This window comes from Solanum pennellii, chromosome 12, assembly GCF_001406875.1.
Source record: "Solanum pennellii chromosome 12, SPENNV200".
NCBI lineage: Eukaryota > Viridiplantae > Streptophyta > Magnoliopsida > Solanales > Solanaceae > Solanum > Solanum pennellii.
Window position 1 is genome coordinate 34343489 of NC_028648.1, and position 72089 is coordinate 34415577.

The 72089-nt window shown below is 34.7% G+C and overlaps 1 protein-coding gene across 3 annotated transcripts; it reads left to right on the forward strand.

Moving 5' to 3' along the window:
- Positions 1–20684: 20684 nt before the first annotated feature.
- LOC107005884 (WAT1-related protein At1g09380-like) lies at positions 20685–26124 on the forward strand. Of its 3 annotated transcripts, XM_015204536.2 has the most exons (8): positions 20685–20888; positions 21511–21573; positions 22282–22398; positions 22589–22841; positions 23244–23399; positions 23484–23635; positions 24761–24794; positions 25810–25916. In XM_015204536.2, the coding sequence occupies exons 1-7, from the start codon at positions 20704–20706 to the stop codon at positions 24792–24794; spliced, it is 960 nt and encodes a 319-aa protein (XP_015060022.1). In that variant the 5' UTR covers positions 20685–20703; the 3' UTR covers positions 25810–25916. The 3 variants fall into 3 exon arrangements, with proteins under 3 accessions (XP_015060022.1, XP_015060021.1, XP_027769227.1); XM_015204535.1 differs by lacking the exon at positions 24761–24794 and having other exon boundaries at positions 25810–26124; XM_027913426.1 differs by lacking the exons at positions 22282–22398; positions 24761–24794 and having other exon boundaries at positions 20691–20888; positions 25810–26124.
- The last annotated feature ends 45965 nt before the right edge of the window (positions 26125–72089 follow it).

The following is a 72089-nucleotide window of genomic DNA, read 5'->3' on the forward strand; positions in this document are numbered from 1 at the left end:
CACTAAGCTAGTGAGGCTACAATTATAAGGTTATGTCTTATTGCAAATCTAGTTTACGTTCACGGTAATCAAACGCATAATAATTGCTTTAATATTATTAACTTCCTACAAGAACTTGTCACTATTTTTAATAATTGTTATTTTAATAGTAAGTGCATTACACACATTTTATATCTATCTCTATTCTTATCTCTCCTCTCTCTTCCTCTCTTCATATCTCTAAAATGTTTAAATTAGATCTTGAAATGATATAAAGTACTCATTGCATTAAATTTAAATATAACACCCAATGAGAGTGGGATCAAATATAATAAAGAATATATTTATATAATTTATGTACATTTAGTATAATATTCAACTTAGAGTTTTGATTTCTAAGGGAAATGATAATTCTACTACCAGAAATTTGAATATTAATGACGAATTATTTTATCACTTGAAAAGTACATCTCGTCACAAGAAATCTTTTATGAAGAAAATATTTTATCAATAAATGTACGCCACTAATAGTATTTAAAACAATTTAGTATTTTGTCACTAACTGTTGCATTGATTGCAAAAGAAATTGTTTCCAAATGCATAGTATTTATGACGAGCTAGTTTGCCTTTAAAACGTAAATATTTTGTAGCTAACAATATCATACTGTCACTAAAGTTGTTTAGTACCGACAAGTCTTATCACTAATTATAAATTTAATTAGTGATGATGTTGATCGTTAAAGTTATGTGTGATTTGTGGTTAAAGAAAAGATTACGTAACTAAAAGATAACAATTTCGTGGTTGAAAAATATTTTTATATATGATAAGCGGTATTAGTGATGAATTAATTCGTATTTAAAAACATAATCATGCTATAAAATGTTTTCGTCACTAAATATAATTAATTCAGGTTAAATAAAAATGTAGCAATATGATTTATTTACTTTTTAGCTATGAAAGATATTTTTGTGACCATAAGTGATTTATCATAATATATTTAGAGCCTGTTTGGCTCAGCTTAAAAGCTGGTCAAACTGACTTAGAAGCTGGTTTTTGACTTATTTATCTGTTTGGCAATACTCAAAATAACTTATTTTAAGTTAAAAAAAACTTATTTTAAGCCAAAAGTTAAAAGCTGGGGTAGATGTGCTTTTTTTTTAGATTATAAGCTGTTTTAAGTTGACCATATTTTTATCTTTTTGCCCTTAATATTTTTATACAATCTCCAAATTACCCACATAACCTAACATCTCTTTCTTCCATTTTTCTCTTTTCACGTTCGGCATAGCAACTTCAGCACTTTTATCCAAACGCATAACTGCTTATTTTAAAAATAAGTTTCAGCACTTTCAAAAGTACTTTTTTAAAGCTGCTTTTATTAAGCCCATCCAAACGGGCCCTTAATGCTTTGTAATAGTACCATTTAAATTTGTACTTAAACACTTAAACTATTCATTGTCGATTACATGTCGATTTCAATGGCTTGATATACGACAATCTATATAAATAAAAACATCATAAATATAAAAGAGAAACAAAATACTGAATTTCTATTATATAGAAGAGTGAAGTGGGAGGACGATCTAGGGCAAAAATGTAATTGTTTACGCTAATAAAAATTTATTAAGAAAGATAATTAATAATTCTAGAAACAGTTTTAACTGAATAATGATCAAGGGCAAAAATGTAATTTCACTCTAACAAAAATCTATCAAAAATAATAAAAAATAAATAAATAGTTTTAGAAACATCTTAAGTTATTTTTATTATCATTAACTTATTTTGTTATTAATTACTTCACTTTTTCTCCAAGGGCAAAAATATAATTTCACGCTAATAAAAATATATTAAGAAAGATAATTAATAATTCTGGAAACATCTTTAAGTGAATAATGATCAAGGACAAAAATATAATTTCACGCTAACAAAAATCTACAAAAAATAATAACAAAAAAGTTAAATAGTTTTAGAAACATCTTAAGTTATTGTTATTACCATTAACTTATTTTGTTATTAATTACTTCACTTTTTTTCTCTTTTGAGTTATTGTGATATCTATTTTATTATTACTCTATTTTACTATTATTTTAATTTAATTCTTAGTATTTTTTTTATTCATTATGCTTATAAAAAAATGTGTACTTTTTGTATAAAAAATTATCATGAATTAATTATTTTCATCTTTATTTTGGCTCTAAGAATATAATTGAAAATAAATAAGTGTGATAAAACTAATAATATATATTAGATTGAAAAGAAAAAGATGTTAAAGTAACTTTACAAATAAAAATGAATATGATGATATCTTTGTATTAAAGACGACTAAAAACAAAATGTAGTTTTATTCCAACAAAAATCTATCAATATTATATGTAGATAGATATATAAAAGAGTCATGATTAGTACTATCAATGGCAATATTGTAATTTTAAACATTATTTATGCGCAAAGTTATAACTTTATAATTGCATAATTAGTGGTCAAAATAATTTTCTAGAATAATCCAATAATCTTTTTGAAGAGTCACAAAAGGTTTTGTTTCATATGTGACTCCACATAATCATTTTATTTAATTTTTAAAAAATAATTTGTATTTGTTTGATTATAATAATGTAAAAAATATTTATACAATTTAAATAGTTCATATATGTTTATTACTACTACAACATATTCAGTATAATCTACCATCTTCCATGATATAATTTCCTTTTAAATTATATACAATGTTTTTTAACATAAGTATTCATATCATTTTAACTGAAAAGGGTCAAAAATATCCTTAAACTATCCGAAATAGTTTTTATTTATACTTAAATTATATTCGGCTCAAAACTCTCCTTCCCGTAGCCTATTGGGTCAAAAGTGCAATTCTTATTAATGAAAATTATTAAATGCCATGTGAATGCCACATTGCACACCAATATGGTTCCACTGCCACATAGATTAAAAGGAAAAGGGTAAAAAATAGCCTTAAACTATCTGAAATAGTTCATATTTACCCTTAAACTATATTTCGGCTCAAAACTACCCTTTCCGTCAAACTATTGGGTCAAAAGTGTCCTTCTTATTAACGAAAGTTGTTAAATGCCATGTGAATTCCACATTGCACGCCAATAGGGCTCCACTGCCACATAGACTAAATCCTTAAATCTTTATTACTCTTTTTTCCCCTCATTTCATTATTTTCCAGAAATGATTTTACTCCTTCTTCCTCATTTTGTGACTAAGAGTTTCAAAGTTTTCTTTGTCGCTGGGTTTCAAAGTGGATCTCGTGGTTGTAGGTTAGTAAATTTTTTTTATTATTTTATCTCCAATATATTATTTATTTGATCTCCAAAATAAATTTTGTTTTATCTTAAAACATTGTCACTTAAATAAGAAAACAAAAAATATCACAATTCTAAGAGATAAAACATAGAGTTGATAATGTAAGAATAAAAAAATGATAAAATAATGAGTGCATAGTTGTAGTTTAATAAAACACATAACTAATTAACAGGATAAATTTTGAAATTGTATAAATATATGGAAACAAAAATTAATTTGGCATAGAATTATATATCATATACATATGAAACTTCGATAAAAACTACATAGTAACCTTCATATAATAGTGAGTTGCACTTTTTAGTCTTCATTTCTACTTCTACCAATCTTGAATTATTATAAATTAGTGTCATTCGTCGAGAGTAAGGAGCACATTAAATATATTAAATTATTAATGCTTTACAACTTAAAAATAAATGTTCTCTTATTTGATACCAATACTTCAATTTCAAAATTAAAATACTTTATCACCTTATTTAAATTAAATTTTTTATTATTATCGATAGAATATTGATAAAAAAAACTATAAAAATAATTGTTAATCATATTCATTTTAAATTTTGTTGAAAGGCAAAATAGTTACAAAAACTAAAATTTTATAAATATAAATTTGATCTAAAGTTTGTAGTCACTCCCTTTCGGTTTATATAATTTTAATTTAACTTAACATGAAGATTTTTTAAAAAGAAAAAACACTTTTAAAACTTGTGGTCTAAAACAAACCATTGATGTTCATATGACGATAAATCATCTTACTAAGAATAAAATAAATATTTTAAAGTCAAAATGTTATTTAAATATGTTATATATCGTTCTTTTGAAACTGACTACAAAGAAATATATGTCACATAAACTATTTTTAAAGTAAAACTTTCATAGTGTAAAGAGTTATTTACATTATATCCCTACTTTTATCAAATTAAAAAATTTTCTTAGAATTAAATAATTTCTAGATAAATCAGCACACATGCGCATAAATCGATCGTGATACATTGCCATTGAGAAAACTTGCAGACACATAGCTCACGAATGAATTCGAGAGGGGAGGGGTGTATTTGAGAGAGAATATGGATATATCCGAGAGGGGAGAGATGTATTCAAGAGAGGATGGATGTATTCAAAATGGACTAAAGATGTATTAAAGAGAGGATATGAATGTACCTGAGAGGAGATACTGATGTGTCTGACAGAGGATAGAAATGTATCTGAAAGGAGATTTTTGTAATTTTTTTTAAATAGTAGAAAATTTTTAGAAATTATAATAAAATAAGATATTAATTTGGATAATTTTTTTTACTTAAAATTGGAAAAAATGATTAATTATATTGGGCCCATGAGCGGGCCGTCAATTATCTAGTATTGGTACAAAAATATATATGATCACTACGTCAATATAGTGTCTTCAAACTCCTCATAGATCAATATCATTTGTGATTTTTTTTAAAAATAATGAAGAAAAAAACACAAAATTAGAATTTAGGCTAAAAATCGTGTAAACCTTTAGTGGCGATATATGAGCTTTTGTGGCAACTCATTTTGCCGGGAAAGGTCTAGTTTTTTTAAGTGAATCCTAGTTAGCAACGCTTAGGTGGAGGGATCAGTCCAACATGGCTTTCCACATAACTAAAAAATTAGGATGTTAACCTTTGAGAATATTTGTGGTCTCTTAGGATAACGACAGGAGATTTTTTTCCCAAAATAAAACAAAGGGTATCAGTGATCTATTTCGCATAGTTCAGTGATAATTTTGACCCTTTTCCCGTACATAAACTATTCGTTGTTAATTACATGTCTATTTCAATTACTTAAAATATGCAACCTATGCAAATAAAAAAATCGTAAAAATAAAAGAGAAATAAAATACCAAAAATTCATACAAAAATGTATAGGATCACAACATCAATACAATAATTTAGACACCAAAAATACAAATCCAAAAGCTTTTTCATTCCAAATGGCCGCCAAGCACTTTCACACTATCAAAAATAGGATTACAACATCAATACGACCATTTAGACATCAAAAACACACAAAATAAAAATAGACCTATTTTACAGTTAAATAGAAATATGGGACCAACACTGAAATTATCGAAATTGACTCCATCCAAAGATCCTAACCAATGCGTTGACCTTGTGTCTCAAAACGGAACACAATCTGGGGCTCGAAACAGCTGCAAACAACACATGTAGAAATTACAATAATTAAGCTAAAAATGACTTATAATAGTAGCTTTGAACGATATTTCATTTCAAAAGAAGAAAGCTAAGCCAAACACTTTCCAGATACTCCACATCGTAGCTTTGACAATTCTGGAAATGAGAGACTTAGAATCACCGAAATCAAACTGAAATAGGGAAAATAATCACTTTTGGAGGTTTGAGATTAAAGTGGAATCGCAACAAGTCCTATTTAAAGACCAGTCTGATCTCCTCATCACGAACGCGGACGGTGAGCGTCTAAAGTTTCAATCCTGAAATACAACAAAGAGGAAAGGAAAATAGCAAGCAAACAATATTATTTTCATTTGAATTTATGCGAAGGTTACAATCTTTATAAAAATCTTTAGAAAAAGATATGTAGTCCCCTTATTCTTCTCTTCAATGATGTTCTTAATTTGATGGAATACCCGCGCCTCAACTTTTGAAGCGAAGACTTCATTGTACTTGCGGCTCAACACTTGGAGCGAAGATTTCTTTGTACGTGGAAGATTTACAGATCACCACTGAAGAGCAAAGATTTTCTATGTGTCTTCTTCTTTTCTTCTTTTCTTCTTTTGAAGACCTCTTTATATAGGCTTGAGCTAGGGTTTTAGGGGTATTTTTGTCCAAGCAATTTTGATCCTTGGCTTGAAGAACATGAGTTGGGCTTGTCCTATCAACTTAATAAACTGACCCAAATGTAATTAAGACTTGATATAAGTCATATAATTTTGACTTAAATATTTATCCAACTTTATTAATAAATAATTTGACTTAGTCAACATATCATGAATTTAGAATTAGATCCAAATTTAGTATGAATTTATCAATAAATTTTCACTGTCTACAAATGTCCCCCACTTCGAGGATTGTTGTGGTGTCCAACCTTAAAGACAAGGCTTGAAGCGATTGTGATTTTTTTATGGAGTCTTTCAAAACTTCCCATATGTATGGAAATTTTCCATAACTTGATTCAAATTGAGTTTTCATAACTTGATTCCTATAGAAACTTACCATAATTTGGTTCATAGGAAATTTACCATAATTTTGTTTTAAATATTTTCATAATTTTTAGGGACACATTTTATATACTTTTTTATTTCTATAAATACACATGTTGTTACAATGAAAAAAGTGTCAATTTGAGGAATACATAACTCAATTTTTGTCACTTTTCTCGGCACAACACACATGCGGTATAAAGTTAATAACTTGTTGTAGAAACATCTAAATCATGATCCATTTGATGTTACAGAACTAGGCTTAGAGGGATACGACATATGCGAAATTCAAAATCAAAACCCTTATGAGTTGGCGGAAATTGATTTTTGAAGTTTACTATCAAATTTGTCTTTTTTTTAAAAAGCTCTATGCAGTCCCACAAAACGTCTCCATCTTGGTATTGGAGATTCCGAATGACAAGCAACTTGTTTCTATAGAAATTAGTCATCAAATTCTATAACATTTCCAAAAATCAAGGTAAAACTCTTTATGGATTGACGAGAATTAATTTTCGAAGTTAGTCTTCAATTATGTCGCTATTATTTGATAGATTTGTGGAGTCTCACCAAAATGTTTGTATGTTGGTGTAGGAGAGCCTGAATGGAGAGCGACTTGATTCTATAGAAAATAGACTCTTAAGTCTTCATGAGTTTACTTCTCTGCATCTTTTTTAGAAGAGTCGATATTGATTTCCGTATTGATTGAGATTTTCTTTACCATCTATATAAAACTCTTAAGTCAATAGGACCATATTCATCACGACAAGCGCAAGAGCATATGTCATAATTTTCACCATGTCAATTCGAAGCTTCGTGCAATTAGCACCGTGAGACACATCATTCATTATGACGAGCGCGAGAGCATATGCCATCATTTTCACCATGCCAATTTGAAGCTTCGTGCAATTGGCACCGTGAGATACATTACTTTTTTATTTGCGAGTTTACGATGGATTGCAAAAAGTCTCAATATAATACAAAAAAAATTTGAGGTGTAATTCAAATTGGCGATGAACCATTTGGTGTAATTTTTTTCTTAGCGATTGTGGCTATAGTTGAGATAAACCACACTTCGTGCATCTTCTTTTGAAACTGCAGCTTTGGCGACAAACTACACTTGGTGCATTTTCTTTTGCAATTGCGGTTTTGATAACAAACTACACTTAGTGCATCTTCTTCTACAATCGTATATTTGATGGAGAACCACACATGAGACATCTTCTTTTGCAGTTGTGAATTTGACAACGAACCACTTTTAATGCATCTTCTTTTGAAGTTGCGACTTTGATGAAGAACCACACCCAAGGCATCTTCTTCTGTAGTGGTGACTTTAATGACGAACCACACACTAAGCATCTTCTTCTGTAGTTGAAGTTGGCAATGAATCACATTTTGTGCCTTTTCCTCTGTAAAGAAAGAGATTTTGCTGCAGTTTTTCCTGATTCTGGAGGGAAACTACCTATCACATGATCAACTCCTTCAATCAAACTTCAAATTATGCCGTCATGTCAAAGGCTCACTTGAAGGGATGATGTTTGATGAAGAGATGAGGTCAACTTGATAAAGACATTTACGATGAGTTGACAAATCACTTCTTGAAGTTTATTTTTTTTCTACTCAAACTTTTTGTACAGGATGATACGTCTTTTTTTACACTTTCTTATAATTGTTGATGTGTTTAAAATTTTACAGTTTTGAAGCACTAAAATATATTTAGATTTCACTTCAATGCAAATCATGCGAGTTTTGTTTTTGTCTTAAGCCACATATTTCAAGGTTTTCATTCTATTTTTTTGGACCATATAGATTTAAACTCATGAGGGCCAAAAGTAACAACTTGAAGATTTAACTCATTTTCATGGAACTTTTGTGACTTGAAGACTTGGCTCGCATTTGAGAAACATCATGATTTGAAAACTCAGCTCGAATTTGAAGAGCTTCGAAACTTGAGTAGCTCGAAATTGATGAGCTTAATGACATGCATTTGAGACTCGTGGACCGAGAAGAATTTTAATTTGAAGATTTTGCTCAAATTTGATGAGCTTTAAAGATTTGAAGATTCGACAGAATTTGATGAATATTATGACGTGCATTTTAGGTTCGTACGTCGGAGAGTATATTTTGAAGATTTTGCTCGAATTTTATGAGCTTCACATTTGAGAAACATCTTGACTTGAAAACTTAGTGTGCTTCATGACACTTTTTTACTTTTGTGTTAATGAGCATTTTGATATGAAGATTTTGCTTGAATTTGATGAGCTTTGAAACTTGAAAATTTTGCTCAAAATTGAAAAACCTTGTGACTTGAAGACTTGGCTTGAACTCGGTGAGCTTCAAGACATGAAAATTTAGCTCAAATATGATGAGTTTTACGCCATGAAAACTTGACTTGAATTTGATGAGTTTCATGACATGCATTTTAGGCTAGTACAATGATGAGCATTATGAGTTGCGGTTTAGGCTCGTACATCAAGGAGCATTATGATTTGCAGTTTAGGCTCGTATACCAAGAAGCATGACAACTTACATAGACTCTTCAATTTCGATTTCAGATGAAAATTTATCTTTATTCTCAATGTCAATTATATTTTCCTTGTAAGTTTCGAAGTTGGCCAACTATTGATCTCCATTTGAAGTCATACTCAGTTCCATATCATGAGCACGTGTTGCTAGTTCTCCAAACATTTTAGGTTTTCTGTCTTGCAATATGTAACAAAGATCCCAATGCATACCTTGGATGCATATTTCAATTCCAGAAGTTTCACTGAGGCGATCTTCACAGTTAAGGCTCAAGCTCCTCCAACAATATATGAAGTCAATGACTTGTTCATCATTTCTTTGACGGGAATTTGCAATTTCTATCATGCTCACAACACGCCTTGTGTTATAGAAACGATTGAGGAATTGTTGCTCCATTTGTTTCCAACTATCAATGGAACCTGACTCAAGGTTCGTGTACCAATCGAAAGCATTGCGCTTAAGAGAGCTGACAAATTGTTTAGCAAGGTAATCATTGTATCTACCATTATTGTTGCAGGATTCAATAAAGTGTGTTATGTGTTGTTTTGGATTTCCATTGTCGTCTTGCAACATAGGAGGTTGATAGCCAACATGTATGTAATGACCCGAAATGTAATTTTTAGAAATTTAAAACTATTCAATAACTATAGTTACTAAATTGTCAGATATTTATTAAATAATTTTTTTTAACTTAATTGATGGTTAATGATTTAAGTTTATAATTTGTGTTTACCCATATATTAAAATAAGTTATTAGGGTTTGTTACTTTTAGTACCTAATTGATTTAGAAAAGAAAGGGAGGTAGAAAATTACCTAAGCGAATGAACACGAGAGGAAGAGAAAGTCTTCACTTCATATTTCGAATAGGTATTCCTTTAAACATTGAATTGAGTATATGTCTAGAGGTTATAGTTTAGTAATTTATTATTATTATATGTTAGTATTCAGTGGGTAATTTTGTTTGCAGTTGGTAGTGATAATTTTGTTTGCAGTGATAATGAGTGAAGTGATAATTTTGTTTGCACTTGGTGGTGCCCAGTGAATGAGCTGGTGATTTTTGTAACATGGTATTCCTCGAGGAGATTTAAATTATTTACGGATTCTATTATAATTATCAAACTATAATTCAAGTTTGATGTATTGAGATACGTAATTAAATATTAAGGGTATTGTATTATATAAATATCATTAGATTTATGGTATTGGAGAATGAAAACTTAACCCTAGACTTGAAATTTGGAAGTATGAGGGTTGACATGATAATTGGCATCAAAATTTAGGAAATTAATTTTAGAGTCGTGTCGTGCGCCACGACAGATGCATGCACAGATATGTCCCCCACGGGTCTCGGACTGAGAGACAGCAGGTGTGTATCACTAGGTCAGACATGCATCATTATACTTGGCATTGCATTCCATTGCATTACACATACTTATCACTAGTGAACTTGATATTGTGTTTTGTTGATCTTGTGATTGCCTTTTTGAGGAACTTGTAATTGATGAATACTGAGCTTATTATTGAGGATATGTAATTTGTTAAAGTGTTGTTGTGGAGAATATGTAATTTGTCTAAGATTTGTTGTTGAGATATGTGCTATGTAAATTGTGAGCTGTTAAGTTGGGCTGATTTTTATGCAGGTTATAGTTGTGGAGGTTCGGTTGGGGTGGTAGGAGTACCCGTATTTCATCCCCTTAGCTTGTGTTTAGGGATTTACTTGTTGAGTACCGTGTGGTTTGGTACTCACCCCTTGCTTTACAAATTTTTGTAGGTTATGAGCTTGAATTTAACTTTTCATTCTCTTCTTTTCCAAGGCTTGTTGGAGATTTGTGAGGCAGTTGTTTGTCGTCTCAACAGACTTTCTTTCTCTTTAATTATGATCTTGTTCTATTCTAGAAACAATTTCATTTGAGACTTAAGTTTTTCTTTTAAATCAATTGTAGAGACTTATACACGTGACAACCAGGTTTTGGGGGTATTTTTAAGTTGATTGTAAATTTTTTTTCCGCATATTATTGTAACAATTGAGTTTTAGGCTGACTTGTCTTGGTGGGATAGGACGAGTGCCATCACGCCCATTTTTGGATTGTGACCAAATTGTATTAGAGCCCCAGGTTCATAAGTCTCACGTGTGTACAAGTCGAGTGTAAGTAGAGTCTCGAGGATTAGTACGGAGACGTTTGTACTTATCTTCGAGAGGATATAATTAATTTTAAGAAAAATCTTTACTTTCTGGATCTCTCTCGTGAACTCTTTTGTCCGATTTTGATTCACATCGCTTTGGATGAGAGGCCGAAAAGATTTGATAGTGTATATTAGTTACTTAATGAGGCAGAAATGTGTAGGTTATTTGGGTACAATATTCTCGATAGGTATGATGTGTCCTAGTAGTGGATTTAAAAGACTTTACAAGGTGATACTAATGGTACATGAAAATGGATATGTTGATATCAAGTGCGATTACAAACTACTTAAAGAGTTATCAATTGTATCACATGCTCATATAATAGGATTTGATGTTGCATCCATGTTTGAGAAAACAACTAGCTTGCTACTACAAACGAATAAGTTAAGCATTATTTATAAGAAAGCTTTTAGTGGTGGGTCGTTGATATGATATTAATGCATTAAATTGAGAAGTGTATCCTAAAGGTTCTAAATGAGGACCAGTGATTTCATCTTTAAGGTCCAAGGAAATGGATAGATACCAGAATGAAAAGTTTATGGTTAACTCAAAGAGTATACTGTGTGAAGGTAATTGAAGATTTCAGTAAGAAAAAACATATAAGATTAAGTTAGTCCTTTAATTTTTGTTGGTATAACTGAATTTAAGGTGTCATATTGATAAAAAGGTCTACTTCGTGATGATGACAAGAGCTAGAGTTTTTAATGAAAAAAATTAGTGTAGTGTAGTTTGGTTTTTAGAAAAAGGCGGTCGAGAACAAGGATATTTATTGAGATTGTAAGGGCCAAAGTTGTATCTTCAGAAAGAGTGCTTAACTGAATTCAGAGACATGTAGTTTCATCTAGTTTGCTCAGATTATTGTGATAGTTTTACGGGTTCTTCATATTGGTTAAAAACTATTGGATGAAACTCGAAAAAGGCGTGTTAGATGTCCAACTCGAGTCTACTTATAAGTTTTTTTATGATTTTGAGTTTGGTACTGAGTACGGTTGAATATTTTAGCAAAAGATATGATAAGATCGACGGAGAGGGATCACTGTAAGCTAAGATATATGAAATCATTAAAAAAAAATTCAAAGTATGAACTAATGTTGATACGTAATGGGATTATGTTACATGATTGGGATAAAAAAATAAATTCAAGTTTTTCATGGTGACTTTTTACTCGTGGTAGTATGTTTTGTCAAGGTGTGAATTAGTAAGGTAAGAAATGATCGAACTCATTGAATATTAAGCATTTGGAAGGACTTATATATGTTTTGAGTCACAAAGTGTGTTATTTTGACTTTCAAAGAAAAGAAAGGGTTTCATTTAAAGTTTTATTTTGAGGATATGGTAAAAATGTCAAGGGTTGTTGGCCAAAGAATAAGAGTGATAAGCGAGTCAGCAAAGTGAACAAGAGTCTGGTGTATTGAAGGGTTCAAGATAGTTACAATTTTGTGTCATGGGAAGAATTTAAGAAAAGTGACAAAATAATACCTCTCGTATAAGCCCTTGATTTTAGTTGAAGGATTTATTCATTTTTGCGTATGAGATTAGATATGAATGTGAGATGTGAACTAGTTCATCATCGACTTTTCTAAAAATTGAGTTTTGGTTGGGTGACAAGCAACTATGTATGGAAGATTTTATGTGGTTACGTCGAGCTAGATTGTTCAAATTATGATAGGCAACTTATTGGTGTTCAACGATGTGGACCTACAATTTACACGATTAATGAGGATTTGAAGGGATTGAAATTATTTTGTTGATGGGACGATACAGATTGTTATAATGTGTTACATAGTCATTTAGTGAGTAGAAGTTATGAGCTTATAGTATACTGAATTATTGGAGTGACCAAGAATTTCTTAAGTGCTGGTATGAGGTATATGATAATTTTGAGTATTATTTAAAATTTGGTATTTGAAAAAATTATGTGAAGACATTGAGCGTGATTCAATTGTTATATCTTGATGATAAAACACTTTTAGACCTGAAAATAATGCTATCAGTTTTGGGTGCGACCTATATTTGTCATGAAATGCTTAAATGGAAACAGAGGGAGACATATTTTGAAATTTTTATAGGCTAAAATGTGTTTGCTATGAGGACTTTAATACTAGTGACAATTTGAGAGTAAGGTAAATGATTGATATTGTTATGATATTTATTGGTATTAAGAGTGTTAGCTTCAATGAAATACTGTGGGAAGTATGTGGGGCTTGATGAATTGTGTATTTTTAATATTGTAATGTGGATGATTGTGAGTGGCTAAAAACCAAAGAGTTGGAGAATCATATGAATGGCAATATTTGTTATGGCACTATGAACAGAGTAAATTGTGTTAATCTATTTTGGTTTCGTATATTCTTATGTGACCAACCTACTTCGTATTGGACATGATTTGGAGTATAATTCGATGTATATGATCACATGTATTTTTATATCCATGAGTGAATCTCTAGTGGTGGATCGGATGTACCGATCCACTTATGTCCTCTTGATAGGGTAGGATCCTTGAACAAACTTGATCATTTAGTTCTTTGGGTTAGATAAGTTTGATCCTCCCTTGATAAAATTTGTGATGGTTTGTGCACTGTGAGTGTATGGTGGTTGGTTAAAGTTCACTTTTGGTTATAGTTGGTATTGGCTCAGAATGTTATCACGGCTATCTGAGAAAAGAGTCATCTTGATGGTTATGTTATGTTCTAGTGAGTTTTGGTTCAGATTGGGTTCATGAGTTTGTCTTTGACTTAGTAATCACTCTTGATTAGAAGATTTTCCACAGTTTTATTCGTAAGTTCAGTTCTTAGTCTTTATCTTGATAGAATAATCTTCAGAAGGTACTCACTTAGAGAGATGCTAGTAGATCATAACTCAAGCTTTTGGTAATGTCGGTTATCCTCCTCCTTCTTCTTCCTCCTTATGTTCGAGGACGAACATGATTTTTAGTGGTGGAAAATGTAATGACCCGAAATGTAATTTTTAAAAATTTAAAACTATTCAATAACTATAGTTACTTAATTGGCAGATATTTATTAAATAATTTCTTTTAATTTAATTAATGGTTAATGAGTTAAGTTTATAATTTATTTTTACCAATATATTAAAATAGGTTATTGGGGTTTGTCACTTTTAGTACCTAATTGATTTAAAAAAGAAAGGGAGGTAGAAACTTACCTAAGCGAATGAACACGAGAGGAAGAGAACGTCTGCACTTCATGTTTCGAATATGTATGCTTTTAACATTGAATTGAGTATATGTCTAGAGGTTACAGTTTATTAATTTATTATTATTATATGTTAGTGGGTTAATGAAAGACTTTAGGTGAGGTGGAATATGATATTAAAGGCTAAGGTGTTCAGTGGGTAATTTTTTTTGCAGTTGGTAGTGATAATTTTGTTTGCAGTAATAATGAGTGAAGTGATAATTTTGTTTGCACTTGGTGGTGCCCAGTGAATGAGCTGGTGACTTTTGTAACATGGTATTCCTCGAGGAGATTTAATTTATTTACGGATTCTCTTATAATTATTAAATTATAATTCAAGTTTTGATGTATTGATATAGGTAATTAAATATTAAGGGTATTGTATTATATAAATATCATTAGATTTATGGTATTGGAGAATGAAAACTTAACCCTAGACTTGAAATTTGTAAGTATGAGGTTGACATGATAATTGACATCAAAATTTAGGAACTTGATTTTAGGGTCGTGTCGTGCGCCGCGACAGCTGCATGCACAGATATGTCCCCCACGGGTCTCGGACTGAGAGACACAGGTGTGTATCACTAGGTCAGACATGCATCATTATACTTGACATTGCATTCCATTGCATTACACATACTTATCACTAGTGAACTTGATATTGTGTTTTGTTGATCTTGTGATTGCCTTTTTGAGAAACTTGTAATTGATGAATACTAAGCTTATTATTGAGGATATGTAATTTGTTAAAGTGTTGTTGTGGAGAATATGTAATTTGTCTAAGATTTGTTGTTGAGCTACGTGCTATGTAAATCGTGAGTTGCTAGGTTAGGCTGATTTTTATGCAGGTTATAGTTGTGGAGGTTCGGTTGGGGTGGTAGTAGTACCCGTATTTCATCCCCTTAGCTTGTGTTTAGGGATTTACTTGCTGAGTACTATGTGGTTTGCTACTCACCCCTTGCTTCTATAAATTTTTGTAGGTGATGAGCCTGGATTTTACTTGTCATTCTCTTCTTTTCCAAGACTTCTTGGAGATTTGTGAGGCAGCTATTTGTCGTCTCAACAGACTTTCTTTCTCCTTAATTATGATCTTGTTCTATTCTAGTAACAATTTCATTTGTGACTTAAGTTTTTCTTTTAAATCAATTGTAATACTTTAGAGACTTATACACGTGACAACCAGGTTCTGGCGGTATTTTTAAGTTGATTGTTATTTTTTTCCGCATATTATTGTAACAGTTGAGTTTTAGGCTGACTTGTCATCACGCTCATTTTTGGATCGTGACAATGTATTTTTAGGCCATCAATTCTTTTGGAATACGACTTTACATATGCGAGAGAAGACTTAAACGTGGACTCAGATTTATCTTTGATAGTATTTTTGATGAAATTCTTCATTTTTTCAACAGGAATCAGTCTTTCGGAAGATACTTGAAACTCCTTGATAATTGTTTCTTGTTTTTCGAAGGACTGTCTTTTCTCCTGAGTTTCATGAAAATTTTCACATAATTGTGTGAATTCTCTTTTCTCCATCTTCTCCATCATGTTCGTCAACTTGGTAATTTGGACGTCTTGATCTTTGATGTGCTTCGATAGGCCTTCAACTGCTTTCTTCATATTTGCAAGTTTTTATTATATTGTAGAAGCTTCGACCCCATCGTGTGCATTATCACTTTAAGTAATGTAGAATAACATTGATTTTTTCAAACATGAGATGCAAATATGTTATGTGGGGTAGATCCGTGCTTAAGACATCATTACCGGCTGAAGTGGAGGGCTTCTTGGATGTAGATAGGCTCTATTGAGCAAGAAATCTGTCGACGATTTTGGCGATGTCTCCTTTTGCACCTTTTGTATTTGAGACAATCAAAATATAGTAGCAGATTCGGGTGGCACTCGTGAGGCTTGTTGTACCATCAATTTGACTTGATTTCTTGTGATAGGTCCTATGTTTCCCGCAGTAACATCAATGATGTTTTCCACAGTGATGCAGAATTGGATCCATCGATTTTTACGATGCGAATTCAGATGCAGATGTAGATTTTGATATAAATGCAAATTTCAACGCAGATGCGTATACCGATGTAGATTGAAATTTGGATGTAGATGCAAATGCAGATACAGATGTAGATCCAGATTTGGAGGCAGATGCAAATTTCGAGTTGGTTTTCTTGGAAGTCATCTCAGTGTTTTTGAACATTGATTTTCTAAGAGAAAAGATGAGAGGTAAAGATTGTGCCATTGGGCGTGCCAATTTGTAAGCATCTAAAGTTTCAATCCTGAAATACAACAAACAAGGAAAGGAAAATAGCAAGCAAATAATGATAATTAATTTTAATTTATGCGAAAGTTACAATATTTATAGAAATCTTTAAGAAAATATATATAATCCCCTGATTCTTCTCTTCAATGATGTTCTTAATTTTATGGAATACTTGCGGCTCAATTTTTGGAGTGAAGACTTCTTTTTACTTGCGGCTCAACACTTGGAGCGAAGATTTTTTTATATGTGGAAGACTTGCAAATCACCACTGAAGAGAAAAGATTCTCTATGTGTCTTCTTCTTTTCTTCCTTTCTTCCTTTCTTCTTTTGGTCTTATGAAGACCTCTTTATATATGCTTGAACTAGGGTTTTAAGGGTTTTTTCATCCAAGAAATTTTGATCCTTGAGTTCGAAGAGCATGAGTTGGGTTCAAAGAGCATGAGTTGGCCTAAATGTAATTTGGACTTGATCTAAGTCATATAATTTTGACTTAAATATTAATCCGACTTTATTAACCAATAATTTGACTTATTCAATGTATCATGAATTTAAGACTAAATCCAAATTTACTATGAATATATCAATAAAATTTCACTGTATACACGGATGATCCCTATGAACGCAGCGAGTGATACGCTCAAACTTACTTCTCAAATAAGAAGTAAAGCGGTCGTGTCAAGTAAATAACCCAACTAATGAGGTTGGGATCGTTCCCACGAGGAAAATAGTTTAGACTTAACTTCAATCTATTACTACTATTGTTCAGTTAATTATTTCCTTAGAAAGCAAAAATGATAAAAGGGGGGTTTTCTATTTCTAAATAGATGAAAATAACTAGCGAAATTAAAAGAGACAACTAACAGCTTCAAATGTTGGAGTTTAATCAATTAATAAAAGTAACTAGGGTTTACGTGTTCCCCCAGGTTCATAACTTGATAATTCTAACTATAACAATACCTTCCTAGTATCTTGCATGCAAAGTGATAAGTTATGTATTTCTAAATCCTTGGTCCGGCATCTAGAAAATTTCACTCCGCACCTTGGTCCGGCTACGTGTGTTGCTATACTAACCCTTATCTTTACCTCATATTAAGCATCGTATTCGATATTTGACTAAGTTATTACCTCGTACCAATCAATACTAGCCTATTAGATAGTATACACTAAATCTATGTTAATAATTCTTTTCCTATTATCTACCTCCTTGGTCCGGCAAGTAGCATTAAGGCGAGTTCTAACGTTGATCATCCGTTAAAAAGACTTCTAAGCGAAAGAATTATTAATACATGCAAGACACTATTCTAGAATTGTTATTTTAGCTAGGGTTTATCTCATTATTTGCCTATGGTTCCCACAACCCTAGTTATGGAGTTTAGTTACCCATAGTCATAATCACAATATTCAAATATATGATATAAGAATTCATGCACTTACTTCGATGAGAAAGAGTAAAATCCGAAAGTTCACTTGATTAATCAGCAAAAGTCACCAACAATCAATTACAAAAGTCTAAATATATTCAAGAATCTCAAAATAATCAAGAATTTCACAAAGAGTCTAAAAAATAATCCAGAGTCTAAAAATAATCAAGGGTCTAACCTCAAAAACGAGGTTTTTTGAAGTATTTATAAAAAATAAAAACCTAATTAAATAAGGACTCTATTTGCTGGAAATCTGTCAAAACGCGGCTGGGTCGACGGACCTCGCGACGGATCGTCGTGGTCACGACGGGCCGTCATGGATTCTGTCGTCCCATACTTGCGCAATTTCTTCTGCTGCTCTCTTCATTACCCTCGACGGTAGGTATGACGGATCGTCACAGGCACAACGGTCCGTCGAGGGTCTCCATTCCAAAACACTTGAACTTTTGGAATTTGGGTACTGGGACTACTTCTCTGATCTTCATGACGAACCAGCAGGACGGACCGTCATGGCTACGACGGTAGGTATGACGGATCGTCACACACTCCGTAACCCCACACTTGGTCAGACTTCCCCATCTTCCTTCAGCAGCTGTACTACGATGCCACCTACGGACCCTCACGAGCATGACGGACCATCACAACCTCCGTAGGTGGTACTTTTCTGTAGTTCTTGCTCAAAAACCTCCGCATTCATCTTTATTTGACAGATTTCCTGTAAATAAAGAGAAACTTACATAAAAATTAGCACAAAAAGGCTTTTTGGACACACTAAACTTAAGGAAAAAGTATTAATAATACCGTGAAACCATGGTATATCAGCGAGGGCCCGTAATTGCAGTTAAGAGGGAACCATACCCCCACGATCGCGTTAGGGAAATTTGGTGAATACAGACCTCACAAGTCACAAACACGGCGAGGGCTTCGCTAATGTAACCACCAAGATGCATCACCTCCGTGAACGTGGACCAAGGCCCACGAAAGCAAATACCATTTTGGTCTACACTAGCTGATACATATCAACTGGTTTTTTGGCAAGTTGAAAATCTTCGACAGGGAGTTTCGAAGAGTTCGAAACTTTTTGCATGCAAACGATATATGCAACCCTATACCAAATTTGATATTCCAGACTTAACGTAGCAGAAGAAATTTTCATACAAGGTCATCTCGTAAAAAGTGAATCCTGCTCGTAAACTCTATTTTGAGTCAAAATCCACAAGCGGACACGAAATTAGCCCGAAAGCCTCGAAATTCAATCGAAGGGTCATTCTAGACCAAACTTAACATTCCGGGGCTATGCTGATAGAATTTTCATTCCAATTCGTGTCAAAATATTGACTAAAGTCAAACTTAGATCTTAACTTGAAAGTTAAATCGTCTAATATTCTCACAGACTCGCACTCAAAGCCTCAAGAATCATGTTGACCATACTACTTGCCTAAAATGACGATTCTGGAGCTGATGGAATCATCAAGATTAGATTCAGAGGCCAACTTCTTGAACTTTTGATTAAAAAAAATGACCATTCAAGGTTCAAAATCTCCAGAATACGAAAAACTCGCATAAAAATCAAATGACTATCACTCACAACAAGTCATAAATGATTTGAGGTCGCTATAGGAACGCCATAATCGACGAACAAAAAGCATAAATACATAAATGATCTGGAAGGTCATCACATCAAACATACATCTACTTTAGCAGTGATTTTTTTTTGTATCATATGCATTGAATATATTATTTAAAAAAAATATTTTCTTTCGTTCTTAATTTCATAACTTTTGTTAGTTTGGATTGTTATTTAATTAAAAAATATACTGATTTGAACAAATTCCTCTGATTTTTTGGTGCTCAATTTATTTATTATTTCAACATTATATATGCTGAAAAAAATATTTTTAAATAAGATTTATTTGTTTTATAGGTTAGTCCATAATAAAAGAATAATATAATAAAGAAGATATTATAATGTTAAACAATAAGAAAAACGAACTTAATAATGTAGAGGGAAATTAGGTATTTAAAATGTTAAATTTAGATATATAGGGAAGTGTTTATTATATTGTTCAAGAATAAATATTTGATTTTTAAAGTAACATTAGGGGGTATTATTTTCTCCTTTCTTCACCCTCATAAAGCGTGAACCTTTAATTTGCATTTTTTATGTTTTAATTCACACGATATATTTTGAATTTCAAAGTCAATCAATCTATGTTTGATCGTGAATTCGGATATGAAATGTTGAATTTTTTTTAAAAAAATTGAAAATTATGATAAAAAATAGAATTGTTTGGTTAATTTCAAAATTGGAATGGTGTTACCTAAGTTAGAATGAGAAAGTAATTACTAAGAAAACAATTAAAGGAACCATATTATTATATTATTGAATATAGAGTGGGGAAATTAATTAAAGTAAACACATTATTATGATATTGAGTGTCCTAGTTGGGTTGGGGGAAAGGAATATCCTTTTTAACATCTTTATTGGTTGGTCCACTCACCAATTATATGAGTCAGAGATTCATTATTCACTTGTTATATGTCACTATATATACTAGTACTGGGTACTCATTTTAATAGTTCATATACAGATATCTTGTTTCACTAATAATAATGAAGAAAAAAGGTAGTGATTTGTTGCCATTTATAGCAATGGTGATTGTACAAGTTGGCTATGCTGGATCAAATGTTGTGACAAAACTAGTCATGGATACTGGTATGCACCCTTTTGTTCAGACAGCATACAGGCCTATATTTGCCACCATTTCAATTGCACCCTTTGCTTACTTCTTGGAGAGGTATTATTATTATTACTTCCCTCTATGTTATTTATCATCTTTAGGGTTATTACAAAAAGTTTAGTTATCAATAATATGAAGTGATGATTACCTAGAAAAAAATAATAACATTTTACAACAAGTTATATTACGTTGGACAGTACAAAATTCTCATAGTTTGATTAATTACGATTTACGTCCTTGCTCCATGTATTTTTCTCGAGCAAAGGTTTTGCTTGAGATAGGGTTAATTACAGTTAATATCTCAAAAGATCACTCAATTTTGAAAACTTATTTAGTAAAGTCATTATTGAAGTTTGTTTTGTATAAAAAGAAACACTCCACTTGATATAAATATTCAAGTTAAATTGACTTTACGTGTCCAAGACAATTGAAAAACCAAAATGAATGAAAACGGTTTTATTCATGTCTTGGAGGGTTAGGATGGCACAATCAATGTGTAATTAATGTCACCAGTGCGACTTGTTTTTCTTACCTTCAATGTATATGGAAATTACTAAGAAGCTTATTTTCATGTCAAGAAAATTATTAGATTTATATCGAAACATCTTTAGTACAAAAAATCGATAATATACTAGATATTCATGTTTAATTTTTAGCTATTTAATTTATGTTGATGCAGGAAAACAAGACCAAAGTTGACACTATCTGTATTTTTTCAAATTTTCTTGTGTTCCATTATCGGGTAAGCAATTAGTCTTTCCATTCGATAAAGTGCTCATGTTTTAATTAAAGTAAGCTGTGAAAAAGTATTCCAATAATCTATTAAAATGTTGAAATAATTTAACCATATGAATTATGGATGGAGTAAATCAAAATTAATTAATGGCCGACAACATACACTTGTATCTTATGTATCTGTTTTTCTCATTTTAAGCTAATTGATTAAGTTAATTCCTTTTATACATATAATATATAGAAAGATATAATGTTCCGTTGAAATCTAACATAAGATTTGTATTAAGTTGATGTTTAGTTATATAAGGGATAGAGTTAACAAGTAATACACGATCTAGAATGAAGTCACTATACGACTTACTAGTTTGACAAATCTCAATAATTTTTATCAAAATTTTATATGCATCCAAAGAAATCTGTGGATGAATATGTATAAACTATATATAAAAATAAATCAGAACGAAATAATTCAAATAAGACTAAAATTTCATATCCATATACTTTAAATTTAGACCGGCAAGGTGTAGCAAAACATGTATGTTGGCAGATCTACTAGTACAACTAGGACAAAGATTAAAGCTCTAGTAAAAATATTGATAATAGTCAGACCTTACATTTATTTATATTTATTTTATATTTATATCGATATTATTTTTTATGTCAACTAGTATGATATATGATTAATTAAGATTATTTTTCTTGTATGAACATACAGAGTAACTGCAAACCAATATACATTTTGTATTGGGCTAAAATATACTACTCCGACAATTGTTTCCGCCCTCGATAATCTAATCCCAGCATTCACTTTTCTCCTAGCCATTTTATTCGGGTATTTCTCTTTCTTCAAAGTACTTAATTGCACCGACTCTTCAATTTCAATATCACATACATCAATGTCTGCACTAATTCGATATGCATTCATTGTCGACTTTGAAAAGTCTGAGCAAACATATTCTAAATATTACTTTTACATTATTATATCGAAAATTGAAAATTGAATTGTGTTAATTGATATGTAGGCTTGAAAAATTGGGACTAAAAAGTTTAGCAGGACAAGCCAAATTGATTGGAACTATCGTGTGTGTTGGAGGGGCTATGTTATTGTCATTGTATCGTGGACCTGTACTGATTGGCCAATTGGGATTTCACTGGAAATATGCTGAAAACACTACTAATGACAAGGATATCAATTCTACCCATACCAATTTCATTTTGGGACCTTTTATACTCATAATCAGCAGTATTACCTATGCATTATGGTTAACCATTCAAGTAATTAATTTTATAACTCTTTTAATTCATTTCTTCCTTTTTTTTTAAAAAAAAAGTAAAATGATTCTTACTATTTGGCTATTTTTATTTAGGGGAAAATGTCTGAAATATGTCTGAACTTTGATCGAAATTGTTGTAACAATATGGAACTTTCGGAAGGACATTTTACCCCGTGTCACTATTTAATAGTTTATTTTAAAGGTATATATGTACCCACATGGACATCATAAATATTGTATCATTATAACTTGCAATATGTCCACGTGAGCACATATATACCTTTAAATTATACTATTAAATAGTGCATGAGTAAAAGGTATTTTCTGAAGTCTGATACTGTTATAGAAATTTCGATCAAAGTTTGGATATATCTCGAACTCTTTTCTCTTTGATTTATGTTAGGCAAGAGTGAATGAGAAGTATGCAGCTCCATATTCAAGCACCCTTTTGATGTTCTTCATGGCAAGTTTCCAGTGCATGATTATCAGTTTTTGTGTGGTACCAAAAGCTTATGAATGGGCTTTAAATCCCATTAGAGCTATCTCTGTTGTTTATAATGTAAGTATATTTAAATTCCTCTCCAAAATATTAGTTTGAGTTCTTTTATTTAATTTTCTTGAAAATATTTGATTTTTATTGTAGGGAACTGTGTGCTCTTCACTAGCATTATACTTAAGCTCTTGGTGTATTGAAAGGAAAGGTCCTTTATATGTCTCAATGTTCAATCCGTTGTTACTTGTTATTGCTTCCTTTCTTAGTTGGATTCTGCTGAGAGAGAAATTATACCTTGGAATGTAAGTGAACAAAAACATCTCATATGTTTATTTTTGGAAAAAGTCTGAAATATATCCAAATTTTGGCCAACATTGTTATAAGAATTTAAACTTTGGAAAAAGACTTTTTACCTCCTGCACTACTAATAATGTATTTTAAAGTTATATATATGTGCTCACGTGGACACATTACTATTTACAATGATAAAAAATTTATGATGTCTACGTGGGCTCATATATATCTTTAAAATATACTGTTCTGCTCAAAGTTATAAATTGTTACAACAATTTCTGTCAAAGTTTGGATATATTTCAAACTTTTTATTTTTATTTTTACTTGTTCACTATTTTTAAAATAGATTTTACTTGTTACTTTTAATATATCATGAAAATAAAAGACAATTATTAAATCATGTTTTTCTCTTACCATAAATTAATTAATTTTCAAGAATTTAATTAAACAATAATTAATAAGGATAGTGTGAAAAAATTAACCATGATAATTATTATTTTCTTAACAAAAAGGCTCAAAAATACCTCTAAACTATTCGAAATAGCTCATATATATCCTTAAATTTTACTTCGGCTCAAAACTACCATTCCCGTCTTACTATTGAGTCAAAAGTACCGTTCTTATTAACGGAAGTTGTTAAATGCCACGTGGATGCCATATGAATGCCACATTGCATGCCAATAGGATTTCACTGCCACGTAGACTAAATAGAAAGGGTCAAAAATACCCTTAAACTATCCGAAATAGCTCATATTTACCCTTAAACTATATTTCGGCTCAAAACTACCCTTCCCGTCAAGCTATTGAATCAAAAGTATCCTTCTTATCAACAGAAGTTGTTAAATGTCATGTGGATACCACATTGCATGACAATAAGGTTCCACTGCCACATAGACTAAATCCCTAAATCCTAATTACTTCCCCCTCATTTCATTATTTCAGAAATGATATATTCATCCGTTCTCACTCATTTCGCGGCTAGGGTTTCATACTTTTCTTTGTGACTGGGTTTCAAAGTAAATAATCATGCTTGTATGCTAGTAAATATTTTTTCATATTTTATTAAGTTTATGATTTCAAAGCATGTCAGTTAGGATTTCACAAATTTCCCCTAATTTCGTTGCTTTCTTCAGGACTGAGTTTCAAAGTGGATATTCATGGTTGTAGGTTAGTAAATATTTTTTTCTTATTTTATTACGTTTACGATTTCAAAGTATGATAGTTAGAATTTCACAACTTTCCCGTCATTTCGCGGCCAAGGTTCCATAATTTTCTTCAGAGCTGAGTTTCAAAGTGGATTTTCGTGGTTGTAAACACAATAAAATAAGAAAAAAGTTTACTAACCTATAACCACTAATATCCACTTTGAAATCGAGCAACGAAGAAAACTGTGAAACCTTAGCCGCGAAATGAGGGAGAAGGGGTGAAATCGTTTCTGAAAAATAATGAAATGAGGGAAAAATAAGTAATTAAGATTTAGGGATTTAGTCAATGTGGCACATGTGGATTTAACAACTTCCGACAATAAGAAGGTCACTTTTGACGCAATAGTTTGACGGGAAGGATAGTTTTGAGCCGAAATATAGTTTAAGGGTGAATGTGAGCTATTTCGGATAGTTTTAAGGGTACTTTTGACCCTTTTCCTTTTAGTCTATGTGGCAGTGGAAATCTATTGGGGTGCCATGTGGCATCCACATGGCATTTAACAATTTCCGTTAATTAAAAGGGCATTTTTTATCCAATAATTTGACGGAAAGGATAGTTTTGAGCCAAAATATGATTGAAGGATATATCTTAGCTATTTCAGATAGTTTATGAATATTTTTGACCCTTTTCCGTTTTTTTAATAGATGTTTCAAGTCTAAATGTAACTAGTAAAAGTGAATAGAGAAAATATTACTCTCCGTTTCAATTTATACACATTTTGTTTGTCCAAAATCAAACAATTAAAGTTTGACCTGCACATTAAATTTTCATTTTTTTTTGAAATATTTGTAAATTACTTAAAGAGTATTATAATTTATAATATTAATTAATAATTTTGAATATATTTTTAAAAAATATATAAATAAAATAGATTTACTTAAATATTTAAATTTAAAATAATTATATAAATTGAAACTAAGGAGATGATAGTATAGTATAAGATTGAGTTGATTTGGCTTTTGTTAATTTTGGACAGAGTGGTGGGGTCAATCTTGACAGTTGTTGGACTCTATGGTTTTCTTTGGGGGCAGAAAAAGGAGATGGAACAAAGTAAAAATGAGATAGAGGAAGAGGACAATAAGGCTGACTTGGAATTGCAGTTATAAGTTTATAATTAGATATGGATAGTTTTCCCCAAATATGAATTCCCAAAACTAGCCTTAATTACTAGATATTATTTTTTTTAAAAAAAAGTATTGTATTTCATGTATCAACTTGAGTTTCCTCCCTTTTGACACTTGTTTTCAGTTCGAAAATGCACGATTTATTTATGCAACTTTCACACCTATAATTGCAGTTTTATTCAAATTAGAAAAATTGGCATATTCTTCATTTTCCATCTTCTAATTATACATTAATACTATCCCGACTAGGAAGTTTTGTTCCTAATTATATATTCCTTTCTTTATAGTAGTGAAAGAAAGAAACAATTCTATCTTAACGTAATAGAATATTTCTACACAAAATATACATACACTCTAATAAAAAAACACTCTCTCCATTCTATATTAAGTTAATTTTTAAAGTGTTTCACAAGAAAAAACTTATTCGCACCGGGTATTTCACACCCTTTAAAAAAATAGATTAAGATATAAATTGAATCTACTTTTCTATTTTTTCCTTATTAATTATTGTCAAATTTATGATTAAAATTACTATATATTAATTAATCACTAATTCCAATACTAACTAATGAAGGATAAAATTGGAAGAACACTCTAAAAAAATAGTCTTAAAAAATGAACAATTAAGTTAACTTAAAAAATAAAAATACCTCAAAAATTCACTTAATATGATATGAAGGGAGTAGAGTTATTACTAAGCTTTATAGAAAAGGACTTTTAAAAACAGCTAAGATTAGAAGCATAACCAGGCTCCTTAGCTATTGATGTGCTATAAAATTAACCAATGTATGTATTTTACACTTCTAGTTTATTACTTATTGTAAATATCTAATTTTTGATGTGCTTATTTTACTCCTATAAGATATATTAATGTATTTTTTTATATTTTATTTGTATATTTGGATTGTTTGTCTTTGTTTGTATTTTTTTATTGGTCCAAATGACCCAATTTTGTATGAATTGAACTAATTTAGACCAATTGCTGATGGCTCAATCAATTTTGATTCGGTCCAATAGACATGGTCAAGATTGAATCTCAATCATTCATGATATTTTGATCTAAAGGCTATTATGGAACCCTAACAAAAATACAAAACTTCAAAAATTAGTTTTTATTTGTATTTTATTTTTCTTCTTCCCGTTTGCTTCCACCTGCCGCCGGCAGCCACCACCTTTTTGGATGGAAAAATCTTCAAAATTTTACCATGTCTTCCTTTCACCCTCCTCTACACAAATTCACAAACCATTCATCCGTATCCATAGTCAAACTCCGTAGATCTAAGAAAAATCAAATATGAATCATCCCATCCCGTATCCTTTACATATATGTGTAGAGCTCTTCAAGGGCTATCCATTGATATAAATTTTATGTCCAAAGTTCGTCAAAGAAAATTCCGGTGATCCCCATTCACCCAAAAATATATGTCAGTTTTTTCCCCCTCTCAACCTCTATCCGAATCTGTTATTATCATTTTCTTTTAATTATATAAGTCGTTTCGGTGTCGAATTTTGTATATGTTTTATTAGTGTTCTTTAAGTTTATCATGTTGGATGTTGTTTTTCTTAATTTTATTTTTTATGTTTATTTTCTGCCTTAATTTGTTGTGTTCGATCTTCAAAACAGTTTAGATGCTTGAATTTTGTATTAGTGAGCTGATTTGCTTTTGATTTTTAGGTCTTGGTGAAATAGGTCAAAATTTTGGGCTTATTTTATAATTTTCAGATGGTCCATTAGCTATTCAACTAATGAATAAAAGAACGAGTAATTTTCATATATAGCATACATAAAAATCATATTTTTATGCTATAACTATACTTTGCATAATTGCGCTTCATAGCAAACATAAATATGTATATTTCGCTATACATATACAAAAAAGAGCAGTTGTATAATTCATTATGCATATACAAAGAAACCAATTGTATAATTTTTCTATGCATATACAAAACAAAACAATTGTATACAAAAGATTAATTATATAATTTGTGTATGTATAAAACGTGAAAGAGAGAAAGACAAAAAAAATTGGGTAGGAAATATTTGTATTGTATAATTATAAATGGATAGGACGAAGATTTTTGTATTTGCATGTGTATATACAATTTTTTCTCACTTTATACAAATAGAAACGCAAGTTATACATTTCGTTTTTGTTTGTATAAGCGAGAGAGGTGAGGGTGACGAGTGAGATCTGGGAGAGTGGCGAGCGAGATCTTGAAGAGGGTAGAGGGTAGAGGGGAGAGGGGAGAGAGGAAAATGAAAATATATGTATTTATACTATTTTTACTCACTTTATACAAACACAAATGCATTTTATACATTTTATGTTTGTATAAAAGCGAGGGAGAGAGGAAACGAGATACGGAGAGTGGCGAGCGAGAGTTTGAGGGAGAGAGGCGAGTGACAAACAGTTTGCTACAGGACATTATTAAACAAAGTGTGGTTATAACATTTAGTTTGAATTATTAATTTTTCATTATATACAATTTTTCTTAATAGAAATAGGTCATCTAAAATGACATTTGAGCCCATTTTAAATTTTCTGATAACCCATATAACTATGTGTGAATATCATATATGACAATTATTATAGTAATATTTTCAAGTTATAACAGTAGAGTTAAACTTTCAAGTTATAGCATTAAATATTCCAGGTTATAGCATATTGTTAAAAAAAATTTCTTTTTTATAATTGATAATATTTATTTTTTTAAAAATAAAAAGATAAAAATAAATGATAAAAACGTTTTTGAATTTAAAAAGGTAAAATAATTTGAATTTATTGTAGATAATTACTAATTATGTAACGACCCATTTGTTCAATTTGAGCAATAGAGCATTTTATTTCATAAAATAATTTTTGATAGATTCTAAATGGGTATTTTTGACTATTTGTAATTATAATTATAAAAATAATGGGATAGTTTTAATAATTTATGTAGTTGATGGCTAAAGAAGATAACATTATAATTAATATTGGGTTCCTTTTACCACTTTTATAATTAGTCATATAATAATTAGGGTAACAATAATCAATAGAGAAAAAAAAAAGAAAAAAAGAGGCGGAACTTACATGTGAAGATGAACGCCAGAGAAAGAAAAACATTGTGCTTAAATTTCAGGCAGGAGATGTAAATATATACGACTCCATTTTAAGTAGTTATTCTATGATAGATAATCATAACTTATTATTTTTTATATGTTTTGTTGGGAAAAGGGTTGGTTTTCAAATTGTTATAGTATTGATTTTATAAATTCTGGGTAGTATTACTTTGTTAGTTAGAATCGACAACAACTAGTGGATAGTAGGGGATAAGTATGTTCATGATAGATGATAATAATGTGATAGAGGGGGGATGTTACTTATTAATAACATATTATAGATAGATTCTCATGTAACATTCGGCAAAAAAAAAAAGGAAAAAGGAAAATTCACAAGTGAATGAAATTGGTTTGTAATTTGATTCCAAGTTTGGATTTTTCCTTATTATTATCGCACTTCATATTGATATATTAATATATGTATAAGTGAAGGTTAGGTTATTATAACTTATGAATACCATTTGAATATTAGATTAACCTTAGGCTTGAAATTTAGAAATTTGAATATATTAGGATGAGTTTTGGACCTGGGTTAGATTTCTAGTAATATGGGTGTTTATGGACTCACTTGCTTATGAGTATTGCATATTTGGTAGATTGAAAACATTTGAAGCTTTACGAAAGGGAAAAATCAAATCTTGAGGATTTCAACACGTGTTCGACATTCCAGGTAACTCAGGAAGCTCAACATATAAAAAAGTTGATACAACATTATATTGCTTCTTTCATGAAAGTTGAAGATAAGATTGAAAACGTTCGGAGACATTGAGGAAAAGAAAAGTATTGGAGAAGTAGCTTGCTTGACTTCGGTTCTTCGGTGGAGGTTGGTTATGGTTTATGCTATTTGATAGTAAACTCTTAAAAGTGACTGATATGCATTGAATGATATTGTGAAGTTTTCTATGTACTTGATTGTGTGATTGTGTGGCTTGGTCATGTGTTTTTTTTTGTGATTGGTCTGAAATCCCGAGACCGTGGAATGTATAATCTTAAACCATCTCTATTGAAGTGATGCCTTGAATAAAGAAGGCTCAATGAAATATTATTAACAAATGGAAGAGTGGTGATATTAAATGATAAATTAATGATATTCTTGGATCGGAGTGTCACGTTCCGACACGGTATTTTTGAATTGGAGTGTCACGTTCCGACACGGTATTCTTGGATCGGAGTGTCACGTTCGGACACATTATTCTTGGATCGGAGTGTCACGTTCCGACACGGTAATATTAAAGAAAAAACATGTTGAATTAATGGAAAGTACTTAATCTCAAAGAACTCAACTCCCAAAATGGTTTTGTATGGAGGCATGAGTCCTCATGTGTGATCTTGATATCATTGACTTATTACGAGCTTACTTTAATGTTGTTGACACTTGTTCATGTTGTTTGTTGTTTATCACCTGTTAAGTGCTATGGTTGAGTTCATACTATTATTTATTGAATATTAGTTCCTATTTTGGGTTGGCCGATGATACCTACTCAGTACATGTTGCCCTCGTACTGAGTCCTACTTGTGTTTTTCTTTGTTTTCCTTTTATGAAATGCAGCGAGTGTACCTATGACTTCAGATTTCCCTCAGCTCTAGCCAGCCTCCCGCATATCAAGTTCAAGGGTGAGCTATTCATTCAAGCTCGTGTTGGATTCTTTCGGTCATGACATGATGTCTTATACTTTCGGACACATACCATTTTATTCTTTTATTTTGGTGTATTTGATATTCTTAGACTTAGTATTGGAGATTGATGTCCTTGATGTGATGACTTTCAGGTTTTAGGAAATGATATTTAGTAACATTTGAGTTTTCGCGTTATGCTTGTATTTTGTAAGTTAGGTTAAATTGATTGGTTCGCCCACTTAGGAGGTTAAATGTGGGTGCCAGTCACGACGCGTTTTGGGTCGTGACAAGCTAGCACTAATTAAGGAATTCAAAATAATTAAGATTATTTAGTTTCCTTAATTGGCTGAAATTAGTTAACAGTAATCAACAATTTTGATTCACGTTTCTCTCTCTTCAAATTTCTGCAAGAAATATCTCACTATCGAGTAATTATAGTTATTTTTTTAAAATAAATCTTGATTTTGTTGTGAAATTACTACGTAGCAATATTAATTAAACATGGTGGAAGATGAAATCCTTCATGTTTGTATTTATTATTGTATAGTGATTGGTCAAAATTCATTTTTTTTATATTTTTGTTCATAATAAACTTTTTTGTTAGTTTTGTTCATGATAATTTTTTTGTTAGTTTTGTTTATTTGTTTAGACTGTTTGACAATTTTTTTTGTCTTTAGACTCATGTTTGTTTTAATATTAAACATAGTTTGTGCGAAATATATTATTACTTAGTGCTTAATGTACTGTTCAATTTTTATACCCGACTCATCTTTAATCATGCAAATTTCATATTGTTAGAAATAAAATTTAGTCTAGTTTAATACATAAGATAGTGTAAATATTAGTAATACATATAAAAGGTGATGGAATGCATTTTGTTTCATGAGTATTTAGTGTAAGTTATCTATGTGCATTTCAACACTGACTTCAGTTACGCATACACATATTAATCAAATTGCATACACGTTTTATTCAAACCAATTGTGTTGAATAGAAATAAGCATAATGGGATATTTTTAGAAAAAATCATTAGTTTGACAATTGATATAATTTTCATACCAATTTAACCATACATTCCATATAAACATTTAATAGAAAATCAAACAAATGATAAAACACAATTCATACCATTTGTATATAAACATTATCTCACAATACATACATTATTCAACATTTAATATCAAAATCATAGTCATACACACATAATTTTTTGATTTCATACATATTTCATTCAATGACTGTAGAAGTTTAAAACACATTGATAATTTTAAATAGTGAATCCAAATTGTATGAATTTTGTGTAATATTATTATCCTGAAAATATAATAGTCAAACTGTAATTCATGTGTAGATGATATCTGAATGGAAAAGAATATATGATTATGCATCATCAAATACTTAAACACAAAAAAATTATGCAAAAGTTAAAACAAAAAACATGTAATTCTAAAATAGTAGAAAGTGCAATCAACTATCTCAATTTTTTTAATCCTAAATCTTGGTATAATACGAAACATGTTCTTTTGCTATGCGATTTTCACCAAATTTGCTAGCAACCATATCAGTAACTTCTGGAATGATTGTTTTTAGGGCTCTGAAATAGTCCAAAATGAAGAAATCAAGTACAAAATGCCATTTTAAGAGGTCTTCATTTTAAAAAAGGTTAGGTTGTTTAAACTTATTGAGGATGTCTAACTTAGGGACTTTGTTCATTTCCCCGAAATATTCTAGGATTAGTCTATTGAAAATAGACGGATCTGAAATAAAATCAGTAAGAAGTCCACATTTAAGATCGGTTATCGCTGCAAATTTGTTAATTCCAAAACTTAATTCTATACCGTTTATTTTCACAATAAATATATCATCTCTTATATTTTTAGATTCAAGAATCATCAAATGCCGCAGTAATTGACATTGAATCTTTATATGGTGCATGTCATAATATACACCAAAAGGTATTTGTTCAAAAATAGTTGAAACCTCTCAAAGACAAGAGATCACCAAAGACATTCATGTTTGTACATGAAACTCAATGTATGTATATCTTCCTTGCCTATAAAATAAAATTGTTTATACTACATTAAAATATACTACATATACAAATTGTTCAATTTTCATTCCAGCAATAACTATATTTTAAACATATTTATAATTAAATTATATCATAGAAATTAAATTAAAATAAATAAAATGATATAAACATTAATAAACAAAATATAAAAGCATGTTCATACAATAATTATTCATGTTTCGTACACATGCATATACATAAATTTTAGTACTGCCAAACAAAATATTTATAAAGAAAATCATACAAATTTTATTCAAACATCATACCAGCTTCATGTGCACTGTAGCTATATTAAAAAATTTATAGAAATACTCTAGAAATAATTTAACAATTTTAATAAATTAATATAAAGAAAAACCTTGGTAATAGGAAATGTTCCAATTTCATATCAATATTGTTCTAAATTTATATAAAACAGATTAGTTAAACAAGATCATATAATTTTCATACCAATTTAATAATTCATATGTTTGTACACAATTAATATATAACCACATTAATGTCAATAAATAATTCATATCATTCTCATACCAATATTGTATCATAATTCATACAACATACATCACCCAAACTTATAGTCAGACCCATAAACATTTTATTTAGCTTTGGAACAAATTACACATGAACAAGACATCTGAAATAACAAAAATAATAATGTTAAATAAAAAAGAGAAAATGTACAAGTACCCTCTCAACCTATGCCTGAAATCTCATAGACACAACTTATTCTATACTAAGGTCCTATTATCCCGCTGAACTTATTTTATAAGTAATTTTTTACCCCTTTTCGACCTACGTGGCACTATCTTTAAGAAAAAGTCAACCAACGTTGAACTCACAAGATAGTGCCACGTAGGCCCCAAAGGAATAGAAAATTATTAATAAAATAAGTACAGGGGGTAACAGGACCTTAGTATAGTATAAGTGTGTCTCTGAGATTTCAGGCATAGGTTGAGGAGATACTTGTGCATTATCCCTGTAAAAAATAATGATTTTGAGTAATGTGAAAATAAATTAAATAAAAAACTTACCCTAACATTTTTTTTGGGATTTCGGATGTTGGTAATTTTGATTCTTTTTTTTGTTGCTTTTTTTTGCAGATGATTTTGAAGATTGAGCAACATAAACATTTCTTGCTGTTTTTTTATTTGACTACCAAAATCTGAATCGAAATCAAGAGTGATTTCCATTGAATCGGAATCAGAATCAGGATGAGTTTCAACAAATTTTTCCTTCATGTTCTTTCCCTTTTGATTTGCCGGAGTCACCCTTTTCTTTGATTCGACAAATTTCTCCTTCGATTGACCCGTCGTCGAAATTTCAAGAATTTTAGGCGGGATGTTTGAGATAATATATTGAAAGTTGAAACATGAACATCATCAATTGAAGTTCCATCAACCATTCTGTACTCTTTGAGGCGTTACAATGAATTTCTTAGACATGACGATGATTAATCGTGGGGCAGGGGTGAACGATTTTGAGGCTATGTTTAATGAGAAACAATGGTGAAAGTGTGATAGTGGGTGGTGGAGTGTATGAGTGAATAAGCGTGGGGAAGGGGGGGGGGGGTTGACGAATGGGAGATTGTGATGGTAACAGTAATCAAGGAAAGGAAATGTGTATGAAGTAAATCCCTATAATTGGGTAACTGAAAATTTTAGTTTTGAAAAAAGGAAGTGAAATCAAATAAATTACCTATTATTAATTAATAATAAAAACCTATAAATAGATTAATGATTTATTAAATAAATATAATTTGATTTTTAAATAAAAAATTAAGCATAATTGATATGTCATAACCCGTAAATAATCTGTTATAAGCAAGAATTTTTTAAAAGTACATTAAAAAACCGTATTATTTACTCTTAAATGTGTATATAGGGTGATTTTTCCTATAACTATTATTTATTTAATGAATAAAAGAAATAAGTCATCTAAAAGGGTAATGCTGTCTTTTAATTAATCTAATAAATAAAAGGGGGAAATTTCATTGGTCATTTTGGTGGCACCTTGAAAAAAACAAGAATCTAATGTATGCATAAACTCTTATGTTTTCAAGAAGAGTGGGGGTGGGGGGTTTAATGTTCAACACTTATTTAAACCCCATTCTTCTTTCATTTCAAGAAAACAAAAACAAAAAGAGAAAAAATTGGAAGAAGGAAAATCATAAGAAAAAAAGTCTTCTTCTAAAATGTATATTTCCTCTTTGGTGGTCTTTGGAATTAAATTAAACTTAGTTTCATTATTTTCTTGTCATCAACTTTAGGTATCTCTCTTACATTTCAGAATGTAATCTTGAATTATTGTTTATGTTCTTTTTATGTTTTGGTTAAGTTGTTTGTATTAAGTTTGTTTGATTTAGTTAAGTCTATTGTGATTCTTCTGTGATTATGTTTATTATTATTATTATGTGTGTGTGTGTGTGTGTGTGTATATATATATATATATATATATATATATAGGTGTTTAGTTTAATTTTACCTCATTGTAGAATTAGTAAGTAAACTTATGTTTTGCTAAATAATAATAACAACAACAATTTTCTGGTGACTTTTTTTTTTTTAAAAAAAGAGGCTTTTTTTGAGAAAAATGTAAATCTGGCCATTTTATAAAAAGGGTAAATCTGGTCATTTGCAATTAATTGTAAATCTGATAATTTTTTTAAAAAAATATAAATATTGTCATTTTTGCAAAAAAAAATAAATCTGATCATTTTTGCAAGAAAAAGTAAATCTTGTCATTTTTGCAAAAATAATAATAAATTTGGTCATTTTTTCAAAAATATAAATCTGATCATTTCATAAATTATGTTTTTTTTCTCTCTTAAATAAATATCTGAAATGACTATTGAAACGAAAATACGAAATAGACTATTTTTGGTTAGTAATTTAACTATTAGATAGAATTGACTATTTTTGCAATCTTTTTTTAAAAGAGAACAAAGTAGGCATTTTGTATAAAACATAAATTTTACTAAAATAGTCCTTTCTGAAATTGTTTCAATATAAATAATAAAAATAAAATAAAATTAGTATGTCATTACTTGTTTTAACAGGAGGCTTACTTATTATTGTATATATTAAAAACATTTTTTAATTGTTCTTATCAAGTAGTAATACTTAAATATATATATTTGTTTTTTTTTTAAATGTTCATTAGTAATTTGCAAAAAAATAAAAATAAATAAAAATCATTTTCTTGTCTATATGTTGCAACAAATTCATTTACTCATTTTTAAGTAATATTTGAATAATTAGTTATCAGTTTATTTTAAGAAATAATATATAAAATTTAAACTACCACCATGTGTCCGGTTACGATCCTTGTTTTTTTTTCTAAAAATTAAAAGAGGTCTTGCGTGCAGTTACGCTTCTAGGCTAATCATTTCTTTTAAAAAATAGAAACTAATACAAACTTACTTTTTTCATCCAAAAAAATATTTTAAGTCAATTATAAGTTAATAAAGCGATCGTGCTAGAATCACGTGATTCTGGGAAGGGGAGTGCCTCATACCTTCCCTCTGGTCAATAGAATTTCCTAACATAATCTCTATTTTTGTAACTCAAAATAGAAGATTTTTTTAATTTTAAATTAGAAATTATCAGGTGACTTAGAACACCTAAAAAACCGAATTTCAAGCGGAGACTCTAAAAAAAACTATGTTTCTTTACTTTATTTTTTTTTTAAAAACCCGTCATATCCTTAACAATTGTAAAAACAAATGGAGAAGGTGTGAGAAATCTGACGACCCCGCTGGAGACTTCTTTTAGAATTCGAGCTTTGTACATTGACTGTATTTGACTATTTTGATTATTTGGATAAATTTTGTGTTTGTTGGGTAATTGTGTTATTTCAATGATTCATTGTTTTGATGTTATTTTTGTCATCTCTCGCACACCCTCTGAGTTTTGAAATTTTTGTTATATACTGTGTGTGCGAATACGCCCCACATGACTTCTGTTTAGGATGAGTCAATGTGCAGTTACACTCTTAATTCTAGGTTATCAGACATGTTAGGCGGGATCGGACCACCAGTTAAACCGAAATTGTTCTGCTACCGGTACGCTGACCCTCTCCGACTTGAGTTGTCAGCTCGAGTAAAGCCAGTACAGACACCTTCTATTTAAATGCTAAATCTGGCAAAACTATCCCTATCATGATACATTTATTTGTATCGGGTGCATTTAAATTAGCAAATCTAAGATAGGTACCCACTCTACAACAAAAATATTAATTGTTGACTAGCTTTAAAATAACTTTGTGAGTTTTGTTTTTTTTTCTTTTTAAAAAAAAAAGAGAAAGAAAAAGAGGTTGAAACAAAAAGGATGATCTTTCAAGTGAGTCTTATGGTTCTTATGACCTACGCACAGCTGACTCTCACTAAAATGAGATACATAGTCATCCCTTATCGATTTCGATATTTGTAAAAACGTGTATTTTATTTTTTTTTTCCACTTTTCTTACCTCACTCTATTAGAGTGTTTCATAGAACATTAATTAAATTTTATTCAAAGGTACAAGTGGCACCTCTGACCAAAGGACAGGGTTCCAAAGGCCAAGAAGTGAAAGAATTTCAGAGTTCATGATCGTTGACACAATTCAAGGATCTATGGCGATGTGGAGTGACATAGGGAGTTATGAGCAAAGAAGTATAAAAGAGAATTTGGGACATCTAATGCATATAAAGGAGATTGACTCTAGAAGGGATGTGATCGAGGCATTAATTCCTTTTTGAGATCCAAAACATAATGTGTTTCAATTTTCTAACTTTGTAATAACACTAACTCTGGAAGAAATTGCCGGCCTCATGGGGAAGGGGTCCGGTGTTCGAGGCGATAAAAAGTGAATAATCTCAAAAAATATCGATGCCAAATTTTTTTTGAAAATTTCTCAAAATTAATCAAATAGAGAAGAAGAATTAGAAAAATCAGTGGATTTCGTTGGACTTTCTATGCGAGAGGTCGGTCAAAATAATGGATTTAAAAACTATGGGTACCAACTTATCAAACAAGGGGGTGAAGAGGTTTGGAAGGCGAATCGATGTTTTGCCTTCATGGTTGCGTTTTGGGGCTCATTGTCTTCCCCAAATGGGACAAACATATCCACATTTGTCTGGCTGGGTAGTGAAGGCGTTGACCACCGTGGAAAGTTATATTATTATTCCTATGATCCTGGTAGATATGTTCTGTGCATTAACTAAATGCATAAATGGGGAAATGTACTTTAAAGGCTGCGGTATCTTGCTTCAAATATGTTTTTTGGACCATCTTTATCACCATGATTGTGCGCTTAGGTTCACTCAAGATTGGTGTAATTATGTTTCCTCCCATAAGGAATGAGAAGCACAAATTGATTTTCCAAAAGAAGTTTCAGCGTGTGAAGAAAAACTTTCGGTGAACACGTCTGATGAAATAGTGTGGAATTATTACTGGCTTCCAGTTATGGATATCATTTGTATGTCTAGTGGTATCTCGTTTATTGTGTTGATTGGTATTAGAGGTGTTCAACCCTATGCCCCACTTCTGGTTATGTTTCAGCTAGCTAGAGTTCAAGAAATCTCACCCAATGATGACGTGAGTAGGTTTGTATATGACACTCGGTCAGATTTTGCCTTTAATAGCAAAGATATTCTAAAGATCTGGTACGAGAGTATAATTTTTGAGTTAAGTGAAATGGTTGTGGAGCAAGATAAAGGAAAAGTGGTTCATGGGTACCTATCGTGGTTTCGTAATCCATTGACATTAGGTGACACTCTGGAAGGATCCAACACGAAAAGAAAGGACCAAGACTGTAATGACCCGAAAAGTCACCTTTAGAAATTATCGTAAAAATTATAGTTTTATCCATCTTGATAGTTGTCCCGAGTCATTTATGATTAGTTCGTGAAGTTGGTTTGAGATTTTGAAATTATTCGATAACTACAGTTGTTCAATTGAGAGTAGATATTAAATAATTTATTTATTAAGTTGGTATCTAATAAGCAATGCCATAATTTATTTAAAGTTTCAGTTTACTATTTGAAGTTTTCCAAAGTCTCAAATTGGTTCCGGCCTTGTTTCGTAGTGAATTATGGATTTGAATACTTCAAACACTGATTTTTTTTTTGTAAATTCAACTTGACTTGTACCTGGAACCTATGGTGTACCGGTTGTTATGCCAATAGCATCGCCGGGCAGCTAAGTTGGTATGGAAGAACTGCTGCGCCGCGGGAAATCCTTCAACACCATTTGACTCACATATTCAAATAAGTAAAGAGGTTATCACTTTTAATATATATAATTATTTAGAAAAGAAAATAAAGAGGACCAGAAAACTAATCTGTGGGCGGCGACGTGAATACGAATCAAGGAGGATGAACTGCACACAAGAAAAACTCAACTAAATCCTTCCATCTCTGCCTGCTTTTAATTGCTATGACATCATTTCATAAATTGCTGCACACACACACAACACACAAACACACAGGTAATGGTTGTCATTTTGGCTCTTAAAAGTTGAACAACAAATCACATTATTGATTGTAAATTTGATACTACTAGAATGAGTTGTGATTGGGTTATTATTAATAGTTATAATATAATGTTTTGAATAGGGATGACTGATAGTTTCAGTTAGTGACTTAAGATACGGGTTTGTCACTAATTTTAGGGTTCTTCTTTTACTTTGTCGTTATAGTTAACTCATAAATTAAGTTTTAATAATATTGAGATATGTAATGAAATATATGGAGTACTACATTATATAAATACCATTAGATTTATGGTATTGGAGAATGAAACTTAACACTAGACTTGAAATTGGAAAAAATTGAAAGTGTGGACATGTTATTGGCATCAAGATTAGGGATTTGATTATAGATTTGAGTGAATTTTTGTGTCTAGTCTAGACAAGAAGTAATGTGGTTGTGTTTAGTTTCAAAATATTATTGTGATTATTAATGTGATATATTGCTTGAGTTGGATGTCCAGCAAAAGGAAAAGGCTCAAGTTTCGGAGCGAATTTTTATTTGATTCAGGCAAGTGGATTTCTAAACCCTTGTTAAGTGTATGAAATTTGTGTATTTCTTTATGGTATGTGTTTGGGAGTAATGAGACTTGGTGAATGGTTGATTTGTCCACCTTGACTTATTCTAGTGATGAAAAGAGACAATAAAAGACAATCTGATTAATTGTTTGTGTGTGATGGGTTGAGAATGGTACAAGTACCGGTGTTATATAGACAGTTTATTACTATAGAATGTGAATTCTAATCCGAGAATGCCAAAGTATATAATCATTAGCTGATATATTATTGACTTGATTTATTATGTGTGATTCTATTATTTACTGAACCCGTATAATTGTGATAATTGAGGTAATTATATGTCATAGTTACATTTGATTTATTGAGATGTTGCACCATTCCCTTTATTTGATATCATATTGTGTACATGAATTGACATGAGATTGGATATGAGTAAAGGTCTAACACACAGAGACCGTTTGTTTTGAGATCGAGTTATGATTATTTCCGCACGTGGAGATCATCTCTGTGATGGAGAAGTTATGATTATAATTTGGGCACGTGGAGATCGTCCGTGTGAAATTTATTTGATCTATGAGAGTGTGTTGAGATCGTCTACACAGACACATGGAGATCGTCTGTGTCGGTATATAAACCTCGTGTGTCTTCCATGAGTCATGCACTCTTGATGTATATCCGAGGTGTATCATATAAATACGATTGAAAGAGTACATGATATTTTGAGGCATATCATTCAAAGTGTCATATTGCATTGCATCCCATGATATCCTTCATTCTTTATGATTATGTATTTTATTGGTGGTTGGAAAATACTTGATATTTTATTACCTTTATTTGATGAACTTGATCTTGTATGTTGCTGATATCGTGAGTGCTTTTTTGTGGAGGTTGTAATTGATGAATATTGAACTTGTTGTTGAGAATATGTTATTGTAAGAATATTGTTGAGATATATTCTTGTAAATGGTGAACTATTAGGTTGGACTGGTTTTATGCAAATTGTAGTTGTGGAGGTTCAGCTGCGGTGTAAAGAGTACCCTTATTTTATCCCCTTAGCTTGTGTTTAGAGGTTTACTTGCTGAGTACCGTGTGGTTGGTACTAACCCCTAACTTCTACAATTTTTTGTAGGTTATTGGCCTGGACCTTTATGATATTTTCTTTTCTCTGAATCTTCTTACGGAGATTTTGTGAGGTAGCTGCTTGTCATTTCAGTCTTACTCCTATTTATGATCTTGTTTTACTCTAGAAACAATGTCATATTAGACTTATATTTTATTTTGATTTATTTGTAATACTTTAGAGGCTTGTACACGTGACTACAAGATTTTGGGGGTTTAATCAACATGACCTTGTTTTCTTCAGTATTTTATAGTATTAGACTTTTATTCACGTTTTGCTTCTATATTCACTATATTAGTTGGGTTTTAGGCTGATTTTTCTCGACGGAATTATAAGACGAGTGCCATCACGTCCATTTTTACGTCGTGACGAAGACATCAAAAAACTGTTAGAGAAGGCCAAAACGACCATTGCCCGGCAAGAATCTCAAGTCCAAAGAGAAAGAAATCATCAGTTGGAGTTTCAAGAAGTGGAAGGGTATTTAAAGCATGTAGAGGTGAAATTATCCTGATTAGAGGAAGAGTTGGATAGTAGAATTCACTTGGCAAGACAGATAAAAAAGGAGCAGAGTTTTGAGATCTTTCGATTGATGAGGGACTTAGTGACATCTGAAAAGGTCGTGCATTATCAAAAGGGAGAACTTAAGTGTCCAAAGGAGAAATTCAAGAAAGAATGGTTATGATAGATTCATCAGTTAGAAGACTATAAAGGAAAGATTAGTCATTGTGTAGATATCCTAGAGGGGCAAAGACAATGATTGTTGAGAGAGCAATACTTTATATTCAACTTAAAGCAACAGAGGAGCGAGAGGCCCTCTTGAGGAACAATCTTGGTGATGATCAGGCTTGATTAAATAATTGTCATCAAAATATGGGAAGGGCTAGGCGTCAAGTTCATCAGCTGGCGGAACAAACCTCCTATATTTTTAAAAAAATCAACGTCGTATGAATAATCCAGAAGTGGCTGAGAAAGCACGGTCCATTTTTCTCCATCTGCCGAAGGTGTTGTTGAATCTGTATGAGACCTTGAGTGAACAAAGAAAGCCCCAAGAAAGGGATGAAGATTGAATGAAAGTTTAGTTATTTTATTTTGTTTGTTTGTTTGTTTGTTCCATTTTGTTTTGTTTATATACTCAATTTTCCGTTTAAAGTTTGGTGTTTACAGAGATCATGTTGATTAGGATTGGTTTAAACCCATTGATTTTGTCGTTTTGCTTGAAGTTTTTGGGAATGAATGAAAGGGGTTTTAATGTTATTTTCCAAATTAATTTTATTGATTTGTCTAAATTTCAGAACTACGTAATGATCTGATTCATATGGCGACATGATGCGTAGGCAACCTCCAAAGGGCCCGATCAAAACTTTTTTTAAAAAAAAAGAGAAAACAAGGAAAGGCAATGAGCGAAGCAAAGCTGGGATGAGATAATGACCTTCTGGACTCATGTTACTATGTGATAAACAAACGTGTGATTGATATGTAAAATTGTCTAACCTCTAGCGAGTTTGTTCATTTCACTTTACTTTAGTAAGCTTTCGGTGGTTGATTAGTGGTAAACTAGCATAACAGGCATACTTTACCAGGTCTAAGGTAAGAGCGTCAATGACAACCAATACCGAAATTGTGATGAACCCAGTGGATACTCCAGATGATTCAACGACCAGATCCTCCATTGTTGAAGAAAACCGTACATTGAGACATGCTATGACATAGTTGTGGCAAGCCTGGACCAATGGCCAAGAACCACCAACGTCTATTCATGGTTTTCCTAAGATCCCTAGTATCCAATCTTCATCTTCTCAGCTCTCAATATCAGACCCTTTTTTCTCTCCAGAGTATGGTCCATTTGATAATTGTTGGGCCGAACCATCGAAAACACACCATCAAGGCATACTATTCAGGAATAATCCCACTGTCACGACACCTGCATCATTCTATTCTCACCCACAACCGACTATGACATAGAGAGTAGCTCAAGAAGGACAATTCACCACTCATCTAGAGCAGTACTATACTCCTAGGATAGAATTCGGGGGCCCTAACTCTATATGATTTGGATACCCTATTGATTTTGGGAGACCAACTCAAGGATCAGAGCAAGAGTAAATGTTGAGAAAAATAAAAAGCATCGAGACACACATGAAATGTAAGCAAGGTGTAGGAGGGCACAAAAGTGTCGCGTTCAAAGACTTATGTATGTTCCCAAATGTCCATCTGCCACCTAGATTCAAAACTCTTGAGAATGATAAGTATGATGGGCACGATGATCCCATAACTCACCTTAAGAGATACTGCAATCAACTTCCGGATGCATTGGGGGTAAAAGAGGAATTGCTCAAGGCTTATTTTGGTGAGACCCGGACTGGTGTTGCCTCAAAATGGTTTATAGACCAAAAGATCTCCCGTTGGCACATATGGGATGATATGACTCAAGATTTTGTTAGACAATTTCAGTACAATGTCGACATTATGCCAGATCACAATACACTCTCTAATATGAGAAAGAAGCCAAATGAAAGCTTTAGAGAATATGCTATCTAATGGAGGGAACAAGCAGCCTGGGTCAAGCCACCATTAGATGAGCAATAATTGGTTGATATCTTCATAGAGGATTAAGATCCTGACTACTTCCACCACTAGATAGCCGCAATGGGAAGACCGTTTCACACAACAATCAAATTTGGTGAAATGGTCGAAAGTGGTCTCAAAACACGAAGGATTGTAAGCCAGGCGACAATCAAAGCTACCACACAGGTCATCTTAGGTGGTTCATAAAGTTTTGGAAATAAAAGAAAAGAGGAAGTCTCTTCGATGACATTAGGGTCTAGGGGTTCTAAAAGAAATTCAAATTGTCCTTACCCACCAGTTAAGGACAATCTAGCTATCCTCAAAATTACTACCCTTATGACCTTTCATATACAATATCTCCATCTCCATACATGGGCTTCAATGCTCAATCATATATGCATCATCTCAATCTCCCACATTTTTTAGCCCCAACTCAAAGAAACCTTCGCCCACAACGACCACCGTATCTGGTACCTTATAACCCTAATCCTATGCAAAATTATGCTAAAAAGCAGGCACAAAAAAGGAAATTCACTCCATAAGGAGAGTCGTACTCCAACTTGTTTCAAAAGTTAAGAAAGAATGAGTAATTAAGTATATCCCACCACAGCGTCTGAAACCAAATGCTCCAGGTTTCTAGGCCAATGAAATATGTGAGTACCATTCAGGGGCCCAGGACACATTACTGATAACTGTTGGACCTTTAAGGGTGAGATAGAGAAGCTAATAAATTATGGAGTCATCGTGTAGCAGATGATCAAAGCACTCACAATATGACCAATAACCCAATTCGTGATCAAAACCACTTAGTGAGTATGATTTGTAATGATCAAGAGTACAAACTCCTTTGCAAAATGGGAAACTTCTTTAGGAATATCAGAGAGGAGGACAAGTCGATAAAGATTTTAAAACCAGTTGCATCTGTGTAACACCCCGTAGCCAAAACAAACCAAAAATTAGTTTTTTAGAAAAATCTGCAGGTGCTACCAACGGTGGCATCGACGGACCGTAGCCTGAACCACGGTACGTCCTACACAATCGTTGATGGGATTAGAAACTCTCAAAAATTTCAGCCTAGAAAAATTGGTTAAGTCTTGGACGACGACTGGACTTACGGTCTGTAGGTCAAACGACGGTCCGTAGTCCGTGACCGTCGATCAAGAATCCCTTCAACCACTCTATGACAAGAGCTATGGATGACCATCATGGTTCGTAGGTGGACCTACGGTTCGTAGGTGGAAAATTTGCAGCCAGTTAAGGGGAAATGCAGTTGGGTCAACATAAAATGATCATAACTCTTAGCACAAAATTAATTAGGTCTCCCATGACCTACCCACAGATAGGTAATTGAATTATCTTAAAATCAGACCTTTGAGTAAAAATTTAGGCCCATTTTAGTAAAGGCCTGTCGAACAAGTCCTCACGACGGACCCAACGACGGGGCGACGAGCGCACGATGGACCGTCAGTCCTGGCCGTCGTGAGGCCAGACAACAACCTTCCCAGAGGTCATTTTGACCTTCCCGCTCCGTTTAAACCCTAGGTTACGTTGTTTTGATCCTAAATCATCAGATTTTAGTCAGCTTAAGCCTAGAAACATAATTAAAACATATCCATGTCAAATCATTAAATCAAAACATAGAAAATTAGAAGCAAGAGAGGAGAAAAAAGCTCAAGAACCCTAGTTCAAGTACGCCACAAGCTCCAGCAGTTCCAGCCCAGAAACTTAAGTATTTTTCTGTGGATTTCATCACCAGGTATGTGGGTCCTTAGTTTCAGTCAGTTCTTGATTCTCTTATCACGATTAAACCTAGGGTTTCTAGAACTTTGATATAACTTCATAAATTTATTAAATATATGTTCCAAATAAGATTATACTGTTATTATTCAGATTATCGCATGAATTTGAGAACCTTAGCTTTGTATTTCTTTAGTTCTTGAATTACACATGCTAGGTCATATATTTCAGACACTTCAGATATACATGCCTCAGTTATAAATGTATAATTGCCAGATTAATTGTTGCATTCTCAGTTTGCATGTTCAGTTTTGACCTTTCCAGTATTTACAAAAATTCAGATATAATTAGTTAATTTACATAATTCATTGGGAGTAGCATAATACCGAGTTGGACTAGGGTTTAGCGTACCCAATAGTTCCAGAACTACTAGCCAAGTAGGTTGTAAGTCCCCTCAGTGGGCAATTTGTATAGTGATCACGCCAGCATGCCTTTATACCTTTTGCCGGGTATATTGGGTCCTCTCGATGGGGCGTATACATCGGATTCCACATTTAGCTCATGTCGTTTTATTATCGGTTATTAGTAGCTCCTACAGTTCAGTTAGACTCTCTGCATTGACCATTTATCATTATATTCAGTATTCAGTTTCAGCATGTTATAAATTGGTCGTCGCATCCAGTTAGCTAAAAAATTAGCACATCACGTTCAGATTATTATACTTGTTTTTGTTCTTGTACAGTTATGTTTTATTTTAGCTTTACTCTATCCTACATGCTCAGTACCTTTCAAGTACTGACGCATACGTGCGCTACATCTTCTTGTGATGTAGGTCCAGGTTCTCAGCATCCAGATCACGCATAGATCGATTTCTCGATCTCAGTTCAGCAGATTCAGTGGTGAGTCCTCATTCTCCGAGGACAACAAGCATGAGTTTCATTTTAGTCTTTAGTCATTTAATTTCAGTTTTTGCTAGATTTAGCTGGGGCTTGTCCCAGTATTTTTAGTCTTGTTTAGAGGCTATTTTTCAGACATAGTTAGATTCAGCTTAGTATTGAGTTAATATTTCTTTTGTATTAAACTCATTGTTTTCAAATATCTTAGTTATAGAATATGGGTATTCTCCATCTTTTCATTTTAAGTATGATTTAGCTTCCGCAACAGTTTATTATCTTTAGTATGCTCATGATCATGATCATGCCAGTAGGGTTAGCTTGGGATCACTTGTGGTCCTAGGTTCCGTATCTGTGTCTCGGGGGTAGCTCGAGGCGTGACAAAACATGGTATCAGAGCACTAGGTTCAAGAGTCCTAAGATGTCTGAAAAATCCGCACTAAGTAGAGTCCTTTTCATGGGTGTAAAGTGCACCACATCTAATGAGAGGGAAGCTACAAAGTATTTTTAGGAAAACTTTCCTTTCTTGTTACTCTTATCGTGCGTAAGGTATGATCTAATTCCATTCTAACTCGACGTTGAGCGCTTAAGATCATGCCTTCTCGTAGAGCTTAGGCATAGAATGCTATGCACGCAATGCTAACGTAGTTCCTCTAGTACCAGATAAGGAGGTTCAATTGCAGAGTTTCAGAATGACATTTCAGCTTTTGGCTCAGAGTATGACCAACCAGAACAATCAGTAGGTTCTAGTTCCTACTAATAGAAATGACTGTTTAGTGGAGCCAGAGTTTGTGATTTTGTTAGGATGAATTCGCCTAAGTTTTTAGGGTCCTAAGTTGGTAATGACCCACATAAGTTCATTGATAAAGTCAATAAAATATTTGGTGTGATGTTAGTAACTTGTAGTGATAGGTGAGATTGGCATCCTACAAACTCAAGGATGTGACTCACATATGGTTCACTCAGTGGAAAGACAACAGACATGACTTTGTCTTTTGTAACTCAATATAGCAGTCCAATTCAGTGTTAGTCCAGAAACTCTCTCAGAATCTTTGTCGGTCTCTACTCTAGTCGGTGACCCAGTTACAGCTAGACGGGTATGCGAAATTACCCTGTCACAGTATCTCGGAAAGTCACCTCAGCAGATCTAGTAGAGATAGAAATGGTAGCCTTCGATGTCATTATAGGCATGGATTGGTTACATTCATGTTATGCCTCAGTCGATTATAGTACTTGGATTGTTCGTTTTCAGTTTCCAGACGAACCAATCTTAGAATGGAAGGGTAGTAGCTTAGCGCCTATGGGTCGTTTGTTTCTTACCTTTAAGGCTAGAAAGATGATATACAAGGGTTATCTCTATCATCTAGTTTAGGTTAAGGATTCTAGCCTTGAAATCCCAACTCTTGAGTCAGTTCCAATAGTCTGTGAATTTCAAGGTAGATTGTGTGTTCCTCATGTGGGAGAGTTGAGGCAGCATATTCTTGCAGAAGCTCATAACTCTAGGTATTCTATTTATCCAGGTGCCACTAAGATGTACCGCGATCTGCGGGAAGTGTATTGGTGGGATGGCATGAAGAGGGATATAGCAGACTTTGTGAGTAAGTGCCCCAATTGCCAGCTAGTCAAGGTAGATCATCAGAAACCAGGAGGTATGACTCAAGATATAGATATTCTTACTTGGAAGTGGGATGTGATCAATATGGATTTCATCACAGGGTTACCTTGTACTCGCAGACAGTATGACTCAATTTGGGTAATAGTTGATAGGATGACTAAGTCTTCTCGCTTTTTGGCGGTCAAGACTACATATTCGGCAAAGGACTATGCCAAGCTTTACCTTAGTGAAATTGTGATGTTGCACGGGGTTCCTTTTTCTATCATCTCAGATAGAGGTCCTCAGTTTACCTCTCATTTCTGGAAGTCATTTCAAAAAGGTCTTGGTACTCAAGTTAACCTTAGTACAGCATTTCATCCACATATGGATGGTCAGGCAGAGCGTACCGTTCAGACCTTAGAGGATATGTTGAGAGCTTGTGTGATCGATTTCAAAGGTAGTTGGGATGATCACCTTCCTCTTATTGAGTTTTCCTACAATAATAGCTACCATTCCAGCATTCAGCTGGCCCATTATGAGGCTTTATATGGGCGTAGATATAGATCTCATGTTAGTTGGTTTGAAGTAGGTGAAGCAGCTTTGATAGGGCCAGATTCAGTCCTTTATGCTATGGAGAAAGTGCAACTCATTAGAGATAGACTTAAGACAGTCCAAAGTCGTCAGAAATCTTATGCAGATGTGAGGAGAAGGGAACTAGAGTTCCAAGTTGACGATTGGGTTTTTCTGAATGTCTCACCTATGAAAGGGGTGATGAGATTTGGAAAGAAAGGGAAGTTGTCTTGACTCTACCAGAGGGTTCAGATGGTTATGTGATCTATTGCGATGCATCCAGAGTTAGCTTGTGTTGATGCAAAGAGATAAGGTTATATCTTATGCCTCTAGAAATCTTAAGGTGCATGAGAAGAACTATCCAACTCATGACCTCGAGCTTGCAGCAGTGGTGTTTGCACTCAAGATATGGAGACACTACTTGTATGGTGTTCATGTAGATGTGTTCACCGATCATAAGAGCCTTCAGTATGTGTTCACCCAGAAAGACTTGAATCTTCGCCAGAGGAGATGGCTTGAGTTCCTTAAGGATTATGATATGAGTGTGCATTATCATCCTGGAAAGGCGAATGTAGTGGTCGATGCTCTTAGTAGATTATCTATGGGTAGTGTAGCCCGTGTCGAGGAAAAGAGAAAGGAGCTAGTGAAGGATGTTCATTGGCTTGCTCGCTTGGGAGTTCGCCTTATGAGCATATCAGACAGCGGTGTAACAATTTAGAATGGGGCAGAATGGTCTTTGGTAGTGGAGGTTAAGGAAAAGCAAGAGAGTGATCCGATCTTGCTTGAACTGAAGGGTACAGTCAACAATCAGAGAGTGGAGGTTTTCTCCCAAGGGGGAGATGGTGTACTTCGCTACCAAGGTAGATTGTGTGTCCCTGATGTGGGAGAGTTGAGGCAGCATATTCTTGCAGAATCTCATAACTCCAGGTATTTTTATTCATTCAGGTGCCACTAAGATGTACCGCGATCTGCGGGAAGTCTATTGGTGGAATGGCATGAAGAGGGATGTAGCAGACTTTGTGAGTAAGTGCCCTAATTGCCAGCAAGTCAAGGTAGAACATCAGAAACCAGGAGGTATGACTCAAGAGATCGATATTCCTACATGGAAGTGGGATGTGATCAATATGCATTTCATCACAGGGTTACCTCGTACTCGCAGACAGCATGACTCAATTTGGGTGATAGTTGATAGGATGACTAAGTCTTCTCGCTTTTTGGCGGTCAAGACTACATATTCGGCAGAGGACTATGCAAAGCTTTACCTTACTGAAATTGTGAGGTTGCATGGGGTTCCTTTGTCTATCATCTCAGATAGAGGTCCTCAGTTTACCTCTCATTTCTGAAAGTCATTTCAAAAAGGTCTTGGTACTCAAGTTAACCTTAGTACAGCATTTCATCCACAGACGGATGGGCAGGCAGAGCGTACCATTCAGACCTTAGAGGATATGTTGAGAGCTTGTGTGATCGATTTCAAAGGTAGTTGGGATGATCACCTTCCTCTTATTGAGTTTCCCTACAATAATAGCTACCATTCCAGCATTCATATGGCCCCTTATGAGGCTTTATATGGGCGTAGATGTAGATCTCCTGTTGGTTTGTTTGAAGTAGGTGAAGCAGCTTTGATAGGGCCAGATTCAGTCCTTTATGTTATAGAGAAAGTGCAACTCATTAGAGATAGACTTAAGACAGCTCAAAGTCGTCAGAAATCTTATGCAGATGTAAGGAGAAGGGAACTAGAGTTCCAAGTTGATGATTGGATTTTTCTGAAAGTCTCACCTATGAAAGGGGTGACGATATTCGAAAAGAAAGGGAAGCTCAGTCCTAGATATGTAGGCCCTTACAAGATCTTGAAAAGGATTGGCAAGGTGGCATATGAGTTGGAGTTTCCAGCAAAATTAGCAGCAGTGCATCCGGTCTTCCACATCTCACTCTTGAAGAAGTGCGTGGGTGACCCAGCCTCTATAGTGCCATTAGAGAGTGTGGCGGTGAAAGATAGTCTTTCTTATGAGGATGTACCAGTTGAGATTCTTGACCGTCAGGTTAGAAGGTTGAGAAAGAAAGAAGTCGCTTCAGTCAAGGTTTTGTGGAGGAGTCAATTCGTATAGGGAGCTACTTGGGAAGCAGAAGCAGCCATGAAATCCAAGTATCCTTACCTTTTTCCTTCTGATTCCACTCCAGCTTGAGGTAATTGTTCCTCTTCAGTTTTACAGTCATTTATGCGTAAATTCAGTTTTAGAATCATGTTCCCTCAATTTGTACTTTCATTTTTAGCGTAATTGCATGTACTTAGAACTCAATTCAGTCAGAACTCAGTTCTCAGTGTTTAGTAGTGGGGTTTTCATCTCTCTCCCTCTATTTTAGCTAGTTTAGTCTTCATTCGAGGACGAATGTTCCCAAGGGGGAGATAATGTAACACCCCAAAACCAAAAAAGACCAAAAATTAGTTTTTCAGAAAAATCTGCAGGTGCTACAAACGGTGGCATCGACGGACCGTAGCCTGAACCACGGTTCGTCCTGCACAACCATCGATGGGATCAGAAACTCCCAAAAATTTCAGACTAGAAAAATTGGTTAAGTCTTGGACGACGGACGGACTTACGGTCGTAGGTCAAACAACGGTCCGTAGTCCGTGACCGTCGATCAAGAATCCCTTCAACCACTCTCTTACAAGAGCTATGGATGACCAGCATGGTTCGTAGGTGGACTTACGGTCCGTAGATCTGACCGTAGGTGGAAAATTTGCAGGCAGCTAAAGGGAAATGCAGTTGGGTCAAATTAAAATGATCATAAATCTAAGCACAAAATTAATTAGGTCTCCCATGACCTACCCACAGATAGATAATTGAATTATCTTTCCATTACCACCTACCTTGATAAAATCATACCTCCGAGTGAAAAGTTATGAGCATTTTAGTAAAGGCATGTCGAACAGGCCCTCACCACGGACCCAATGACGGGGCGTCGGGCGCACGACGGACCGTCAGTCCTGACCGTCGTGAGGCCTGACAACAACCTTCCCAGAGGTTTTTTTGACCTTTCCCACTCCTTTTAAACCCTAGGTTACGTCATTTTGACCCTAAATCATCAGATTTTAGTCAGTTTAAGCCTAGAAACATAATTAAAACATATCCAAGTCAAATCATTAAATCAAAACATAAAAAATTAGAAGCAAGAGAGGAAAAAAAAGCTCAAGAACCCTAGTTCAAGAACGCCACAAGCTCCAGCAATTCCAGCCCCGAAACTTAAGTATTTTTCCGTGGATTTCATCACCAGGTATGTGGGATTTCGCTAGTGGGTTCCTTTCACCCATTGGGTCCTTAGTTTGAGTCAATTCTTGATTCTCTTATCATGATTAAACCTAGGGTTTCTAGAACTTTGATATAACTTCATGAATTTATTAAATATATGTTCCAAATAAGATTATCATGTTATTACTCAAATTATCGCATGAATTTAAGAACCCTAGCTTTGTATTTCTTTAGTTTTTGAATTACACATGCTAGGTCATATATTTCAGACACTTTAGATATACATGCCTCAATTATAAATGCATAATTACCAGATTAATTGTTGCATTCTCAATTTGCATGTTCAGTTTTGAGCTATCCAGTATTTACAAAAATTCAGATATAATCAGTTAATTTATAGAATTCATTGGGAGTAGCATAATACCGAGTTGGACTAGGGTTTACCGTACCCAATAGTTCCAGAACTACTAGCCAAGTAGGTTGTAAGTCCCCTCTGTGGGCAATCAGTTTAGTGATCATGCCAGCATGCCTTTATACCTTTGGCCAGGTATATTGGGTCCTCTCGATGGGCCGTATGCATCAGACTCCACATTTAGCTCATGTGGTTTTATTATCGGTTATTAGTAGCTCCTACAGTTCAGTCAGACTCTCTGCATTGACCATTTATCAGTATATTCAGTATTCAGTTTCAGCATGTTATAAATTGGTCATCGCATCCAGTTAGCTTAGAAATTAGCACATCACGTTTAGATTATTATACTTGTTTTTGTGCTTGTTCAGTTATGTTTTATTTTAGCTTTACTCTATCCTACATGCTCAGTACCTTTCAAGTACTGACGCATACGTGCGCCACATCGTCTCGTGATGTAGGTCAAGGTTCTCAGCATCCAGATCACGCATAGATCGATTTACCGATCTCCAGTTCAGCAGATTCAGTGGTGAGTCCTCATTCTCCGAAGACAACAGTCATGAGTTTCATTTTAGTCTTTAGTCATTTAGTTTTTGTTTTTGCTAGATTTAGCTGGGTCTTGTCCCAGTATTTCTAGTCTAGTTTAGAGGCTATTTTCAGACATAGTTAGATTCAGTTTACTATTGAGTTAATATTTCTTTTTTATTAGACTCATGGTTTTAAATATCTCAGTTATTGAATATGGGTATTCCTCATCTTTTCATTTTAAGTATGATTTAGCTTCTACAACAGTTTATTATCTTTAGTATGCTTATGATCATGCCAGTAGGGTTAGCTTGGGATCACTTGTGGTCCTAGATTTCATGTCCGCGTCTCGGAGGTAGCTTGGAGTGTGACAATCTGTAAGTGTGGAAGTTGTCAATCTTAACACCAAAGTCTTGTGTGTTCCGGGGGTTTCAAAGGGGATTGAAGTTTGAGCGGGTATTTCGAAGTTGTATGTATCAAAAGGCTTTTCATTAATACAACAAGACCAAAGTTGCTTGACAAAGTTTAAAGAGCCTATCTTTGTTAAGCCCATCCAACAATGTTAGGTAACTGATTCAATAGTTGTCCCTTGGAACTATAACAAAACTGTAGTGGTTTATCGAGGAAAGGAGATTGTCGAAGAGGTTAGTGAATCAGGAGGGTTGACATGATCCGGAATATGTTATCCTCCAGAAGAATTAAGAAAAGAGAAGATGAATCAAAATATTGAAGTACCACCGAAGAAAGCAGAAAATGAGGAAGAATCAGAAGAAATTCTAAAAAAGATTAAGGTTTTAGGTTACCCTGTTATGGAAAAATTGAAGAAGACCACTACACAGATTTCACTATTGTCTCTACTCTTGCACTCAAAAGAACATCGGCATGTGTTATAAGATTTTGAATGAAGCACATGTGCCGAAGGAGACCACAATTAATCAGTTAGAGAAAATGGCCAAGCGCGTATTTGAGTTAAACACCATCATTTTAACTAATGATGAGTTGCCCATAGAGGGATCAAGAGTAGACATATGTCTTCTTTTTATATGATGAAAACCTTGAAAGTTAACCCTGACATAATTTTCCCCAGCAATGTATTTGTTCGAGATTATGACGGCTCAAGGAGGGATACTATTAGTGAAATCAAGTTAAAGATGACAATTGGACCGGTGTACTTTATGATTGTGTTCCAAGTAATTGATACAGAGACATCGTATAATTTTCTATTTGGAAGGACATAGATCCACATGGCCCGGGCAGTGCCATCAACTTTGCATCAAGTTGTTAATTTTTAAAACAACTATGAGGAAATCATTGTGCATGAGGAAAATCATTCACCTATTTACAGAGATCCATCCATTCCATACATTGAGGCAAAAGAAGGATGTAATTTCACTGTTTGCCAGTCTTTTGATGCCATATCAGTTGATAAATTTAAAGAAGGAGACCCTATCATCCAACGACGTCTCTCTTCTTCCTCTTCAGTGGTAGCAACGTTAATGCTCAAATATGTTATCAACCCGGTAAAGGTTTGGGACTATGTTTGCAAGGAATCGTGGATCCCGTTAATCTCTTACGAAACCAAGACACCTCTGGCTTTGTATACAAACAAAACAAGAGATTTAAAGATTAGGCTAAGAAGCACAAAAGGACTGATTGGTCGCTGCCAGAACCGATTCCCTATATTTCTCATTCTTTTATCAAGTCTCAGGGCCCAGAAATGAAAGTTTCCTTTACTCATGATGACATTGAAGAGGTTATTAAGGATCTCAGTAAGTTGTTTTGTGAAGTAAACATGGTCCAAGTTGGTGAAGGTACAAGTCATGCCGATGTGTAGTGTGGGCTCAGGTGCTGAGCTAAGCAATTGGGAAGCCACTCCTTTCCCGATAAGGAAGGAGTCTTGGTAGTTTGTTTTGCTAGTCTTTTGTGTTTTGTTGTTGTCAGGGTTGTAATCCGAATATTTCAAAGTATTTTGTATTAGTATCGACCCTTCTATAGTTCTATCCCTTTTTCAATTTCAATAGAATGAAATCCCAGTTTCATACTAAATTTTGTCTTTTCCCTCCCCTAATTCTTATTCTCTATTTTTCAGTTTTTTAAATGCCCCCTTTGATAACATGACATGCATACGGAATTCACTTCTAGATTTCAAAGAATTGTTTATTATTGAATCACCTAGTCAACAGGTTGAATATGATGAAGAAGAGACTTTTAGAAAAATTAATAGGGAACTGGAACAGTTTGAGCACAAACATAAGCCTAATCTTAGTGAAATAGAGACAATCAAGGGATGTACTGAGAAAGTTAAAGAAATAAAAATAAGTCTTCATATCAATCAGGAAATTAGGGATGCCATATACAACTTTTGTTTGAGTACAAAGATGTGTTTGCTTGGCCTTATGATGACATGCCATGTTTGAGTGTTGATTTAATGGTTCGTCTAAAGTAAAAGAAAGAAATTCAAACCAAACATGAGTGAAAATATCAAGGAAGAAATCATGAAGCAACTAAATGCAAATGTGATCCAAGCCATTCGTTACACTACTTGGTTGACAAATGTTGTTCCTTTGTCAAAAAAGGATGGAAAGATAAGAGTTTGTGTTGACTATCAAGATTTGTACAAGGCTAGTCCAAAGGACAAATTTCCCTTGCCAAATATCCACATTATAGTTCATAATTGTGCTAAATATGAGATTCAATCTATTGTGGACTGTTATTTCGGGTTCATAAACCTTAATGGATGAAAAGGATGCTGATAAAACTGCTTTCACCACTCCATGGGGGACTTATTGCCACAGGGACATGGCATTTGGTCTTAAAAATGCTGGGGCAACTTACATAAGAGCTATGACTACCATGTTTTGTGATATGATATATACATAATTGAAATATACGTTGATGACGTAATAATCAAACAAGCTGACCATATGCAAGATTTGAGAAAATTCTTGTAAAGAATGAGAAAATATGCTCTCAAGCTTAATCCAGCAAAATGTGTATTTGGGTTCTATGTGGAAAACTTGTCGGATTTATTTTCAGTAGAAGGGGAATAAAATGGGATCCTTCCAAATGTAGACACGTAATTTTTGACTGAACATAACATTTTACACTATTTTTTTATTCCTTAAATATTTCTTTTATGTCTAAGTTAGATTAAGACTGGGCGACGGAATGGGACGTATCGGTACCGTTCCGGTTCGTCCCATTTTGGTTGCATACAGGACGGGACGAGACATGATAGTCTGAACTGGTACACGGAATGGGACGGAATCGTGGTTTCATACCGGTGTACCGATATCGGTTCATCCCGGTTCTGATCTGGTCCGTTCCGATTCACGTCCGGTTTACTTAATATATATCAATTTTTTTATATTTTATATAATTTATATTTTATATTTTATATATTTCATATTTTATATTTTATATAAATTATATCTTATATATTATATTTTATATAATTTCTATATATTAAAATTCATTACCCACCACACCCTCCCCTTCCCGGACACTTGGCATGCGGTAGCCTTATTAAAAGATGCGCTGCCTGACCCCTGGGTCCCTGACCTGCCCGGCTGCCCCTGCTGCCCTGCAGCTTTATCAAAAGCCGCAGCCCCCTTTTTCAATCCAACCCCCCATTTCTCCTTCCCTTTTTTCAACGGTCGTTTTAAAATGGAAGTATTGAAATGGATACTTTTTTGGTTTTATAAATCAGAATTGATTTCTAAAAACTATATATACATACATAAGTTTGAGAGAATATATATTTCCATTCATATTTCTAAGTTTTAGCGATTATGGATTATAGATTATTGAATTTCAGATTTTCAACATTCAATTCAAGTTCTAAATTCTCAATATCATTTGGTGATTTGGTCATTTGGTGTATTTCGGAGGAGGAATCTTCTTCAAATTTCATGTTTCGACATTAATATTTTAATTTTTATTATAATCGGTTTTTCTTACACAAACGTTTGGTAACTTCATTTCACTCTCTAATTTTATATTTATTTTATTTATTTATTTTTTGTAGCTTGTAAGTTGTTCTTATTATATTGTTACTCTTGTTAAGTTTTGTATTTTGTAATTTATAATTTTATATCATGGAGTCTTCTAAAAAAAAGTAGAAGTAAAATAGGTCGAGTAGAATCAGTAAAAAAATTAGTTAAAAAAACTAATAAAGGTTCTAGTTCTTCTAAATCTAAAATTCGTCTTGTTAGAATGAATACATATGAATTTACGCATGTGAATGAAACTAGTTTTTCCGTCCTGGTCTTATAAATATTAATTCGGGTACTCCTATGATTCCCTATGAATTCTATGAAAGACATTATGGTATTAATCAAGAAAATGAAGAAGTGGAAATGGATGAACAATTAAATTTAGATGAAGAAGTAGATTTAGATGACACACCGACTAGCCCCGACCTCAATAGTATAGGTACTGGAGCTCCACCTCCGGTTGGAACTACTCGTCCCCCTATTATTCCAACTAGAGGTAAGACCAAGGTACAACGTACTTTAAAATCACATGTGTGGAAATTTTGTTATTTGAATGAAGAAATTTTTTTTAGTATATGTAATATTTGTAAACAACATTTTAAATATACATCTGGTGGGACTAGAGGTTCAACGGGGGGACTAAAAAAACATTTGATTGACAAGCATAGTAAAGAGTGGTTTACATATATGTCTTCTATTGAGGTTGTTGAAAATTGTAGTGTTGAAGCATCGGCTAGAGGATCAAATATGGTTCAAAGTGAATTAAATACTTCGAACCCATGAGGCCCTCTTGCACATCGAACCTATAACAAGGATCGTGGTAGTGAAAACTTTGCTAAAATGGCTGTTGCTTGTGGTTTACCTTTTATTTTTGGAGAACATCCGGGTTTTATTGCATATATTCGTGAAACATATAATCCTAGTTATAAAGGTTTATCAAGAAGCACGGTAAAAAGAGATATTTTTGAATTTCAAGAAAAACATTGTCAATATTTACGTGCCTATTTTGAACTAATGGATTGTAGAGTTGCTATTACTACTGATATGGGTCGTAGTCCTAATGGTTTTGATTATTTAACTGTTACTGCGCATTGGATCGATTATTATTGGAATTTACAAAAAACAATTATTGGTTATAAAATTTGTCAAATGAAAAAAACCGTAATTTATGTTGCTACTACTGTGTTGGAAATTTTAGATTTTTTCGGTCTTTGTGATAAAGTCGTTAGTATTAATTTAGATAATGCTTCTGCTAATTTAAATGCTATTAATATGCTAGAACCTAGACTTTGTCCTATTAGTAAATATGCTTTTCATGTTAGATGTGCCACGCATATATTAAATTTGGTTGTTTGTGACGGTGTGAAATTATTTGAAAATAGTTGTGATAAAATTGATAATGCTTGTTGTCACGACCCAAAACCGAGCCGCGACTGGCACCCACACTTACCCTCCTATGTGAGCGAACCAACCAATCTAAACACTAACATTTCAATATAATATCAACAGAAAGTAATGCGGAAGACTTAAACTCATTAATAAAACCCAATTCAATAACTTCTAAAATTCAACATCTATTATTCCCCAAAATCTGGAAGTCATCACCACAAGAACATCTATGATCAAATTACTAAACTAAGAGTATTCTAAGAAGCTAAAATAAACAAAAGCTAGTCCATGCCGGAACTTCAAGGCATCAAGACATGAGGAAGAAGATCCAGTCCAAGCTAGAAGCATTAGCTCACCCTGAAATCCGGTGTAATGAAGACTGGCTAGAGTTGCGGTTGAGTTGAAGACGACGGTACGTTTGCTGCACTCCACAAATAACAAAGAAAACAAATACAAGTAGGGGTCAGTACAAAACACGGGTACTGAGTAGATATCATCGGCCAACTCAAAATAGAAAACAATATATATCAGATAACATCATAAAATCAACTAATATTCTTAACAGGTGATAGCAACAAGTATAAAAATCATTTATAACATCACCGAACATATCTATGAGGACTCAAGCCTCCACACCATACTCTTTTGGGAAACATGTTCTTTAGATTGAGTATATTAGCATATTTCAAGATTCATTATCTTTATTCCTCTTGTGTCGGTACGTGACACTCCGCTCCACTACTACTATCCTGGTGTCGGAACGTGACACTCCGATCCATATATTTTCCTGGTGCCGGAACGTGACACCCGATCCATATACTATCCTGGTGTCGGAACGTGACACTCCGATCCATATACTATCCTGGTGCCGGAACGTGACACCCGATCCATATACTATCCTGGTGTCGGAACGTGACACTCCGATCCATATACTATCCTGGTGCCGGAACGTGACACCCGATCCATATACTATCCTGGTGTCGGAACGTGACACTCCGATCCATATACTATCCTGGTGCCGGAACGTGACACCCGATCCATATACTATCCTGGTGTCGGAACGTGACACTCCGATCCATATATATATTCTATCCTGGTGCCGGAACGTGACACCCGATCCACATATATTCTATCCTGGTGTCGGAACGTGACACTCCGATCCATATATATATTCTATCCTGGTGCCGGAACGTGACACCCGATCCACATATATTCTATCCTGGTGTCGGAACGTGACACTCCGATCCATATATATATTCTATCCTGGTGCCGGAACGTGACACCCGATCCACATATATTCTATCCTGGTGTCGGAACGTGACACTCCGATCCATATATATATTCTATCCTGGTGCCGGAACGTGACACCCGATCCACATATATTCTATCCTGGTGTCGGAACGTGACACTCCGATCCATATATATATTCTATCCTGGTGCCGGAACGTGACACCCGATCCACATATATTCTATCCTGGTGTCGGAACGTGACACTCCGATCCATATATATATTCTATCCTGGTGCCGGAACGTGACACCCGATCCACATATATTCTATCCTGGTGTCGGAACGTGACACTCCGATCCATATATATATTCTATCCTGGTGCCGGAACGTGACACCCGATCCACATATATTCTATCCTGGTGTCGGAACGTGACACTCCGATCCATATATATATTCTATCCTGGTGCCGGAACGTGACACCCGATCCACATATATTCTATCCTGGTGTCGGAACGTGACACTCCGATCCATATATATATTCTATCCTGGTGCCGGAACGTGACACCCGATCCACATATATTCTATCCTGGTGTCGGAACGTGACACTCCGATCCATATATATATTCTATCCTGGTGCCGGAACGTGACACCCGATCCACATATATTCTATCCTGGTGTCGGAACGTGACACTCCGATCCATATATATATTCTATCCTGGTGCCGGAACGTGACACCCGATCCACATTTATTCTATCCTGGTGTCGGAACGTGACACTCCGATCCATATATATATTCTATCCTGGTGCCGGAACGTGACACCCGATCCACATATATTCTATCCTGGTGTCGGAACGTGACACTCCGATCCATATATATATTCTATCCTGGTGCCGGAACGTGACACCCGATCCACATATATTCTATCCTGGTGTCGGAACGTGACACTCCGATCCATATATATATTCTATCCTGGTGCCGGAACGTGACACCCGATCCACATATATTCTATCCTGGTGTCGGAACGTGACACTCCGATCCATATATATATTCTATCCTGGTGCCGGAACGTGACACCCGATCCACATATATTCTATCCTGGTGTCGGAACGTGACACTCCGATCCATATATATATTCTATCCTGGTGCCGGAACGTGACACCCGATCCACATATATTCTATCCTGGTGTCGGAACGTGACACTCCGATCCATATATATATTCTATCCTGGTGCCGGAACGTGACACCCGATCCACATTTATACTCTATCCTGGTGTCGGAACGTGACACCCGATCCCCTAATCTCATTACTTTAGTTCATCAAGCCTTCTTTTATACCAAGGCATCATCATTAACAAAGTAAAATTAGGGTTCTTCAAGATTTGGGATTCAATAGCTTCATCATGCTAATTTCATCATAATTATATATAAAATCACATCATGCATGCACACAATTAAGCATATAGAAGATTTTATAATACTACCCAACACATATCATTCGCTATTAAGAGTTTACTACGAATAGCATAAACCATAACCTACCTCCACCGAAGATTCGTGATCAAACAAGCAAATTCCCCAAAGTTTGTGTTTTCCTCTTCGTTTCTCCTCTCTTCTACTCGTTCGTTCTCTCCTCTTTCTCTCTCTTTGTTCTTTCTATTTTTCTTATTCAAACCCTCTTTCTTTTACCCTAATTAGCATATAATTAAGTATAAAGATGGCAATAATATCCCACTAATTAACTCAAGGTTACCTCTTTTAACCCCCAAGTAATTAGACTTATTAACATTAACCCACTAAGTTTATAATTAAAGCAGGAATAGTCCAAAACGCCCCTTAAATTACTAAGCAGAAATCCGACCCAGCCTGGGATTACGCAGCCTGTGACGGGCCGTCGTGCCTGCGACGGTCCGTCCTGCTGCTCCCTTCACAAAGTTCAGAGACTCAATTTCCTTGAAGAGTCTGTGACGGTCCGTCGTGCCCACGACGGTCCGTCCTGCCATGTCGTCACGAAGTTCAGAGAGTCGATTTCAGTACCCAAATTTCAGAATTCTAAGTGTTTTGGAACGAGACCCCCTCGACGGTCCGTCGTGCCCATGACGGTCCGTCGTGGGTTCCGTCGACTCAGACAGTTTTTCCAGAAATAAAATCTGCTGCTCAAAACGACTAAACAGGTCGTTACAATAGATACCAATTTACCCATCGTTCGTCCTCGAACGATCACAAGAAGAAAGACAAGGGCGAAAAGGAGTACCTGAATCTGTAAACAGGTGTGGGTATCTTTCTTGCATATCAGCCTCCTTCTCCCAAGTGGCCTCTTCAACTGGTCGATTCTTCCATTGAACTTTGATGGATGCAATCTCCCTTGATCTCAACTTGCGAATTTCTCTATCTAGAATGGCAACAGGCTCCTCCTCATAAGACAAATTCTCATCAAGCAGAACTGAATCCCAACGAATGATGTAGTTTCCATCCCCATGGTATCTTTTCAACATAGACACATGAAATACCGGATGCACTCCTGACAGCCCTGGAGGCAAGGCTAATTCATAAGCCACCTCCCCTACTCGCTTAAGTACTTCAAATGGTCCAATATACCTTGGGCTTAGTTTACCTCTTTTACCAAACCGCATCACCCCTTTCATGGGCGAAACCTTCAGCAAGACTTGCTCACCCTCCATAAACTCCAAGTCTCTAACCTTTCGATCTGCATATTCCTTTTGCCTACTTTGCGCCGCTAAAAGCTTTTCTTGAATAGATTTCACCTTCTCTAATGAATCCCTCAAAAGGTCAGTACCCCAAGGTCTAACCTCAAATGCATCAAACCACCCAATGGGAGACCTACATCTCCTCCCATACAATGCTTCGAATGGAGCCATATCAATACTTGAGTGATAGCTATTATTGTATGAGAACTCCGCTAAGGGTAAGAAGTTATCCCAATGACCACCAAATTCTATCACACATGCACGAAGCATATCTTCCAATACCTGAATCGTTCGCTCAGACTGCCCATCGGTCTGAGGGTGAAATGCAGTACTAAGGTCCAACCTAGTACCTAATTCAGCATGCAATGTTCTCCAAAACTTAGAAGTAAATTGCGTACCTCTATCTGATATGATGGAGAGTGGAACTCCATGCAATCGAACAATCTCTGAGATATAGAGTTTGGCTAACTTTTCTGCATTGTAAGTCACCTTGACCGGAATGAAGTGAGCAGACTTAGTTAACCTATCCACAATTACCCAAATAGAATCAAACTTACCCAATGTCTTTGGAAGACCAACCACGAAGTCCATTGCAATCCTCTCCCACTTCCATTCGGGAATGGGCATTCTCTGAAGTGTTCCTCCAGGCCTCTGGTGTTCATACTTTACTTGCTGACAATTTGGACATTTGGCAACAAAATCAACAATGTCGCGCTTCATTCTACTCCACCAAAAGTGTTGCTTTAGGTCACGATACATCTTGGTTGCACCAGGGTGTATAGAATACCTTGAACTATGAGCCTCTGTCAGAATAGTGTTGATCAAATCATCAACACGGGGTACACATACCCTTCCCTTGATTCTCAAAACATCTTCCTCATCGATTGTTGCTTCTTTAGCCTCTCCTCGCAACACTTTATCTCGGATTCGGATCAATTTCTCATCCTTAAACTGTTTTCCCTTGATCTTGTCAAGAAAAGAAGATCTCGCCTCCACACTGGCCAAAAATCCTCCCTTCTCATTTACTTCAAACCTCATAAGGTCATTAGCCAGAGTCTGAACCTCTCTAGCCAATGGGCGTCTAGAAGCTTGTAAGTGAGCTAGACTACCCATGCTCCCTGCTTTTCTACTTAAGGCGTCTGCCACCACATTAGCCTTTCCTGGGTGATACAAGATGGTGACATCGTAATCCTTCAGTAGTTCCATCCATCTCCTCTGTCTCAAATTCAAATCTTTTTGAGTAAAGACATACTGTAGGCTACGATGATCCGTGTAGACTTCACACTTAACCCCATATAGATAGTGTCTCCATTGCTTTAATGCAAACACTACCGCAGCCAACTCCAAATCGTGGGTCGGATAATTACGTTCATGCACCTTTAATTGCCTCGAAGCATACGCAATTACGTTCTTCTCTTGCATTAGCACTGCACCCAAACCAGAATAGGATGCATCACAATACACAATGAAGTTCTTACCCTCTACTGGCAAGGTAAGGATAGGTGCGGTAGTCAACAAGGTCTTGAGTTTCTGAAAGCTTTCCTCACATTCATCCGACCATACAAATGGAACATTCTGCTTAGTCAAGTTCGTCAATTGGGAAGCAATAGAAGAGAATCCCTTGACAAATCGACGGTAGTAACTGGCTAGACCAACAAAGCTTCTTATTTCTGACACATTAGTAGGTCTTACCCAATTCTTCACTACTTCGATCTTAGAAGGATCCACCATCACTCCATCCTTAGAAACCACGTGCCCCAAGAAGGACACTGAATCTAGCCAAAACTCACACTTGGAGAATTTGGCATAAAGCTTTTTCTCCCTCAACATTTCCAACACAATTCTCAAATGCTCCTCATGTTCCTTCTTACTCTTGGAGTATATCAGTATATCATCAATAAATACGATCACAAAGAGATCCAGATATGGCTTAAAAATCCCGTTCATCAAGCTCATGAAAGCAGCAGGGGCATTCGTTAGTCCAAAGGACATTACCAAGAATTCATAATGCCCATACCTGGTTCGAAAAGCAGTCTTTGGCACATCTGCTGCCCGTATTTTCAATTGATGATAACCAGACCTCAAGTCAATCTTAGAGAAGACACAAGCACCTTGTAACTGATCGAACAAATCATCAATGCGAGGAAGAGGATACCTGTTCTTAACAGTTACTTTATTTAGTTGCCGGTAATCTATGCACATCCGAAGACTCCCATCTTTCTTCTTCACAAACAAAACAGGAGCACCCCAAGGGGATGCACTCGGTCTAATAAAGCCTTTCCCTAACAATTCTTGAAGTTGGGCTTTTAACTCCCTTAACTCTGCTGGAGCCATTCTATAAGGGGGTATGGAAATGGGACGAGTACCCGGCTCCAAATCAATGCAAAAGTCAATATCCCTGTCCGGTGGCATACCAGGAAGGTCTGCAGGGAACACATCCAGAAACTCACGAACTACCGAAACCGACTCAATCGAAGGTACTTGGGTAGTATCATCCCTGAGGTGTGCCAAGAACGCTAAACACCCTTTACTAACCATTTTCTTAGCACGAAGAAAGGAGATGATACGAACTGGAGTGGAAGTGTAGTTACCCTCCCACACTAACGGATCTGTCCCAGGCTTGGCTAACGTTACAGTTTTAGCATTACAATCTAAGATTGCAAAATTTGGAGAAAGCCAAGTCATACCCAGAATTACATCGAAATCAACCATTTCTAAGATAACCAAGTCTACACGAGTATTGCTACCCATAAAAGTCACCAGACAAGACCTATATACCTTTTCGACTATCACAGACTCACCCACCGGAGTAGAAACACGAATAGGCATGTCAAGCAATTCACAATGTAAATTAAGACCGGTAGCAAATGAGGAAGATACATATGAAAATGTGGAGCCAGGATCAAATAATACAGAAGCCATGCAATCACAAACCAAAAGATTACCTGTGATAACAGCATCTGATGTCTCCGCTTCAGACCGCCCAGGGAAAGCGTAACAATGGGCCCTATCACCTGTCTGCCCGTTGCCCCTACCATGTGGTGTTGTAGTAGCTCCAATTTGTCCGTCACCCCGGCCGTTTTGGTGACCACCATTACCTCGGCCACCACGTCCTCCAGAATAACGGCCTCTTCCATGACCACCTCTACCTCTGACTGTTGGGGGTCTGTAACCTTGTTTTGGACAAAACCTCCTAATGTGTCCGATCTCTCCACATTCATAACACTCTCTGGACTCAAGCTTAGGTCTCTGTGAGAACGACGAAGTCTGGGGATGACCTCCAGACTCAGAGAAGTGTTGACCGGTCTGCGGTGGACCCCCAACTACAGTCTGTAGTGAAGACTGAATTGGTCGGACTGAGTAACCTCCTGAACCCTGTCCTCTAGAGTAAGAACCATTAAACTCACCTCCCTTTCGAAACCTTTTAGATGTCGATGCCATGGTGAAGTCGTCTGGCTTCACTCCCTCCACCTCTATCACGAAGTCTACCACTTCTTGGAAGGATTTCGCTGTAGCCGCTACCTGTAAGGCTGAAATCCGCAAATCTGACCTCAACCCTTTCACAAAACGGCGAATCCGCTCTTGTGAACTGAAGCAAAGCTGAGTGGCATACCTAGATAATGCACGAAACTTAGCCTCATACGCAGTGACCGTCATTCTGCCTTGCTCTAGGCTCAAGAACTCATCTCTCCTCCTATCCCTCAAGGTCCGGGGGATATACTTCTCCATAAATAAGCTAGAGAATGACGCCCAAGTCATGGGTGGTGCCTGTGCGGGTTGACACTCAACATGTGACCGCCACCACATTTTGGCATTCCCTTGAAACAGATAAGTCACAAACTCCACACCAAACCGTTCTACTATACCCATCTTATGTAGTAACTCATGACAATCAACCAGAAAGTCGTAGGCATCCTCAGATTCAGCACCCTTAAAGACTGGAGGTTTCAATTTCAAGAACTTACTGAAAAGTTCATGCTGATCGCTTGTCATTATAGGCCCTGTAGTCAAACGAGGAAACGTGCCTATTTCCAATGGAGCATCCATGCGGGGAGCCGCAGCAGTTGCCTGTTGTACTTCCGGAACCTGAGGTGTTGGTGCAGAAAACACTGGAGGTGTCTGGCCTTGATCAGATAACCCACTAAGATAAGCCAGAACCTGATTGATCATCTCTGGGGTAGGTTGGGGTGGCAATCCCTCATTCTGTACTTGTTCATTCTCCCCTTCCTCACCCTCTATTACTACTTCCTCAGTCGGTGGAGGAGTCACCGCCCTAGTACCAGATGGGGCAGGTGCTTGTCCTCTTCCCCTAGAGGACGTCCTCCCACGACCTCTACCACGGCCTCTTGCCGCTGCTCTTCCTCGAGCTACAGCCCCAGTGGCTGGCTCAGACGCACCCTGTCCCGCCGGTGCTGGTGTTGACGTAGTCATTGCTCTAGTTCTAACCATCTGCGAAATAGAGTGAAGATGGTCAGATACCAATTTGTATCACCTAGATACCAATTGGATTCAAGTAATAGCACGAAAGAAAGAAAGAATGGAATTTTCCTAAAGTCCTATAGCCTCTCAAGGAAAAGTAAAGGCGTCCCCCTACCGTTCCTTAAGACTCTACTAGACTCGTTCTTGTGTGATGAGACCAACGAACCTAATGCTCTGATACCAAGTTTGTCACGACCCAAAACCGAGCCGCGACTGGCACCCACACTTACCCTCCTATGTGAGCGAACCAACCAATCTAAACCTTAACATTTCAATTTAATATCAACAGAAAGTAATGCGGAAGACTTAAACTCATTAATAAAAACCAATTCAATAACTTCTAAAATTCAACATCTATTATTCCCCAAAATCTGGAAGTCATCACCACAAGAACATCTATGATCAAATTACTAAACTAAGAGTATTCTAAGAAGCTAAAATAAACAAAAGCTAGTCCATGCCGGAACTTCAAGGCATCAAGACATGAGGAAGAAGATCCAGTCCAAGCTAGAAGCATTAGCTCACCCTGAAATCCGGTATAATGAAGACTGGCTAGAGTTGCGGTTGAGTTGAAGACGACGGTACGTTTGCTGCACTCCACAAATAACAAAGAAAACAAATACAAGTAGGGGTCAGTACAAACCACGGGTACTGAGTAGATATCATCGGCCAACTCAAAATAGAAAGCAATATATCTCAGATAACATCATAAAATCAACTAATATTCTTAACAGGTGATAGCAACAAGTATAAAAATCATTTATAACATCACCGAACATATCTATGAGGACTCAAGCCTCCACACCATACTCTTTTGGGAAACATGTTCTTTAGATTGAGTATATTAGCATATTTCAAGATTCATTATCTTTATTCCTCTTGTGTCGGTACGTGACACTCCGCTCCACTACTACTATCCTGGTGTCGGAACGTGACACTCCGATCCATATATATATTCTATCCTGGTGCCGGAACGTGACACCCGATCCATATACTATCCTGGTGTCGGAACGTGACACTCCGATCCATATATATATTCTATCCTGGTGCCGGAACGTGACACCCGATCCATATATAATCCTGGTGTCGGAACGTGACACTCCGATCCATATACTATCCTGGTGCCGGAACGTGACACCCGATCCATATACTATCCTGGTGTCGGAACGTGACACTCCGATCCATATATATATTCTATCCTGGTGCCGGAACGTGACACCCGATCCACATATATACTATCCTGGTGTCGGAACGTGACACTCCGATCCATATATATATTCTATCCTGGTGCCGGAACGTGACACCCGATCCACATTTATTCTATCCTGGTGTCGGAACGTGACACTCCGATCCATATATATATTCTATCCTGGTGCCGGAACGTGACACCCGATCCACATATATTCTATCCTGGTGTCGGAACGTGACACTCCGATCCATATATATATTCTATCCTGGTGCCGGAACGTGACACCCGATCCACATATATTCTATCCTGGTGTCGGAACGTGACACTCCGATCCATATATATATTCTATCCTGGTGCCGGAACGTGACACCCGATCCACATATATACTATCCTGGTGTCGGAACGTGACACTCCGATCCATATATATATTCTATCCTGGTGCCGGAACGTGACACCCGATCCACATATATTCTATCCTGGTGTCGGAACGTGACACTCCGATCCATATATATATTCTATCCTGGTGCCGGAACGTGACACCCGATCCACATATATTCTATCCTGGTGTCGGAACGTGACACTCCGATCCATATATATATTCTATCCTGGTGCCGGAACGTGACACCCGATCCACATATATTCTATCCTGGTGTCGGAACGTGACACTCCGATCCATATATATATTCTATCCTGGTGCCGGAACGTGACACCCGATCCACATATATTCTATCCTGGTGTCGGAACGTGACACTCCGATCCATATATATATTCTATCCTGGTGCCGGAACGTGACACCCGATCCACATATATTCTATCCTGGTGTCGGAACGTGACACTCCGATCCATATATATATTCTATCCTGGTGCCGGAACGTGACACCCGATCCACATATATTCTATCCTGGTGTCGGAACGTGACACTCCGATCCATATATATATTCTATCCTGGTGCCGGAACGTGACACCCGATCCACATATATTCTATCCTGGTGTCGGAACGTGACACTCCGATCCATATATATATTCTATCCTGGTGCCGGAACGTGACACCCGATCCACATTTATTCTATCCTGGTGTCGGAACGTGACACTCCGATCCATATATATATTCTATCCTGGTGCCGGAACGTGACACCCGATCCACATATATTCTATCCTGGTGTCGGAACGTGACACTCCGATCCATATATATATTCTATCCTGGTGCCGGAACGTGACACCCGATCCACATATATTCTATCCTGGTGTCGGAACGTGACACTCCGATCCATATATATATTCTATCCTGGTGCCGGAACGTGACACCCGATCCACATATATTCTATCCTGGTGTCGGAACGTGACACTCCGATCCATATATATATTCTATCCTGGTGCCGGAACGTGACACCCGATCCACATATATTCTATCCTGGTGTCGGAACGTGACACTCCGATCCATATATATATTCTATCCTGGTGCCGGAACGTGACACCCGATCCACATATATTCTATCCTGGTGTCGGAACGTGACACTCCGATCCATATATATATTCTATCCTGGTGCCGGAACGTGACACCCGATCCACATTTATATTCTATCCTGGTGTCGGAACGTGACACCCGATCCCCTAATCTCATTACTTTAGTTCATCAAGCCTTCTTTTATACCAAGGCATCATCATTAACAAAGTAAAATTAGGGTTCTTCAAGATTTGGGATTCAATAGCTTCATCATGCTAATTTCATCATAATCATATATAAAATAATCACATCATGCATGCACACAATTAAGCATATAGAAGACTTTATAATACTACCCAACACATATCATTCGCTATTAAGAGTTTACTACGAATAGCATAAACCATAACCTACCTCCACCGAAGATTCGTGATCAAGCAAGCAAATTCCCCAAAATCTTGTTGTCCTCTTCGTTTCTCTCTCTCTCTACTCGTTCTCCCTCTCTTTCTGTTCTTTTTCTTTTTCTTATTCAAACCCTCTTTCTTTTACCCTAATTAGCATATAATTAAGTATAAAGATGGCAATAATATCCCACTAATTAACTCAAGGTTACCTCTTTTAACCCCCAAGTAATTAGACTTATTAACATTAACCCACTAACTTATAATTAAAGCAGGAAATAGTCCAAAATGCCCCTTAAATTACTTAACAGAAATCCGACCCAGCCGGGAATTACGCAGCCTGTGACGGCCCGTCGTGCCTGCGACGGTCTGTCCTGCTGCTTCCGTCACAAAGTTCAGAGACTCAATTTCCTTGAAGAGTCTGTGACGGTCCGTCGTGCTCACGACGGTCCGTCCTGCCATGTCGTCACGAAGTTCAGAGAGTCGATTTCAGTACCCAAATTTCAGAATTCTAAGTGTTTTGGAACGAGACCCCCTCAACGGGCCGTCCTGCCCATGACGGTCCGTCGTGGGTTCCGTCGACTCAGACAGTTTTTCCAGAAATAAAATCTGCTGCTTAAAACGACTAAACAGGTCGTTACACTTGTTTTTACATTTTTCATATGAATAGTAGCAGTAGAATTAATCAATTTAAAGAACTTTGTAATGCATTTAAACTTCCGTTTAGAAAAGTTCCTAAGCATGTAAAAACTAGAGGAAATTCCTTTTACGATATGCTTGAAGTTTCTTATGCATATAGACAACCTATTACTACGCTATTTAATAATTATAATGGTTATCCTGAATTAAAACTTAATGATAGGGATTGGAATGAAGTAAATGAACTTAGAATATTTTTGAAATCATTTTATGATGCTACTAAATTTTTTTCTGGAATATATTATCCTACTATTTCTGAAATTTTAATACACATATGTGAGATTTCATCTATCTTTTCTGAATATAAAACAAATGCTTTATTTACCTCTGCTATTGAAGTTATGATTACAAAATTTAAGAAATATTTTTTTCCTATCCCTCAAATTTATTTAATTGTAATTCTTTTCAACCTCGAATATAAAGAATATGGTGCAAAATCTTTAGTTGAATGCATTATCAGAATTTAGATATTCAACTTGAAGAAGAACCTGATTTGGTAACATGTCAAAATAGTATAAAATTCTTTGCTAAAGAAATGTATGATAAATATTCTTTCTTAGATAATGTTGAAAATCCTCAAACTTCTATGAATCAAGTAGGTGCTCACAGACGAGTGAAACATAAACTTGGTCTTGACTCTTCTAATAAATGTAAATTTGTTAAATATCTTGAACTGGGTTCGAATGATATTACAAAGTATGAAGGTATACCGCAACTATTGAACTGGTGGAGAAATCGTGAAACTCAATTTCCAAAACTTAATAGAATGGTGAAGGATGTGCTTGCAATTCAAGGATCATCGGTAGCTTCGGAGGCAGCTTTCAGCGCGGCAAAATTTCAAATTGGAGACCACAGATATTTGTTAGCAGAAGATAACTTGGAGATATCAGTGTTATTTAGAGACTGAATAAATGTTGAGCGTAGAAATCAAGGTCTTCCAAAGTTAGATTGTCAATTTGAACTTTTCATAGATTCAACTATTGGATGTGGTAGTGATGATGGCATCGAACTTCAAGATCGTCAACGAGCTTTACCAAGACCAGAAGTTGATTACAACCAATCTATAGCTGAGTTAGAAAGAGGATTTACGAGACTATACAACTATTAGTATTACATTCGTGACTTACTTGAAACAGAACCCTTCCTAGAAGGTGGCTACGTAAACTATGTACTCTACTAATAGTTTTAAATTACAAATTTAAATAAATTAAATTAATATTTTTTAATTTTTGTAAATGTTTTATCCTTATTTTAATTTAATTTTTTTAAAACTATAAATTTTATTTATTTATAATTTACAAGACACAAGTTATAAATATAACTTACAAAATAAATATTAATGAATAATAAGTAATAACTTATAAAGTATAGACTTCAAAAGATTTAAATTTTGAAAACTTGATTAGACTTTACTTGCAAACTTAATAACAAAAAAAAATTGAAAAATATCTTTAAAATAAATTTAAGTAAAAAATAAGAGTATAAATTTAAAAACTATTAATTTAAACTTAGGAAAATAAAAAAAAATCATATTTTCGTAATCCCAAAAAATATTGTCCCGTTTATCTCGTCCTGTTTCGTTCCGGTTCGTTCCGGTTCCATCCCGGTATATAGTGGAACGGAACGGAACCGATTAGTCATCTGATAATTCCGATCCGGTTCATCCCGGTACCGATCAACGTACTGGTCAACGCGTCCCGCTCCAGTCCGGTAAAGGTTCATTCCGATCTAGTGAACCGGTTTCGTTCCGTTGACCAGCGTTAGATATTTCAATTTTATCTTATTTTAATAAGTTAATTTTAAAATATTTGAAAATAACACGAAATATATGTTTTATTTTAATTTTAGTTTACTACATAAGCTAGTATATCTTATTATAATTTATTATTAGCTACTCAATTTTTGTTAGTTTTAAATATAATAACTAACTAATCTAATCTAATATAATATTATATTATATTATAAAAAACAAGTAAATAATAATAATCTACCCTCACCCCCAACTTTCTCTACCAATTACCACCACCTTTACCCATTTTACTTCTACTATCTCAATCCACAACCCACACACCCATAAAACTCCCAATCACATGACACAATTCCTATTACTATATATACACAATATGC

What these genes read in the sequence shown, in the direction of transcription:
- LOC107005884 (XM_015204535.1), top strand. Translation starts at nt 20,704, where the DNA reads ATGAAGAAAAAAGGTAGTGATTTGTTGCCATTTATAGCAATGGTGATT. An exon ending in CTCCTAGCCATTTTATTCGG is followed by an intron (nt 22,399 to 22,588) that starts GTATTTCTCTTT and finishes ATTGATATGTAG; the next exon opens with GCTTGAAAAATTGGGACTAA. An exon ending in GAGAAATTATACCTTGGAAT is followed by an intron (nt 23,636 to 25,809) that starts GTAAGTGAACAA and finishes AATTTTGGACAG; the next exon opens with AGTGGTGGGGTCAATCTTGA.